This window comes from Equus przewalskii, chromosome 13 (genome assembly GCF_037783145.1).
Source record: "Equus przewalskii isolate Varuska chromosome 13, EquPr2, whole genome shotgun sequence".
Lineage (NCBI taxonomy): Eukaryota > Metazoa > Chordata > Mammalia > Perissodactyla > Equidae > Equus > Equus przewalskii.
Window position 1 is genome coordinate 25469613 of NC_091843.1, and position 72089 is coordinate 25541701.

General features: G+C 41.7%; 2 protein-coding genes and 1 long non-coding RNA gene across 6 annotated transcripts; 2 read left to right on the forward strand and 1 right to left on the reverse strand.

Annotated features, from left to right (window-relative positions):
* Positions 1 to 997: 997 nt before the first annotated feature.
* G3BP1 (G3BP stress granule assembly factor 1) lies at positions 998 to 40979 on the reverse strand. Of its 4 annotated transcripts, none has more exons than XM_008523887.2 (12): positions 40580 to 40979; positions 22728 to 22840; positions 20298 to 20379; positions 19649 to 19822; positions 17066 to 17156; positions 16039 to 16132; positions 14569 to 14770; positions 13203 to 13304; positions 12186 to 12297; positions 11846 to 11974; positions 11341 to 11450; positions 998 to 8461 (listed from the first exon to the last, which is right to left on the reverse strand). In XM_008523887.2, the coding sequence occupies exons 2-12, from the start codon at positions 22820 to 22822 to the stop codon at positions 8255 to 8257; spliced, it is 1398 nt and encodes a 465-aa protein (XP_008522109.1). In that variant the 5' UTR covers positions 22823 to 22840; positions 40580 to 40979; the 3' UTR covers positions 998 to 8254. The 4 variants fall into 4 exon arrangements, with proteins under 4 accessions (XP_008522109.1, XP_008522110.1, XP_070426526.1 ...); XM_008523888.2 differs by lacking the exon at positions 40580 to 40979 and adding an exon at positions 39950 to 40471; XM_070570425.1 differs by lacking the exon at positions 40580 to 40979 and adding an exon at positions 39871 to 40465.
* A 188-nt stretch (positions 40980 to 41167) lies between these two features.
* On the forward strand, positions 41168 to 42602 carry LOC139075266 (uncharacterized). Its single transcript, XR_011525477.1, has 2 exons — positions 41168 to 41330; positions 41750 to 42602. It is a non-coding gene; the product is annotated as an uncharacterized lncRNA (long non-coding RNA).
* A 14086-nt stretch (positions 42603 to 56688) lies between these two features.
* Positions 56689 to 69715, forward strand: ATOX1 (antioxidant 1 copper chaperone). The gene is made up of 4 exons (XM_070570432.1): positions 56689 to 56830; positions 63427 to 63502; positions 66290 to 66459; positions 69580 to 69715. Exons 1-3 carry the CDS (start codon positions 56825 to 56827, stop codon positions 66412 to 66414), a joined length of 207 nt encoding a protein of 68 aa, XP_070426533.1. The 5' UTR covers positions 56689 to 56824; the 3' UTR covers positions 66415 to 66459; positions 69580 to 69715.
* The last annotated feature ends 2374 nt before the right edge of the window (positions 69716 to 72089 follow it).

The window sequence follows — 72089 nt, forward strand, 5'->3', positions numbered from 1 at the left end:
ACACGAGGGCCAAAAGTTCAATATTAACTTTCAACAGCTCCAAGGGATGTGACTTGAAACCCCACACTTTGGTTCCTTCTACTGTTAACTATTCAAAGATTATTTTAACCCCTAATAACAGAACAAGGGTACCATGTAATTCTTTAGGTCACAATGCCAGGATTGGCTGTGGAGTCTACTAAGACAACTGCAAGTTATAATTCTGTGATTTCAGTACTTTTGGGAGGGGAGGTAAAAAATATGCTGAGTTAGTTCAGCTACAAAGTGCTTGATCACCCATGATTGAAGAGGTCCAAGATGATTCATGCGTCCGCGTAAGAGACTACAGAAGTCACAAGCCCACACAGCAGTAACCGACAGCTAGCCAAAGCAGAAGAGATTTCTAAGTAGCCTGGGGACATCTTAAACAATTAATTGGCCTGGAAAATTGGGTCAGAATTACTCACAAAACTCCTCGTCCTTTTCCAGGAGAAAACATGACAGTATGTCTTTTATATGGAAATTCCTTTGTATATATGTGTAAACTTGGTATGGCCTTAATGCTGCAGTTAAGGATTTGTCTGGCTACCACCTTAAGCAGCGTGTTAAGCAATCGCTTCCTTAATGTAACATTTTTACTTCTTATTGGACTCTTAACCTTGAACAACCAATTCCCATTTGCCCCTTACTCTTCCCTCTTTTTTGCATGAAATCATAAAAGTTATGGCAGTTATTTTTTGGCTTGTAAAAAAAATCTATTTCTGCGGTTTGAAGATGGAATGTAAAATTTCTGTGATACATGTATATAAAAATATATTTATTGAACCATCCATATACACATATCCATGCTGATTCCAATGGAAAAAAAAATTAAAGTTTTCTGAAATTTTCTCTGTGGTTAACTCAGTTGTTACTATTGAACCAACTTTTTATGTGAGAGAACTTTCGAAGTCTTGCAATTAGCACAGAAAGAAACCTACATATAATCTGGAAAACAACATTTCACTTAACACAAGGCTTTATGTTGTTCATTCAAGAAATATTTATTGATAGGTGCTATGGGAGATACAAAGATGACTCAGACACAGATCCTGCCCCCAAGGAGCTTACAGTCTAGTAGGGGAGATAGAACACACATGTGGAATACATGGTCAGAGCTATGTTTCAGTAAGATGAGTCTAATATTGTGTATAAAGTAGGCTGAGGGTAAAAAGAGGTAAAGGAAGCAGAGAGGCCACTGAAATTCTGTGGGTGAGGAGGACAGAGCTATGAGAGACTGCTGAGGTAGAACTGACAGGACTTAGCTGGAGACTGATGCGGGAGGAAGGAAAAGGGAAGCAGACGGCTTAGACCTGTGGCATGGATGAAGACACGAACTGAAATGGAGTTGTGCAAAACAAAAATTGGCACACAAAATTCTTCTGCATAGAAACAAAGTGCCTGAGACATACTGGGCACAATGAGAAAGGAAGGGCTTATTCCCCAGACTAGGGATGTTAGTACCTCAAAATGACCAGTGACTTCCTCCCTCCTCTGCCCACCCCTCAAAATTTCCAAACAATCCCCTCCACTATGAAATGTCATAGTGCCTGAAATTTATTGAATTAGGTCTTATCTCTAGGCATGCCTCCTTTGTGAGAATGAAAACAGAAACATATTAAGTTATTCAACTCCATATAAGTCACTGTATCTGCTGGCAGAATACAGGGATTAATTCCCCAGTCCTTGCCCTCAGGGAGCTTATGGTCTAATAAGGTAGTAAAATCGATACAGGCCCTTCTAATTCTAGGTTGAAGGGTTAAGTTATGAGCTAGGAGAAAGGTATAAAGTGCTCTAGGAACACAGATTTTAAAAAATGAAGGTTGGGACAGAATCTCAAAGAAGAGGGACAACGAGGGAAGTTAGATAAGAATGAATTTGTTCACTTCAAATTCTGGCCAGATCAACCCCAAAAAAGAAGTTTCCCACTCCTGTTGCAAATCTTTTCTCTCTTAGAGAAAAAAAAAAATGGCTCTTGAACTGGGTCTTGAAAACAATGACTCTGATGGCAGAGATTGGGCAGGGGGGGATGCAGATCCAAGGCTATCTTCAGGAAGAGAAGGCACTTGAAACCACGGAATCAGCAATGCCTGGCTTATTAGAGGAACCATCATAAGTACGTAGTTCAGCATGGCTGGAGCATCACATCCAGGAAGAACGGGAGAAATCACTGGAAAGGAAGATTACGGCCCTGATACATACATGGCGCTGCCAGGCAACGAACAGGATACATGCCTAAGACCAAATCGCTGCCCCTTAGGAGCTTACAGTTATAACAATACAAGGTGGAAAAAGCACCACAATGTACAGAATGCAAAACGCTGAAGGATTTAGGAGAAAATTACAGCTGAGTTTCAGCTATTAACACATTAGGATACCCAATAGCTTTCTGACAGCTAGTAGTAAACCCATCCCTGAGGGGAGCACAAGTTAATGTCCTTAGACAAAAGGCCCTGGTAGAACTGGGCATTAAGTCAGTTCTAACAAAATAGAGAAAACCGGGGTATGAAAACTGAGCCATAGAAGTAACTGGGTAAGCATATAAAATGTGGCTCCTTCCCTTTTCTCCCTACATCCTGACCTGTAACAGCTCTGGCTTCCTACAGTGAACCTAGGACAGACGTGAAGGTGCTCCATGTTACTTCTATGAGCCAATTTGGGACTCTGTACTAATAACCAATTCTCTGAGCCATTTATTCTTTGAAAAATGAAGGGGTTGTACAAATCACCTTAGTCCTTTTCAGCACTAACATTCTATGATTCAAAGAATTCTAGAAGCCTCTCCTGTCTCTTGGTAATAATCAGAACAGGAAGAAAAACTGTAAGGAAATATTCTGGTGTTTCTCACTTAAAATTATGATTTTTCCCCCATAAAAATCACAAATAATTCTTATCCCATCAGCTAAGTTCTACCTCCATTCCACACTTCTTCAAAATCTAACATCTACCTGTATCAATTTATTTTTAACATGATGTGTTCTAAATAATCTACTTAAGTGTGCACTGAATCTTTAAAGAAAAGAAGTCCTTTTCTTCTCCCCTACTTCCTTATGCCAGCTTCTCAGTATAAAATCTTCATTTAAAATGGTCAAATTAGTGTATATACACTCTTCTTAAAAACATTCAAGGATTTAAACCAAATCCAAAGTGGAACAGGTGACATCAAAGCTTGGGGACAGTATCAGTAACAAAAGTGGTTAATTACAGCAATAGTTAAAACTGTTTATATCCAAATTAACAGTCCCTCTATTAGGGACTGTCACAAGATAAGCGTCCCTCTAGTTACTATCAAAAATATAGGCAAACTTCCTATAAGGAAGTTTCTGAAAAATACTTGTTGAATTCAATAGTGAATTTTTGGTAAACATCCCCTTAATTTATTTTTTTAAAAAGCTAAGACAGGGGCCAGCCCCATGGCCGAGTGGTTAAGTTCACGCGCTCCACTTCAGCGGCCCAGGGTTTCGCGGGTTTGGATCCTGGGCCCAAACATGGCACTGCTCATCAAGCCATGCTGAGGCGGCATCCCACATGCCACAACTAGAAGGACCACAACTAAAAATATACAACTACATACCGGGGGTCACTGGGGAGAAAAAGGGAAAAAATAAAATCTTTTTTTAAAAAAAAAAAGGCTAAGACACATTGGGTGGATGCAAGTCCCTTAGAAATCTGTGACACTGGCCACATTTCAAAGTACTAAACATGTATGGATTTCTGTAATTGGCAAGGTCACACAGCTTATGGAAGTAACAGTGGAAATTATTTCCAATACTATTTTCCTCTCACAGGGAACTAAAAAAAGCTACTAGGTTCAACGGAAACTGGAAGAGGGAAGACTGTCCAAGGTTTTCAAACCAAGTCAAATCAAAAAGCCAACCACCTTGACTCTAAGCCAATACATAAGCAAAATCAAAACCAGCACTGGTTAGGGGTTCAGGCCACCTCTGATCAACTTTTTACTCATTCAGGCCATTATGAAAAACTGTTTCATGAAAGCATAAGCAAAGCAGTCTAATTTCAGCATTATCCTGAGCTAGATTCATATCCACTAAAAAGAATGTAAATAAAAGTTTTATCTCACATGTGTGCCACCATTTCTCCTTTAATATAGTCCATTAAGAGTTCACAAGCCTATCTATGGTCCCCAGAACCTAAATACCACAGTAAACAAATACAAATCCCCAAAGTTACTACTACCTTAAAACCAGAAATCCTTATTTCATCATCTAGTGCCACATGGCCATTACTTGATCAGCAACCTTAACCTACAACCTCATCCCAAAGAAGACAGTGCTAAGTTTCTAACAAACCCTTTAAAATTTCTAAAACATTTGTGGAAGACATCCTCTAATTGTCCACTGCCCATTTTTTGCTATATTGAGCAGTTAGCTAGAACCCCATTTGCTTCTTTCACAAGGTTCACAATTGCTAAACTAAAAGGTCAACAATCACCTCACTTGTATGCAGTTCCTACAGAGATGCTTTTTAAGTAGCACAAAAATAAAACTTTAATATAAAAGATATCTTTAGATCAGTAGATTTGACAAATGTAACCATTTACTTAAAAGAAATAAGCCACTCAGTATAAACAATGGTCTAATTTAAACCTCATAGAAAGATTATTTCCATATAGATACTAACAAATTGCTTTGTATAAAGTGCCAAGTTTTCCACTAAATCATTAAACTCTACAGGGTTTTCAAATAAAGGGATGAAGAAAAAGTATCAGAGGACGGCAGTTAGAAGAACAAAACACAACTGCTATAAACTCACCTGGATTATGCTATAATAAAAATATTATCATCCACATCCAGATTTCAAGATTGTACTAAATGTATGATCAAACCAGATAAGAAAATAATCTAAGAACAAGTCATTATTATTGTGTTACCAAATAGTCTGCAAATCAAAAAAAGCCTTGCAAAATCAATGTTTACTTATTTTGTTTACCCTAAAGGAAATGGAGAACAGTAATACTAACCTTGTTCTGAATGTTCTGCAGACTCAGGGCTCTATACTGTAGTAATTTATTATGGTCATGTCCTATTCCACTAATATGACATTCCAATATAAATAGGTAGGCATTATGGTTCTAGGCAAAAAGTACCGGTTTTGGAGGCCAATCTGCGCCTTGGGCTCTGCATGAGCTGGAGGCCTAGCCACTTAATTGCTCTGATGCTGTTTCTTCTTCATCTATTACTTTGGGAAGAATAGCACCTAATCCACAGGATAGCTGTGAAAATTAATTAGCTCTTTAACCTAAAACTAAAGTGCAAGTCAACTAATGCTGTGGTAGTAACCTACTCTTCCAAAACCAAATAACTATTTTTGGATTTTCCATTTCACGGCTCCCCAGCAACAGCACAAAAAGTTGAGAACACAGGAATACAAAAGTAAAGCCCAACTTCACCATAAAAGCAAAACAAAGTACTTATATAAGGCCCAAGATCTATTTATTTTCAACAAGTCTTAAAAGACTAAGACTCCTTGAACCAAACTAATCTTACCTAGCTAAAATACTCATGGGTCGAGGGTTTTAAGCTCAGTAGAAAAGATCTGCATACTGGGTCATTCCTACAGATGGAAGATTGTATTTTAAAAACTGAAGAGGTTGAATGTGATGAGCTGATGCTGCCTATAGAAAATCTTTCCCTGACCTATTTTATTTACACTTTCTACTAGTGTGAATATAGGTATCTCTAGGGTATCATGTTTAGTCCATCAGCAGTAACGTAAACAATGAAATCTGGACTCTTAATAGTGTTAACAGCGATGCTAAATTCTATTTATAAAGTCCAATGCTATTTAAAACTCCACAATCATCCCAATTCTGATGACGTGAAATTACAGAGGCAAACTTCTGTTTTCTGAGATTATGCAGTAACTCCTTGCAACAAGTTAGAAACACATCTAGCATATTCCTACTACCTCTCCAAATTTTTTTTAAAAACCACACAATTGGTACAAATACCGAAGAGTGAGATAACTAATTACTTGCAGTAAATGTTACTATAATTCCTGAAAGAGATTTCCACTTGCTGATTCGTTTACTTCATTTATCTGAGACTATTTCCAAGGAAGGAGCCTCCACTCCAGCTGTCCTAGTCCCCCGCTCTGCCCACCATGCATGCAGGAGAGACTATCTGCGCACTCAATGGAGTTGCTTCATTTTTACAGGAATGAAAAATGTAACCCCTCAACTCCCCTCAAAAATCTCCCACATTTCCAAACGTCCTCCAGGACATAATGACAGCCCCAAGCTGAGAATACCTGCACCCAGTTAGTGCCCTTTCAACCTCCGAGTAGGAAGGACTCCTATTCTGAAATGTACGGTTTAGTATCCCCTTGTGAAAAATGACTTTTAGGTTATCCATAATTTATGGCCTTACAGTTACTGCAACTTAAACTGCTTTCAAAAATAACTCAGGCTAAGTTTTTTTCTTTCCACTACTTGCTTAATATAAGCTACAAAAGTACAAGCTGAATTTCTTCCAATTATCACTGGCCTGGGACAAATGAAGTGGCTACCAAATAGTTATTTAAACTGACTCAAAAACAGCCACGTGACTCAGTTATGTAAGTGTCTTATGTGAAAGAGATGTTGCCAATTTTCAAATCTTTGAAGTACTGAGGACCAACTGATAACATCAAACTTCATTTTAGTTTAAGACTACACCCATAAGCAAACCTAGAGTTTCCCAGTAACAGTAAAACATTCCTATTCCTACTCATATACTATCCTCGAACAACAGTCCTAAAGATGAACACTGTTAAGAAGAAAATAAATAAGTTAAATTTGACAATCTCGTTGCCCGTCAGCTAGTAATGACAAGTTATCACACAAAGGCTTGCTTCACAAATGTGTAATCAAAACCTTCACCCATCTCACACACGGCACTCAACAAAAAACATACTATGTAAAACGAGTATTAGTCTATATCGCCAGATGAAATTTTCTTCCAGAAATATTTTAATAAAAATTGGCCATTTCCAAGAATCGCCCCACTGCATACCCTACATCAGTAAGAGAACCATAACAAAATAGAAAATTTACCAAATGGTTATGATTCAAAGAACAAAAAACTAGCAGAAACTAAAGCACATAAGCAAAGTCCAAGATTAAAGTCGCATTCCTTCTTCTGGACTATGATTAGGATTCTTAATAGACAGCAAAACTAAAAGTTAATACAAATGCTGAACTATGTAGGTCAAAGGACTGCTACAGAAGCATGTGTCCTCACAGCCATTCCAGTCTGAGACTCAGTTTCAGAGCAAGGCATAACACATGAACAAAAGACACACAGGTGAAAGAGGAACTCCACAATTCCAACATACTCTGAACCTGATACAACAAATCTAGACTTGTTTTTTTTATTGTTTTTCTTTAAACAATTGCAAGAGTGGAATCAAAGATAAATAGAAGGCACAACAGTTTTTTGCTCTGGTTTTGTATTATTCAGATTTGGGGATTTTTTTTGTTTTTTTGTTTTTTTACAAATACAAATTAAACATGAAAGAACTCTACTTCAAAAAAATCTAACAGTTCAAGAAAAGCATATCAGTTGCATTCTAGACATTTAAAACCTATCTCGCAATTTAAATTTCGATGGTAAAAACAGTAGGTTTTAGAATTGTTTTGTGATCACATAGCAGACGAGAAAAACTCTAGTAACACCTTTTATTCAGTTTTCAACCATACCACTGAGAATCAAAATTGTCAATTTTTCCAATGGCAATTTCTCCACACCAGAAGGTAGTCATGACTTTCAAAGAAACAATTTCGGTTTTTCCTGACTTCAAAATGTTTATCAAATCCTGTTTTTCTCACAGGCTTTTGAAACACGTAGAAAATAAGTAAGAAATATTCCAATGAATGAAACATACCAAATGTCAGTAATAAGCAAAACACATTCCTTTGGGGAAATGGCTGTTAAAAAGAAAAATCCAGTCTGTATAATGCCAAGTAAAGCAAGGAAATTCAGTCTTTTTTTTCTTCTTTAAAAATCCGTTTTTTTCTAAAATATCATTCCACAAAATTGGAAGTGAAGGACTAAAAGGTGAGGAGAGGGCAGGGAGGGGGAGGGAGCACACCACAAAAAGTAAAATTGTACAAACATAAGCAGTTTATAACAGACTAGGGGATCATACTCCAAGACACCAAAGGCTGGCTGAAGAAATTCACCATTCTGCAGGAGCTGGGGTTTGTCCTGCTGTGCGAAGATCGGTGAAGAGCAATTCACTGCCTTGGAGCAAGTGCCCTTCCCACTCCAAATCCTGGTTTCTGCACCATGCCTCCACGGGGAGGGCCTCTCATTCCACCACCCAGCCCACCTCGAGGGCCTCCAGGTCCCCGCAGGCGGTTATCCCGACGATCCCCTTCCCGGGCAGCTCGAGTCTTCTTCTCTTCCACGTTCAGACGGACCTCACCTCTGAACATGATGGGCTGGAAGAATCAAGGTGAGCAGACTTACACAGTGCTTATGGGCTGATGACTATCCAAAATCAAACAAAGCTCTTACAAAGAACCAGCAGCATACAAACCAGCTACGTTCTCAGAGTTCGGCTTTTGTTTTGAACTGAGAACACATAATCTCCCCCAATAACAAATACATGGAGAGGCTAATTCAAAAAAGTCAATTTAAATAGCACAGCAGCATAAGTAACTCATTTGTACTTATTAAAGCAAATCTTATTTTCCCATGAAATTACATAGAATATAAATAACAACAGCCACCTTCTCCATGGATTTGAAGTCTTAGAATAAAACCCCATCACCATCTAGTGTAGAAAGATTGTGCTGCATATATTTATGCCAAGTACATACACATCTCAAAAACATCATTATTTCATCTAAATATAACTTTAACAAAATGCCATTTGCCTTAGTAGAATGTTGGAAAATACTGAAGATAATAAAGATAAGATATCTTAGTGAAAGCAAAAGAGATACAACCACACTAAGTCTTGGGCCTTCTTTTCACCCGATAGAGCTAAAGTAGAAAACACAGGGTTACTCAAGATTCCAACGAATTTGATTTACGCTCCCCTCACTGGCACTCACTGGTTTTCTAACTGAAATTTTTTTTTAAATAAATATCTAACAGCACTTACTATACAGAGAAGTGTTCTGTATACTACACATTTATCATCTCATTTAACCTTCACAATGACCTCCCTGGGGGTTATTATTACACCTATTTTAAAGACCAGCAAACTCAGGGCCAAGGAGGTTAAGGAACTTACCCCACGCTCACAAGGCTAGTGAGTGACGGAAAAGGAACATAAACCAAGGCTTCCTGACTGGGAAGTGTAAGCTCTGAACCACTGCGCCACACCACAGCATGTCAAACACCATGGTTCTCAGTCTTACAATAAGCTACTTCTGAACTGATAAAAACTACCGTGGGGAGTAGGGACACTCCTACCAATACAGCGTGATGCAGGAAAGGCAAGCTACACGTCAAGTTCCCAAAATACAAGGGAGTGATCTGAAAGTTTCCAAGCGGAGAGGGCTCTTTTGAGCTCTAATTCTAAGATATATTTTAAATTCTGATTAAATATGTATTTATATCAGTACACTTATAAATATTTAACACAACATAAATATCATAAATAATTATATATTTTTTATATACACACTATATAAATCACTTCACACACATTAATCTGAAGCACTGTTCCAGGCAGTGTTCTAGATACAATGGAAAAAACGAAACCCTACTAAAGTCTGAAAGATAAGGGGAGAGAGGGTGGGGCTGGGTATGTTTTAAAAGGTAGTTACGGAAGACATCTCTGAGAAGTCATGAGAAGGGTAGAAGCAATCTGAATGAAAAATGGTACCAGACATATTCCCAGTCCCTTTCGGAGGAAATTCACCTCCAACAATTCTCATGCATAAAGATGACATGGCTCACCCACATGCATTGCATGAAACACCCCCTTATCTTGGACAATTCACCAGGAAGCCAGTTATCAGGTCTGCCCTCGTTTGGCTCATTGGGACTATCATACCCTCAAAGGAAGTATGAATTCAATGCTACACCAAAAGCTTGGCCACTGGACCTATTGCATGATGGATTTTTCCACAAAGCCTACTGGACATCTCTGGGTTTGGTATTCTGTGACCTCGTGAAATAAGCCACTTTCCTCTCCTCATTTGTCAATGTTTTGCAGGAGATGCTTCACAAAAATAGTGGTCAAACAGTTTGAAAGATACTGCCCATCTGCAGATTAAGGCTCACATGATGTTAGGACCACAACAATGAAAATTTGCAATATCCTCTAACATTCTGGAGAACATCAGAGGTTCTGGAAAACCTCTGGCAAATAATGATCTACAACATTTCTAGTCTAATCACCTGGTCAGTAAAATGTGTAGTTTTAATTTGCAGAGACTGAAAGCAGATTAGTGGTTGCCAGGGGCTGGGGAGAGAAGATACAGGGAGGGACAGCTTAACGGGTAAAGGGCTTTCTTTTGAGGAAAATGTTTTATAACTAATAGGTGATGGTTGCACAACAAAGTGTATTAGATGCCAATGAACTGTACACTTTAAAATGGTTAATTTTGTTACGTGAATTTCACCTCAATTTTTTTAAAAAGTGAGGTTCTAAAAATCCAACACCCATCTCAGTAAATTAACAATATTTATACCTTTGTTCTTCTCTTCTACTACTACTGCTGCTGCTGCTGCTGCTGCTGCTGCTACCACTGCTACTACAGAAAGTGTTTTTGCTAATCAAAGATGTGAGGGAAGGGAAGAGTTCTGTAGGAACCACACAGTAGTAAGATTCCGATTTTACAAATCCCTCTATCATTAGAAAGTACTCATGTTTGTAAGAGTACTGTTAATAAAAGTTGTTCCAGGCAGGGAGACTCCAAACCCAGACAACTTACATAGCAAAAGGAGAAGCTCCTCACAGTTATATCTCAGACAACAGTTATATACCAGGACTGCCCAAGGTAAAACTGACTCTCTAAGTTATCTTAGCTAAAAGGAACATCGTATTTCATCTTCTACACCAGAAGCCCCCACCACGGAAAGGAATTTGTATAAATCTCAGTGCACTGGTAACTATTAGTTATTTCATTCTCATCACTCACTTATTCAAAAACTATGTTATTCAGACAGAAGTTTTGTTTCGCTAAAGTCCCAAGCAGGTCTTTTAATAATAACAGTCAAACATGATGGAATTTATTATCAAAACATGTTGCAATAAATTACACTTTACATATAAGAAAACACAGTTATAAGGATGAACAGATTCAGAGAACCAAGACACACACACTCTAAAAAAAAAAAATCAAGATGAAAAACTGCTTACCCTGTTGCTAAGGACCTTCTGAACAGGCTCAGAATCATCAAACACAACAAAACCAAAGTTGGGTAATTTCCCACCACTGTTAATGCGCAGCTCCACCACATTCCCATAATCTGCAAGTGAAACAAATTCTCAAATAACTTAATAAAACATTCCCTTTAAATATTACGCACGCAGTATCGAATACAATAACCACTAGTCACACATGGCTACAGAGCACTTGAAATGTGGTAGTCCAGAAGAAGATGTGCCATTAAGTGTAAAATATACACAGGATTTCAAAGACTTGGTATAAAAAAATGTAAAATATCTCTTATACATTTTTACATGTTGAAATGATAATGTTTTCGGACACACTGAGTTAAATAAATTATTAAAGTTAAATTCTTTAGTTACTGTTTAAAATGTGATTACTAGAAAACTTGAAATTATACATTTGGTTCCTCTTCTATTTCCACTAGACAGCGCTGCCTTAGATGAATCTAGTGTTTAAAACTCAATAACCTACTTTGAAAGAAATCTTTAAGCTCCGATTTGTCCACCTCATGAGGCAGGTTGCCAATGAAGAGCTGGTGACTGTCAGGGTGTCTCACAATTCTTCGGGGTTCAACATCACCTTGCTCACCAGCCTCACGGACTTAAGAAGAAACAAAAACAGCAATGAAACACAGAAAGACGACATCTTGCAGTGACTGGTCCATGCAATAGTTTTCTCTTCATCCCAAATACAGGTAATTCTATCAACTCTACAATATTTTTTGTTTAAGTACACAAACAACTGCCCCCAAAATACAAGCTCTCACCTCAAAATCCCCCAAACTACAGAAGTGACCCTTCTGAGCTCTTACTTGGTCTAGGTCCCCTCTGGGGAGGAATATTTATTCGTTGTTCTCGCACTCTTTGATCCCTCTGAGGCCTCTGTGGTGGAATCTGAGATTCAGGCTTAGACTCCGGACGAGGCTGAAAAATATATGTTAACTTTTGTGTAAAAACAAAGCAAGCTTACCTTTTTTCTTGTAAAGTTTCTTAGCTAACAATAAAGTTTAAACTAGAAAATGACAATTCTCTCACAAAAAAAAAATCATTAAAAACCACTTTGGGGGGCTGGCCTGGTAGTGGTTAAGTTCGTGCGCTCTGCTTCAGCGGCCTGGGGTTCACAGGTTCGCATCCCAGGCGCAGACCTACACACCACTCATCAAGCCATGCTGTGGTGGCATCCCACATACAAAATAGAAGAAGATTGGTGCCGATGTTAGCTCAGGGACAATCCACCTCACAAAACAACAAAAACAAACAGAAAATGACTTTTGGGGCTTAACCTAGTGGTTAAGCTCAGTGCAGTCCACTTAGCAGCCCAGATTTGGATCCCAGGCACAGACTTACACCACTTGTCTGTTAGCAGCCATGCTGTGGCAGTGGCCCACTTAAAAAAGAAAAAAAGGAGGGGCTGGCCCCGTGGCCGAGTGGTTAAGTTCCAGCGCTCCGCTGCAGGCGGCCCAGTGTTTCGTTGGTTCGAATCCTGGGCGCGGACATGGCACTGCTCATCAGACCACGCTGAGGCAGCGTCCCACATGCCACAACTAGAAGGACCCACAACTAAGACTATACAACTATGTACCGGGGGGCTTTGGGGATAAAAAGGAAAAAAATAAAATCTTTTAAAAAAAAAAAAAGAAAAAAAAGAGGAAGACTGGCAAAGGATGTTAGCTCAGGATGAATCTTCCTCAGCAAACAAAAGAAACACCACTTTGTACCCTTCTCCTCTGCCCTATATACCAGTTCCCCCATTCTCTAAACCTCTGTGAAACAACATTATATGAAATACAGGTAAATTTGCTAATATACAAGCTTAAGTAGAAACTCACCTGTGAAGCTGGTACTTTAACAACATGAGGTGGTATCCCAGTAACTGGAACAGCTCCACTGGGTGGAAGGTTCTTACTGGTCACAGATGCCCAAGAATATGTCTAAGGGAACACCACCAACATTAGTTGATTACACCATACATCAAAACAATATAAAAGCTATTAGCTTTTGATTTCTTGTACATAATATATGCATCCCATTTTCATAAATAGGATGGAGCTTACAAGTATCTTGAGATTCCCTTTTCCCCTACTTACAAATTTAGTGCTAATATCCCTTAGGACTAATCATCAAGTACCAGCAAAGTATGAGATGCTTAGCATCTAAGAAGCTACTGTTACTCAATCTCAAGTTTATAAATCAAAGAAAATTCTCTCTCCTCAAAAACCAGCTCTTCCTACGTTTCCCCTAATCTATGATGCAAAGATCAACCCAGTTACACTAACTTCACAATTATCCTGAACATTTTTTCAATCCTTATCAAAATCACCAAATCCTGTTATTTGCCTCTTAATTATCTTCTTTCCATCTCCACTGCCACGACCCTAATCCAAGATAGCTTCTCTCACCAGGATTACCATAATAGCCACCTAACTGGCCATCCATTCTCAATCCAGCCAACGTACTTTTCCACCTGCAAGCTAATGTCATTGCACCATTTCCTTCCTATTCACCTACTAGCTGCCAGAGACCAAGACCCCCATCTGCTTTACCTAGAGTTCCCAAATCTAGAACAATGCCTAGGACACAGGCACTTGATTCAGCTGTTAAACAAATAACCATGTAAGAACCCTGCCCCCATAAAGACAGCACCAAAACATACTACTTCAGGAGCATCAACTGTAAAGGTCGTGAGTTCTGTTAACATCATCCTGACATGACTGAGGAAGAGTAACTGAAAAGCTTCAAACTTTTGAAATCAGGTATTCTAACTGGAAAAGCAGTTATATTTCAGCAGTTCTATCAGATTTCATAGAAAAAGGCAGGAAAGTCTGTTGTGCTATGTTATTTCTTTTTAAAGATACATTATCACTTGTTTGTTACAACAAGCATCTAGTAATTTGCAATTTGAAAGATGAAAGATTAAAAAGATGAGGGGTTGCTGATATGGTGATAAAATAGCACCTGAAATTTCTAGTCTAAAAGTTTTAAAGTTTTCTTAGAGGGAAAAAAAGTTACTTTTGATATTATAACGCAATACACATCTTACTTCTCATCCAAGGCCTGGCTCAATATGTAAAAAATTTCCCCAAACCACCAATATAAAAATACACCTGCAAAAGTCAACCAAACAATAATAAAGGAGAAGAGAGATTTTTCAAAAATAAACTAGAAATAGAACAAACATGAGAACATGTTGCATACCCTCAAGTCTTCCTGCACTGTCTGAGCTATGTCTGCAGGTGCTGGAGAAGAACTCTTCTGAGCATCCTCAGGAACAGTTTCTTCCAATACGGGCTCAGACTTTTCCTCTTGAATTTCCGATACAGGCTCTTGCTCCGGCTCTGGTTCAGGATCAGGTTCTGGTTCAGCAACAGGTTCCTCTAAATGTTCTTCTAAGTCATTGCTTTCACAGGAAAATTTGAGAAGTATCATTCTGCTTCCATTGACTTACCAAGAAATTCCCAAGTACCTATTAACTATAGAGACCTGAACCCAAAAACAGCTCCCTTCCTCCAAAGAAGATCTAAGAATTACACATCTGAGTATTAAAAGAAGATATTTTAGAAAAGCACTCAATAAGCAAACCTTAACTGCAGTCAGATTTGGTAAATTTTGATAAGCAATAGCATCAAAATAGATTAAAAGGAACCAAACCATTGTTTCTCAGTTAGAATCCTCAAACCATTACAATTTACCTATCACTTATCACAAAACTCTAATAGGCTGTGGGGAGGGAGAAAAGGAGAGTTGTTCAAAAGGTATAGTTTCAGTTCCACAAGACGAAAGTTCTAGAGATCTGTTGCATAACTATTTGTGCACTTAAAAATGGTTAAGAAGGTAAGTTTTATGTTATGCGGTTTTTACCACCAAAAAAACCTCGCATAATAAATAAAAATACATAAGACATTTTGGAGAAAGAAGACATTAGTTAAGATTCTTAAACTTCCACATAAATCACAGAACGTTTCTCAAAGCTGCAGGTGTTTTTCCCCCTGGAATTCTAATTCGGTAGGTTTGTGGCGGGACAATAAATCTTCATTTTCAACCAGCAACTCAGGTGAGTAATGTGGTTAACTCATCAATACACCTTGACAAACATTTGAGAACATCCTTTAGGCACTGAACATTAACGTTAAGGGTATCACACGGCAACAAAAAAATATTATTTTCTATTCCTATCAAACACATTTCTGTTCCAGCTGCAGATAAAAAAAAAAAAAGCCAAAGATACAATCACACATTCATTAATTAACGCAGACAATAAAATTCTTATTCCTGCTTAACTCATGTCTGAATTTCTATCAATTTTGCCTGATCTCTCAATAAGTCCTTGTACACTTTATCTTCCCCCCAAAGCACTTAATGCAATGCCGTGATGTGCTAAATACTTGGTAAGAAACCCCAAATCTATTTTTAACTTCCGCCAAGAGAAAAACTAAACCAAAAAGCAACTGATGATAGTATTTAAGTAGTCCTCATAGTGCACTCTATATTAAATAAGCTATATATTTTTGTTAGCTCAGGAATACCAAAGCAAAACCTTTCTTCTGGGAAATCATCATTATTTTCTGAGGTGATTCTGATAATATACGACTACCATTCAACAAAGGGAAAGACTAGACAACCAAAATTCTCATGCAGCTCTGGACAGACGAACAAAGTTTTCCTTACCTGACAGTCTGATCATAGAAAGTTCCAGAGTCATCAGGTACCACCTCAGGTGTCTGCTGTCTCTCTTCAGGTTCCTCTACTTCTTCCTCTGATTCTAAGTGAGAAAAGAAATTTAAAGTAATTTGTGTTTACTTCACAAATATATTCACTTTCATAATGTTCATCATGATCAAAAAGGCAAAATAAAAGCACGCATATATAAAAAATAAAGAAAACAGGGCAATTTAGTAAAATCATGGGATAGGCTTCAAGGACAGAATTAAGGCTACTGCAGTGTTTGGGTTAAGAACGTGGAGTCTGAGGTCATACTGTCAGTAATCCAATACAGGCTCTACCATCTAACTAACTATATGACATCCAGCAAACTCCTTCTCTGCATCCCAGTGCTCTAATCGATTAACTGGAAACAGTACCTCAAAAGAACTTATCTATAAGGCTGTTGTATTACATAGTTATACAAAGCACTTAGAATCTTCTCAGCCAGATTAAAAACACTGAAATACCAACAACTATTTGTTTAGAGACAACTTTCCTTGGGTCTCTCGTGTTTCTGCACATCTTACAATTGAGGCAATGGCATCCCTTTGTTCCAGACTATCTTTTAAGAACGTTTGTATACAGCAAATTGCCTTGGAAAATAGTGTCTCCCTCTAAAGCAAAGGGCAGATTTATAAAAGATTTAGGTTCCCTAAACTTAGGGTTCCCCACTCTTGTAATGCACCCCACTTCAGTGCAGATATCATCTGGACTTGTTCAATGGGGTACTATGGTAACTGCGGCAAAAATGCCACTATTGTTGCTGTGAGGAATAACCCTCTACTGACTGAGGAGTTTTGTCTTCTACCAATATTGATGAAGCCGGCTAACCTGTTAGCTTAAAGTAGGTTAAAAATTTAGACCCTCCATATGTCTTAACAATTAGAAATTATTAATGCAGAACACAGAGTATAATGAAAACATTCAAGAAACCCATATTCTCTTCAGGTCAATCTGGTGCCATCAATAAAAATTTACACAAGTAACTTACCCTCCTGAGGCTCAGTGACAAAGCCACCAAAGACCTCATCTTGGTATCTGAAGATATCATTGTGAACGTAGAACTTATTTGCAACAGAGCCCTGCAACACCAACAAAGTTTTCATTTATTCAGCAGACTCTTAAAAAGCCAAACCACTTGACACCAGAGACTCTCAACTGGGGGCAACACTACACCCCTCTCCCCAGAGACATTTGGCAATTTCAATTTTCACATCAGGGAATGCAACTGACAACTACTGAGTAGAGAGCAGAGATGCTGCTAAACACCATACAATGCACAGGACAGCCAGCCACAACAAAGAATTATTTGGCCAAAAATGTTAACAGCACCAAGATGGAAAAACCCTGCTCTACATTATGGCGTTAAAAACTACACTCAAATATATTGCTTGCTTAAAATACCACCAGAGGGATACCTAAAAATTGATAAAGCTCTAAGTATGTAAGACTCCACACCTCAAATCATTTCTTGAATAATACATACCTATTGCCAACTGCAATAGATATTTAAAATTCCCTTGAGCCAGCCCTAATGGCCTAGCAGTCCAAGTTCAGTGCACTCTTATTTCAGTTGCCTGGGTTTGGTCCTAGGCACAGAACAACACCACTTGTCTGTCAGTAGCCACGCTCTTGCAGCAGCTCACATAGAAGAACACGAAGGACTTAGAACCAGAATATACAACTATGTGCTGAGGCTTTAGCAAGGAAAAAAAAATAAATTAAATAAAAATAAATTCCCTAAATCTGTATCCAAGCACAGAAGGGCAATGTAGCTGAAAAGGGGTGCCTACTGAAGCATAAGACACACCTGAGTCTAAATCCAACCATGTCATTTAGTAGTTATTCAATTTCTAAGGCTGTTTCCTTATCTTTAAAAGCAGGGATACCAACATATACCTTAGAGCTTTGACTATTAAATGAGACAGTTTACGTAACACTGCATTATACCAAGGTAACGTTAGATTCTTCTCTTTAAAGGAAAAAAAGAACTATAAGTAACCTTATAATTGGCAATTCTATCCCACATGATTCCTTGCGTATTTAGAAGACCATCACTAGTTTTATGCTGCAGATAATCTAAGCTTTGCTCTAAAAATCATGACTAAAGTAACTTCACGTAATTTTTCAAATCGACAATCAAGCAATTTTATATTCTAACAGTAAAATCATAGGGGTTTTAGATACACTATCCTAAACAGCAAGTTATCTTAAGAGTAATGCTAGAGAAAACATTTAATCAGCAAGACCTTATTGAGCCACGTTTAGACGCTTACAGCTAGGCTTCCTGACTTTTTTCAATCTGGACGAGTCAAGAAGACAGTCCAAATGCAATTATTCAACATAAACCTGTGGTCCTTTCAGGATAAGCATGATAACTACGAAGAACCAGGGCCCCCTGAAGAAACAGCGGACTCCAGAATGGGGCTGGGGCAGGGGCAGGGGCAGAGATAGCTGGGGCAGGACAAGAGGAGCCTGAATCGTCTTGTGCCAGAAAGTTACAAAAGTGCTCAAAAACTAAAAAGAAAACACAGAAGCCAGCTGGAAGGGGTTCACAATTACCAGATCTGGGACATTTTAGACATCAGTATAAAGTTAGTAATGAATTAAATCCACTAAATAATCAAAGACTCCATGAGTGATAATAGATAGGAGAAAGCAAAGTCCTTTACAGCAGAATACCAACTAATAAACACAGAATGATAGAAATAGATAATCACCACCTGTAACCATCAGAGTAGCAGCTGATTCTGGCAAGAAACATCAAAGAATGCCAAAACTAGTCAAGTTTGATGAAGAACAAAATATGTGCATAGTCTCAAAAAATCACCCACGATTTACTTACTAATAAGAAAAGGAAAAATACTAACTTTACAGTGGCAAAACCTGGTAACCATCACCTTAAGTAAGTGATCAAAGTTAACATCACTAGTAACAGGACTAAATGACATCTAGTGCCTCCATAGTGTGAGACACTGAAAGACACACACGCGTGTAGAACCCGCCTAATCACAAGGAAATATAAGACAGTTCACACTGCAGTGCTCCACAAAGCAACTTGAGTGCTCTTCAAAAACACCAACGCCGGGAAAACAAAAGACTAAGGAATTACTGCAGAGTAAAAGAGACTAAAGAGACGTAACTGCTATAAGCATTGTATAATCTTGGATTGAATCTTGAACCGGGGGAAAAAATTACTATGAAGGACATTATTTGGACAATTATCAAAATTTAAATATAGACTGTAGAGTGATAACTGTTATACCGATACTTCTTGAATTTGGTTAACTGCACCATGGCTGTGGAAGATAATTCCTTATTCTTAGGAAACGATCACTTAAGTATTTGAGGACGACTAGGCATGATGTCTCCAACTTCCTTTCAAACAGTTTAGAATTATAAATGATAGACAAATAAAAAAAGAATTATAAACGTGTAAAAAATGTTGATAGTGGCTCTAGGTAAGGAGTATGTGGGAGTTACTGTGCTATTCCAACTTTTCTGTAAGTTTCAAATTTCAAAATGAACAATTTTTATAGATATGCACAACGTTTCACTGTTTTTTCCTTCATACCTCAGGAGCAAGGACAAATGTCTGCATGAATCTCCTCAAAGCCTGGTTGTTGTTAGAGAGCAACCCCATCACCTGGACCACCACACCATCATTCAGAGTGGCATGAGCATCAACATGGCGAATCTTAGTGTGGCAATTGGTGAAGTTTTGTGACATCACTTTCCTATGGATTTCCTAGGAAATTGAGACAAGAATTAATGCCCTAAAATTTATACAACCTCCAACAAAAAAAACTTTCTAACACAACACAGGTAAAGAGAATTTGCATGTTTAAATTACAAACTACAAAGACCCTACTCCAATTTGTCTTAATACAGTACATTTCCAGAGACTACCTTGAGCCTTTTAAAATAATTGTCCTGAATTAACATATACCTAAGAAATGTGTACAACAGATCTTCCCCATACAAAAACCAGTTATCTCCTAACATAAAACAACTTCCGAATACAGAAGAAAAAATGAGCAAATGTGGTATCATAAACTTCTCAATGATTATATTAATCAAATAGTTACTGAATATCTCAATTTCTAAAAAGTTGAGAAATTTGATCTTTAAATATCAGTAAATCTATTAAGGACATATCCCACTCAATTTTATGGGTTATTTTCTAGCTGCTTAACAGCCTACATAAAGCTTGGTACGCTTACTTTCTGTCCATAGACCGCATCCGCAGGCTTCCCATTTGAATCCAATCCCCCATGGACATAAGAAGAGTTCTTTCCATAAAATCTGTAAAGAGGAAGATAACTTGCTTGTTATCATCAAGTACCCTCAGACCACGTACTTATTTTTCATGTCTGGAACCTATCTGCCTCCCCGGCAGACTCTCGGAGGCAGGAATATGTTTTTCCATCTTTGTATGTAATCACACATCCAGCCCCTACATGTCAGTCAACATTTGCTGAATGGGAATGGAGTTGGTCAACGAGACAGAACACTTATTTTTACAAGTCACAAGTCTCAGGTCTCAGGGTAGGATGATCACGCTGGGAAGGATCTTGTAGTTCACGTCAGATGACCATTTAAAAATAAAACAGAAGTTCCTGTTTTCACTCAAGAAAACAGGCAGTTTTGACACAGATGAGGATATCTATACTCTTCATAGACTTGGAGAGTCCTTTTATATCTGAGAATGCACGTGAAGAACTCCCTTAAAAACGCAGTAACTCATGCAAGTGGGTTTTAGGAGCAGTCTTTAACAATTTTTGCTGGCACATAAGAGCTTCAGACTTTAATACTCCATAGCTTTAATTCATCTATATCCTCAACACCTTTGTTTTCACTACAATAATATTAGATTGGGAAAGCCACACACACACACCAGAAACGCTCCAATCCAGGGATAACCACTATTAGGATACCGTGATATCTGTACTCCAGATAAACAATTTTTCACAAGTGAGCCCATACACGTCATTCTACATCCTGATTCTGCCTGTGCCCCCTAAAAAGGGGACAGATCTAGACCCAAGAGAAGCCCAAGTCTACGTTTCAACTTTCAAAGTTATTAAAAGGGCTCCACGTCAGCCAGTGAATCAGTTCACTGCTGGCTAAGCCACTTTTCATTGCATCTAAGATGTACCTCAGAGATGAAATGTAAAAAACCTTTTTTCACGTTTTGATTTAGAATCAATAAATAATATTGACAATAAATATATTAATGCATTTGGTTGGTTTCTTTCAATTCCCACTTTTTTTTTTTGAGTGGCACCTGAGCTAACAACTGTTGCCAATCTTCTTTTTTTTTTTCCCTGCTTTTTCTTCCCAAATCCCCCCAGTGCGTAGTTGTATATTTTAGTTGTGGGTCCTTGTAGTTGTGACATGTGGGACGCCACCTCAGCATGGCCAGATGAGCGGTGCCATGTCCGCGCCCAGTATGTGAACCAGCGAAACCCTGGGCAGCCAAATCAGAGCATGAGAACTTAACCACTCGGCCACGGGGCCGGTTCCCCACTCCTTTTTAAATTCCAAATTTATCTAAGGGCAGAGAATAAAATTTTTACATAAAACTCAACAAAAAGGAAAAGAAAAATAATTTGGAGGTTTGTTCTATCACTTAATAGTCATGTGAATACCAGCAAACTTTTAACCCCTTGCATCTTCATCTGCAAAACGAAGTTAACTCTCCTATAATACCTTACTAACAGGTTTTTGTAAAGAGTAAGAGGAAACAGGTGAAAGTGTTTAGGAAATTGTAAAACCTTAAAAAAGAGATTTTCCATTTTTAGAGCAACAGGACTCAAGACGAATTTACAAAATTTTCTTTCTTACCTAATAATCATGTCTTACCCAATAAACAAGCCAGTCAAAGTATAGAGGCAAAAAATAGTTCTGGTCCAGCAAATACATATTTTGGAATTTCTAAAAAATTATTCTAATAAGTCCATATAAATAGACTTAAGAGTTTTGTATAATGCAGCATTGTTTCTAAGAGGAAATGAGAGCAACGTATGCATCATTAGGAGACTAAATAAAGTATACTATCTCTCTCTATAAAACAAAAACTTTGTTGATACTAAAATTAATGTGATATATGTACCACTCTCATAAGAGCCTGATTATCAAGTAAAAAAGCTAAAAGACAGTATATTAAAATTTTTTACATATAAATAGAAAAACTGTTAGCATGGTTTTACTAGAGACTTCCATGTTTATTTCATACATCTGTTTTAATTGACAACAAACGTGCCATTTTTACTAAAAAGATATCCCAATTTTTTAAAGCATATCAACACAAAAGTATGTTATTACAGTTTTAACAATCTTGAATCTTCACTATCTTCTTACTTAATAATTCATGATTCTCCAAAAACAAAAAACAAATGTATGATTACACATTACATTTTCAGGCATTATTTTTCTAATAATGTATAAGCTTAGGTAACAATCTAATTTTTTAATAATATGTGTTTAAATTATTATATAATTTTAACAGCCATCATTTACTGGTACCTAGGTACAAAGCACTATTATGCAACAATCCTACAAGGTGTGTGATGAATAAAAGAACGTCAAGGATAAGTACTCACACACTAAAAACAGCATTAGATGATGCAGGAGGGAAAAAAAAGTCTTACCTGTGTAGCATGTCTGGGGCCTGGTTCAGCAGCGTGTAATACTGCCTCACAAATTCCCGCCCGACCAGCAGGGGACTAGGCTTCTCCATCACCATTGCTTTGGTCAATTCAACCTGACGGGAAAAAGAAAAACCAAATGTGTTCAACCTGAAAGACAAAGAACAAGGGGAGAAAGTGGCAGGGAAGAAGACTGAATCACTTACTAAAACCAACTCAAAGGAAGATAAGATCATTTCAGCAGTTCTTGGTTTTAAAAAGAAATACACATTATAAGAACAAACAAAACCTACAGAGACCAGGTGAGATTTTATACATTTAAACTGACTGCATCAGATGAACAGTAGGAAAAAAATCACTACGAAGAATCAATTCATCATTATTCCCAACATTCAATTTTCTTAAACCAAAATAAGAACCTCCAAGTATTTCTAATACGCATCCTACCATAATTTTCCTAAGTTACTAAACCCAATTAAGAGTGTTCCAGCTGTAAGATTACAAACGTATCTTTATTTACAATACTAGATTCAAGGGTGATAATCAAACAAAAAAATATAGCTTTGACATACAGGTACATACTATCACATTTTTAGTCAAACTAAATCAGAGAAATTTTAATATCTTTAAAAAAGAAACCACAAAAACTAACAATTCTAAATATGCTTAGTTTATTTCATATAGGGACCAAAAAGAATCTGAAAATAAAATGGGTACACGTTAACAAATAAGACGTTTTTACTCAACAAATAATCCCTACCACCTCAAAATTATCAAGGTAACTTAAAGTTAGCACTTTTGAGTGCTAAGAAAGGACCTGACATACAATAAGTCCTTAATTATTGTCAGCACTTTCTGAGTATTTAGCATAAGAAAATCCAGCTCCTCGTTCGAGGAGAACAATCATCCTGAACTTAAACATAAAGGCGCACAGAGGGATCCGTACAGATTAATCCCAGTGTGAAAGAAAAGGAGACAAACTGCATTTCAGTATTCTTAAAAAATGGGCAAAAAGGATTGAGTTTGTTTGGTCAAATCCTGCAGAAGTAATCCGTAGATATACGTTTATCCTCATACAGCGCATTTCTGTATTATTCTTGAATATCTGTCCCATTGACCACTTGTTTCACCAGAATCTAACAAATTAGTTCAAGACTTGTTCTCCCTTTTCCCCAAATTACAGCCACTACTCGAAATGGAATAGCATCTCAGCCCTACGAAACAAGAATTTGCCTGCAGGCATGGTTATGAGGAGGGCAGTAACAAGAATCTGGATCCTAAGTCTTAAACTAATGCACTTAAAGTAGGCAGAAGGAGAAACTGCTGTGTGTATTTTTCCCCTGGCTCTTGGTCCAAAAAAAGATAGTTGCAGATGTTCTTATTGATTCTAGACTCTTCATAACTTCATAAGATTACAGCTGGACATCAGAGGATCTTAACAGTTATCTAGCCTACGGTTTCTGAGTTTTAAGATTACAAAAACCAGAGCAACTGCACTTTCTTATATATTAGAGTCCCTACATAAATTCCCTTTCTTAAAAGGGCTTAGCTATTCTCTTCGAAAACCACTAACATCTGACCCAATCTCAGATAAAAGGAAAAATCCAATGTCATCTCACAACTGGCTTCAGAAATGGAAGACAGGTCTCCCGATACCTCAGAAACTGATAATATAATTTTTTATATTATTTATATTATTATATTATAATTTTTATTCCATTAAGTTGCACATACATATTTTCTAACATATAAAGAGGGTGAACAGAAAGTTTTGCTTCTGTCTTAATACAAAATATACAATATGTCCACAATATAAAAAGCAACTTAAAGGGAACCTTCATGATAGGACAAATCAGAAGAAGAAAACACACTAAGTAAAGTCCTATCTTTTTACTCTACCTTTTTACTCTAGCTCTTGCTAATGTCTTCAGTACCATGTGCTCTTATTCCCCAGTCAACATTAAAAATGGCATCATTAACTAGGCTAATAACATCAACCTAACTGCATCCTTTGATTCTGCCAAGTAGTCTTCTCATGATATAATGTCTAAACATTTTATCCAATACTACTTGTCACACCCAATCTTCTATGCAAATGATGAAAATCCTCTAGGTTACATATCAAAGGTAAAAAATATTAAAATTTACAGACCACCTCTAGAACTTCTCTTTTCCCTTTGAGATTACCTAGATAATTCAAATTAAAAAGAATTTCAAAAAGGTCATTATTGGTCTGATTACACCATTATCATTAATATTTTATTTCAAGTCATTGCCATAAAATCAAGACATATTTATATCCTATATTCATCTTCATCTCGTTTGTGGATTCTTCCTAACTGTTATAGTTCGGAAGCTTGTCCAGAAAGTCTGTATCATTCACCAACTGTCCAAATATTAATTTTATTAGTTTAACATAATTGAATACTTTGCAAACTAGGTCCTCAATGAGCATTTTTTAACTTTCTCAACAGATGATACATTATTTTGGGCTGAAATTGTCAACTTCAGAAACATACAACAGCTATGTTGAAACCCAATTTTCAATCCTCTATACTAAAGTTACAAGTTGCACTGTCAGTCATCGGAGCCTCCCAAGGCTTATATTTACACTACAAGCTCTATCTAGTTCCATCAAGTAGAAGCTCTAGGTCTTCAGTCTCTCCTTTAAGCTCTTCCTTAATAAATACTGGCCAACGAGCTCGAGCAAAGTAATAGCACTATTTGAAAATAATATTCCTGTCAACTACATCTCAATAAAACTGGAAAAAAAGAAAAAAATCATTTTCTATGTGACTAAATACAGCATTTTAATTAAAAAGAAACTATATTGCTTCACGTGTAAAAAAAAAAAAAGGACAAATTCCTAAATTAAAATAGCCAAGGGCCGGGGCTGGCCCCATGCGTGGCCGAGTGGTTACATTCACACACTCCACTTCGGGGGCCCAGGGTTTCGCCAGTTCAAATCCTGGGCGCGGACACGGCACTGCTCATCAAGTCACGCTGAGGCAGCATGCCACATGCCACAGCTGGAAGGACCAACAACTAAAGATACACAGCTATGTACCATGGGGCTTTGGGGAGAAAAAAGGAAAAATAAAATCTTAAAAAAAAAAAGTAGCCAAGGGCTTCAAGGATTCTACATTAGTCATGGTCAGATAAAACATTCTGAAAGAATGCAAGCTTCTTCCTAAATGTTAAATTTCTTAATAGACACCATTTCTTACATGTAACTTTCTAGCCTCAAAACTTAACACTGTCTGACACATGAGGAATAAAAAGTTTTCTTTCATTCAACATTCTCACACAAAAGAAGGTTAGAACTTTATATAAGGAAAATGGAATTCTGATCATCCATTCGTCTGTCAGGTTGAACTGCCAGATTTTCCAGAACTTAGATTAAGACAGTACATACAACATTGTTTCTTTAATCAGTAAGAAAAGGCCAAAGAGAAAACTCTCCTAAGGTGCTAGCAATCAGAAAGTAGCTGCCTGAGAGAGAACTGACTGGAAAGGACCACAGGGGAACCACAGGGAAATACAAATCAAAACTACACTAAGCTATCACCTTACACCCATCAGATTGGCAAAAATATCCAAAATCAAGAGTGATAAATGTTGGAGAGGTTGTGGAGAAAAAGGAACCCTCATACATTGTTGGTGGGAATGCAAACTGATGCAGCCTATGGAAAACAGTATGGAGATTTCTCAAAAAGTTAAAAATAGAAATACCTTATGACCCAGCCATCCCACTACTGGGAATCTATCCTAAGAACCTGAAATCAGCCATGCCAAGAGTCCCATGCACCCCTATGTTCATCACAGCATTATTTACAATAGCCAAGACGTGGAACCAACCTAAGTGCCCAGCAACTGATGATTGGATAAAGAAGATATGGTATATGTACACAATGGAATACTACTCAGCCATAAAAAAGGACAAAATCGTCCCATTCGCATCAACATGGATGGACCTTGAGGGTATTATGTTAAGCAAAATAAGCCAGACAGAGAAAGATGAACTCTATATGACTCCACTCTTAGGTGGAAGTTAACATATAGACAAGGAGAACTGATCGGTGGTTACCAGGGAAAAGAGGGGGGGCGGGGTTGGGGGGAGGGCACAAAGGGTGAAGTAGTGCACCCACAACATGACTGACAATAATGTACAACTGAAATCTCACAAGGTTGTAAACTATCATAATCTTAATAATAAAAAAAATTAAAAACATTAAAGCACAAAGCTTTAAAAAATAGAAGTCATTTAATGAAATGTTAAAAAAAAATCTTTAAGACATCAGAAAATGTATTACAATAATTAAGAATACTGACCCACCCAATAGCATCGATGACCACAAAATGTTTAGGGAAGTTCTTCAGTGATCGGAGACCACACACCAACAGTTCTGTGAGTAACCTTATCTATCTGATCAGCATTCTCAGTAACAAAACAAAACTTTGGTGATTTGAATCTATACAAATATACTCAATCAATCCTAATTAGAAAAATTTTATTTGGTAAATCACCTCTCTGAAATCTTCATCTTTGTTTTTGGCCCAAACATAAAACACAAGCTATGAGAAATACGTGAACTAACGTCGTACCGCCTGAGAATAGTCTTTAATCTCACTCTGGTTCATCAGAACTCTCAATCTATCAAATCTAAAATAATGAAAGTAAACAAACAAATGGATTTACCTCAGAAAAACTGGTGTTTTGCCAGTTACTATGACAATTATAAAGTATGAATATCAATTAAAACACACGCTAAAAAGTTCCAAGATTCCCCCTCATTTATCAAACATTCCTGCATACTCTTGCCTCCTTTGTCATAGATTAATGAACATATAGGTGTGCGTTTATTTCTGGGCACTGTTCTGCTCCATTATCTATGTGTTTTGTGCCAGTACCATACTGTTTTGATTACTACAGCTTTGTGGTATAGTTCAAGATCATCAGGAGTGTGGTACCTCCAGCTTTGTTTTTCTTTCCCAAGATTGCTTTGGCTATTCAGGGTCTTTTGTGATTTCGTACGAACTTTAGGATTATTTGTTCCAGTTAAGTGAAAAATGTCATTGGTATTTTAACAGGGATTGCACCGAATCTGCAAGTTGCTTTGAGTAGTATGGGCATTTTAACTATATTCATTCTTCCAATCCATAAGCATAATAGATCTTTCCATTTACTTATGTGATCTTCAATTTCATCAGTGTCTTACAGTTCTCAGTGTACAGGTCTTTGACCTTTGTTAAATGTATTCCTAGGTATTTTATTCTTTTTGATGTAATTATAAATGGGATTGTTTTCTTAATTTCTCTCTTAGTTTATTGTTAGCATATAGAAACACAACTGATTTCCGTATATTTATCTTGTATCCTGCAACTCTACTGAATTCACTTATTAGTTTTAATACTTTTTGGTAGAGAAGACATACAGATGGCCAATAGGTACATGAAAAGGTGCTCAACATCACTAATCATCAGGGAAATGCAAATGAAAACCACAAATAAGATATCACCTCACACTGTCAGAATGGCTATTCTCAAAAAGACAACAAATAAGTATTGGCAAGGATGTGGAGAAAAGGGAATCTTCGGGCACTGTTGGTGGAAATTAATTAGTGCAAACACCATGGACAACAGTACGGAGATTCCTTAAAAAATTAAAAATAGAACTACCATACAATCCAGTAATACCACTCCTGAGTATTTTTCCAAAGGAAATAAAACACTAATTCGAAAAGATATATGCCCCCTCCATGTTCACTGCAGCATTATTTACAATAGCCAAGATTAGGAAGCATTCTAAGTGTTCGGTAGATGAATGGATAAAGATGTGGTAAATATATACAATGGAGTATTACTCAGTCATAAAAAGGATGGAATCCTCCCATTTGTGATAACAGGGATGGGTCTAGAGGGTATTATGCTAAGTGAAATAAGCCAGACAGAGAAAGAGAAATACCCTATGATTTCATTTATATGTGGAATCCAAAAAAAACAAAACAAAACGAACAAACAAAAGAGAAGCAAACTCAGGAATATAGAGAACAAATTGGTAATTGCTAGAGGGGAAGGGGTTGGGGGAAGGGCAAAAGTGGTGAAGGGGATAAGAGTCACAAACTTTCAGTTACAAAAGTCGTGAGGATGTAATGTACAGCACAGGGAACAGAGTAATCTTGTAATAACTTTGTACGATGACAGATGGTAAATAACCTTATCAGTATAAGAGCATATGTCAATGCAACATTAATGGCTAGACTATGAAGCATGTACCAAAACTAGGAACAGGAAAAAAACTATTAGGCCAACCCTGGTGACTTAGTGGTTAAATTTGGTGTACTCCACTTCAGCAGCCCGGGTTCAGTTCCCAGGCATGGACCTACAGCACTCATCTGTCAGTGGCCATGCTGTGGCAGTGGCTCATATACAAAAAGAGGAAGAGTGGCAACAGATGTTAGCTCAGGGCAAATCTTCTTCAGCAAAAAACAAAAAAGGAGGAGGAGGAAACAAACTATTTTTAGTATTTCAATTACCAATAGTGATTCCCCCTTCCCATGCTGATATGAAGACTGGAAGACTTTCTAAAAGACACATGCCACTTTCCCCAGACAAAGTAAGTTTGTTGAACACTCCAAATCATTCCAATTTGGAGATCACTCCCTTATTACACTGCTTTTAGAGCAAGAGGATAAACCTTCTGGGGCATAAATTACAAATCGCTCACAGAAATTCCTACAAATGATATGGTTAGCTGTTCTTATTACTACTAATTATTAACTATGATGAAGGAAAGCATTTCTACACCCACCCTTTTCTGTCACCCAGAAAACTATTTAAGTACTTGGCTAGCAAAATAAAAATACAGTATTATTTTCTACAAGAACTTTTGTACAGAGGACCTTGGACTATGGAAGCCCAAGAACTTGATATAAAATTTTACCATTTTAGAGAACTTCTAGGTTAACTTCATAACAGCCGTGGTCCACTCATATGAATGCTATATAGGAAGACTTGCCCACAGAATATAACTGCCCAGTCAAACTACAAAACCAAATCAAGTGCACATCTTAATATTTTAACTTTTAAAACATGCATCATGGAGCTACAATTGTTTCAGGTATGTTTATGCCATTAGGCATAAAAATTTCTGCTCTCTTAAAACAATAAATACAGCATTAAGTTCTACTATTCTGTTAAACACTGCTAAATAATTTACTTTATTCTTATGCTAGGAGAATAAGTTTGCTGAATTGAAATAAGTATTTCTGAAACAATTTTATTCATCAAAGTCATGAGGAATATTTCCCTTGAGAAGAGCTACCAGAAAATACCAGTCCAACTGCTTATCTCACTTCATTCCAAACACCAACAACCTAACCACTAACTGAAAGCAGTGACCACTCCTGTTTCGTGTGTGTGTGTGTGTGTGTGTGTGTGTGCGCGCGTAAGGGGTGGGGGGGAGGGGGGTTACATTATGCAATAGTCTATATAAAAAACACAAGGTATAAACACACAACATAAGGTATAAAAACATATGTAAACATAAGTTATAAAAGTATTCACTGTGGCACTGTGTTATGGAAATTATATTATGTTACATATAATGTATATAGAAACATTATATAATGGAATACTATGTAGCTATTTAAAAAATAACATTCCTAGACCTCTGTATTGCTGGAATGTCCTAGGCGACGTGCACTACCTTCAGAACAAAATAAAGAAAAAGAAAAACGCAACAAAGGGTACCAATGTCTAACAGCGAGCGGTATGTTATATATTTTAGCTCTCTTGAAATGAAATGATCTTTAAAATCCCTTTAGGTTTGTAATTCCAAAAATTAACTCCACTCTGTGTGACTTTAATTAGTACAAGAGAGTACTTCAACAGATCTGAGGACTACAGAACACCTCTCTGTATTTATTAGCAGCAGATGGGGATGGTCCAATTTCAATTTTTTCATGGTACAGGGAGTTTTCTGTCTCACTACTTTTGCCCAACTTCCAGGGCTAAACTCCAAGAGTTAAGCATTCCTCTAAAGTTACTGGTTTCACTTTTAAACTTGTCTTAAAACAAGGCATCTATTTACTTTGCTTTTTTTAAAGACTTATATCAGAATATATTCTGATGTTTTCCAATTTTAAGAAGGAATTTGCTTTTGGCTTGTAATACTCTAATTTTTCCAACACTATCACTTTGTGTTGGCCTTAGGATCCCTCAAAGAGAACAATGAAAGTGAAATTAAGGTAGTTTACAGTACAGGGGAAAAAAAGTCTGAGGCAACAGAATTATTAGTTACCTACAAGGAGCAAAGAATGTAATTTTTTTACTTTTCTTACCTAATTGGAAAAGCACATAACGTCGTCAATAAGCGCTACTCTAAAAAATATATATACAAATGGAAATGTCAATGCTGCCTCACAGATTAACATAATCATGGATTTATTTTTGCTGGATTGACCCTGATCTGTGAAATACTCCCTAATCTTTCAAAATGTCCACTTAACCCCAAATTACTAGACTGCACGGCAACTTTTTTTTTTTTTGAGGAAGATTGGCCCTGAGTTAACATCTGTGCCCATATTCCTCTATTTTATATGTGGGATGCCTGCAACAGCATGGCTTAATAATCAGTGCATAGGCCCCCATTGAGGATCCAAACCAGGGAATCCTGGGCCAACGAAGTAGAGCGCACCAACTTAACCACTACGCCACCAGGCTGGCCCCTGCATGGCAACTTTAAAGAAATGCTAAAGATACTTCTTTTAACTGAGTCTAAAGAGCTGTGAGGATTTATGTCTCAAGAGCAGGGAAGCATGGAAGAAGACTGACCACAATCCACCTGAATTTTTAATAGCTGAGTTTATTCTTCCTCACAAAATCAAAATAGCAAAATGTCTTAACAACTCATGATCTCTAAGTGGCAGTTTTAAATTAAGAAAAAAAATGCACCATCATACAACAAATGATTAGAATCCACAATAAACACAGAACTCCTATATAAATCACTAAAATAAAGAATAACTCCAGGCCATCCCCATAGTGGAGTGTTTAAAGTTCCACACACTCCGTTTTGGCAGCCTGCGGGTTCACCAGTTTGGATCCCAGACTTGGACCTACTCCACTCATCAGCCATGCTGTGGCAGTGACCCACATAAAAAATACAGGAAGACTGACACAGCTGTTAGCTCAGGGCTAATCTTCCTTAAGGGAAAAAAAAAAAAAAAAAAAGAGGAAGATTGGCAATGGGCAAATCTCCCTCACCAAAAAAAAGAATAACCCAAAAGAAAAATGGGCAAAAGAAATGGAACAGGCAACTCTCAGGAGACTAATTGGGCAACAAACAAAAGATAAACTAAGTAACCAGTAAAATGTAAATTAAAACCTATCCCTTCTCACAGGAGATCCCCCAAAGTATTACACTATCAGTCAGTATCATACACTGACAAGGAAGCAGGGAAAAGACAACCTGAAAAACTGCTGAATGAATTTCAATCAGTACAACCACAGTAGAGAACAATTTTGCAGTTATCTAACCAAATCAAAAAAGTTAGGAATCTAGGGGGCTGGCCCCATGGCCGAGTGGTTAAGTTCGTATGCTCCACTTCAGCAGCCCAGGATTTCACCGGTTTGAATCCTGGGTGCAGACATGGCACCTCTCATCAAGCCACACTGAAGCGGCATCCCACATGCCACAACCAGAAGGACCACAACTGAAAATACACAACTATGTACCGGGGGGGCTTTGGGAGAAAAAGGAAAAATAAAATCTTAAAAAAAAAAAGCTATGAATCTAGCAATTCTCTTCTAGATGCATATTTAAGGGAACTCATCCATTTGCGCAAGACACAAAGAAATTCACTCCCACCTTCTTTTTTTTTAGGTATGCTTTTTTTGGTGAGGACGATTGGCCCTGAGCTAACATCTGTTGCCAATCTTCCTTTTTCCTTTTTCTCTCCCCAAAGCCCCAGTACATAGTTGTATATCCTAGTTATAAGTCCTTCTAGTTCCTCTATGTGGGATGCTGCCACAACATGGCTTGATGAGCAGTGTGTAGGTCCACACCCAGGATCCAAACTGGGAAAACCCGGGCCGCCGAAGCCAAGCACTCAACCTTAACCATTATGCACTGGGCCAGCCCCACCACCCTATTTCTAAAACCAGTATTTCTAAGACCAGTAATAACCTACACATCTGTCAAATGGGAAATGGATTAAGTTGTGGTTTATTCACATCATGGAAACCTCTGTATCTAAGATAATCATATGGGCAATTAAAAGACTGAAAAGTAGGGGGCCAGCCCCGTGGCCTAGTGGTTAAGATCCTGCACTCCACTTTGGAGGCCCCGGGTTTCGTCAGTTAGATCCTGGGTGCAGGCCTAGCACTGCTCATCAAGCCATGCTGAGACAGCATCCCACACAGCACAACTAGAGGAACTTACAACTAGAATATACAGCTATGTACGGGGGGCTTTAGACAGAAAAAAAAAGACTGAAAAGTGATACTATTAATAATCATGCCAGGTTAAGTGGGGTGAATTAGAACTGTCCCTAGGAAAGCAAGACATAAAGTCACCCTATTTTGGCAATCACAAAGTCAGCACGAAATAGATCTCAAAAACAATATAAAATGAAGTCAGTTGCCAAATACGTACTGTATGATCGTCTTTAAATAAGTTCAACAGTTTTTAGTATACATAAAACAATACCAGATACTACTCATAGATACATACGTAAATGTATTTTTAAAACAGTCTGGACAATACAATAGACAAAACAGACAAATAGATCCATGCAACAGAGTAAAGAAATACACCCACACAAAAAGGGACAACTGATTTTTAACAAAAGAGCAGACAATTCATTAGAAAAAGGATACTCTTTTCAACAAACAGTGCTGTAACTGCATATCCATAGATAGAAAAAAATAGGACCTCAACTCATGCCTCACAATTAAAATTTAACTCAAAATGGTTTCAGGTAAAATCTAAAACTTGTAAACAAAATCTGCATGACCTTGACTAAAGCATAGATTTTTTTTTTTTTAAAAGATTGGCACTTGAGCTAACAACTAGTGCTGATCTTTTCTTTTTCCCCCAAATCCCCCCAGTACATAGTTGTATATTTTAGTTGTGGGTCCTTCTGGTTGTGCTATGTGGGACGCCGCCTCAGCATGGCCTGCCGAGCAGTGCCACGACCACACCCAGGATTCGAACCAGTGAAACCTTGGGCCGCCAACGCAGAGTGTGCAAACTTAACCACTCGGCCAGGGGGCCAGCCCCTAAAGCATAGATTTTAGACACAAAACCAAAAATATGGTAAGAGAAGAGATTGATAATGTGGACTCTGTTAAAATTAAAACCTTCTGCTCTACAAAAGACACTATTAAGAGAATGAAAAGACAAGCCACACTAGGAGTAAATATTTGCAAAGCATGTATCTGATAGAAAATCTGTATCCAGAATACATAAGGAACTTTCAAAACTGAATAACCACCCCACGAATTATGAGCAGAAGATCTGAAGAGACACTTCAGCAAAGAAATTATCTGAATGCCAAATAAAGACATGAAAAATACTAATCATAAGTAATTACAGAAATGCAAATTAAAACCACAGTGAGGTACCACAACACACCTGCCAGAATGACTAAAATTTAAAAGGCTGACCACACAGTGCTGGCCAGGATATTAAGGAGTAGAACCCTCAAACATGGATGGTGGGAATGTCAAGTGGTACAACCACTTTTGGAAAAGTTAGGTAGTCTCTTAAGAAGCTTTATTCATAACAGCCAAAAGATGGAAACAAACCAAATGTCCATCAACAGGTGAATGGATAAACAAACTGTGGTATATTTACAAAATAGTACTACCCAGCAATTAAAAAAAAAAAGCACATATTATATGATTCCATTTTCATAAAAATTCTAGAAAATTGCAAACTAATCTTCAGCGACAGAAAGCAGACAAAGGATTCCTGGGGGCAGGAGATGAGGAGTGATGGATTTGATTGTGATGATGGTTTCATGGGTATAAATAACGCCAAGAATTACCAGATAGTACACCTGAAATATGCGCAGTTTAATCTATGTCAATTATACCTCAACGAAGCTGTTCTTAAAAATTTTTACCCCATCAATAAAATGGCCTTGAAAGATGAAAGGTTGTCTCAGGGGAAAGGAGGGGAATGGGAAACTGAATAGAAAAAAAGAAGTCAAACGTAAAAGAGTGACACGATGTTAATTATCAATGCCAGGTATGATGGGATTTTGCGGCCTTTTTACTTTAATAATTTATCAAAAATAGTAGGAAAAAATAACCAGTAAGGGTTTATAAGAACTGAGCATATATTAAACTGTTGTAAATTTCTGCAAGGTTATGCTATGCATTCCAACATTTGAAATTTACTTTAGTTATGAGAGAAACAAAAACGTTCTCCCAGAACCAGAGAAACTTTAATACAGAAGCCAATGTCTGTGCTCAGAGCAAAAGCAGTATCACCATCACGGGTCCACTGTTCAATCTATTTTCCAAACTCTTCACATTTACCACCTGTCGCCTCCCTTCAAAATCGCTCCTGACAGCTCCCTGGAGAACAGTTGATTCTAGGACTGCAACAGGCAAAATACAAGACGAGCCTGAATCACCTGGTAAAGAAAGAAAATACTTGGGGGAAAAAAGCATGGGGGAACGTCAAAAGGACACAAGAGCCAAAATAGGAACAATTTGTAAAATAAAAAATATAAGTAAAAGTAAGTTAGAATAGCACTGGAATACAACCCAAAGAATAAAATACCCATGAGTCTATAGTGACATAAATGACTAAATAAAAAAATTAACAGGTAAGAAAATAAAGTCTTAAAAATAAACCGAGACAAGTCTTCCTTACAGAAGAATTTCAAATGTAGAAGGAATGAAGGAGATAAAAAATTACCATTAGAACACCCCAGCAACAGCTGCAGGAAAGATCCACTAATAAATGCTAAAATTAAGGGAGGAAACTTTAGAGAAATAGAATATTTGCAAAGCTTCAAAGTGTCTACCCCAAAATATTTAGTAATTACACTAGTAGTTTTTTTCCTCCTTCTCCCCAAAGCCCCCCAGTACATAGTTGTACATTCTAGTTGTGGGTCCTTCCAGTTGTGGTATGTGGGACGCCGCCTCAGCATGGCCTGATGAGCAGTGCCATGTCCGAGTCCAGGATTCGAACCCATGAAACCCTGGGCCGCCGAAGCAGAGCACGCCAACTTAACCACTCAGCCACGGAGCCAGACCCTACAGTGGTAGCTTTAATATATTTCCACAAAATCACCATTTCTCCTCCCTCTTAGTGACTAGCTTCTAATGAAGAGACTATGCAAAGGGAGCAAATACTAACCTGGCATACACCACTTGAATCAAGTGATCGAGATTAAATTCAACCAGTAATAACATTACACATGCCCTGATGTGATAAGAAGGCTGATAAGTCACCTCTGGTCGTCTTCTCCCAAACCCATAACCACAGTCCAGACATAATACCAGACATACCCAAACTGAGATCAAAAGCATCAGCGTCATAAATGACAAAGGAAAGACAGAAACCGTCACAGAGAGAGACCAAGGAGACAGGAGGACTAAATGCAATGTGGTACCTTGGACTGGATCCTCGAAGAGAAAAAGCACCTTAGTGGAAAAACTAAGGAAATTCAAGTAAGGTCAATCATTTAGTTAGTAGTATTTTACCAATGTCAATTTCTTAGTTTTGATAAATGTACCATGATAGGTAGGTGTTAGACTCACACCTTCCAAATTCTGAATCCTTCAAGGTTTTCTGAATAAGGAAATAGCACAAAGCAGTCTACAGCTCCCTAATAGGTGCACCAACCACATGCTTTACAAAAGAGTTTAGACAACTATTTGGATTTCGGAGCTTCAGTTCTCTTGGAAATAAAAACATGAAAATACCTAGGAAGTGTGAAAGCACTTTTAAAACACGCAAAGGGCTATACAAATATACATCGATGCTGTTACATAGCCACTTAAGAGCCAGGAAGGAGTACATCCCTACTAAGGGGAAGTATGTCCCACCCAGGACGCCAGCTTGCTTTCTCTGAACCGCCTCTTATTTTTTATTAACATCTGAAATACAGTACACAGGCTACACAGCTAAGCAGTATTACAACATGACATTGTAGTATCAGAGGACAGAAGGGGAAATCTATCATTTAAGGTCATCTAAAGACCTTATTTATTTACTAAGGCCACAGCCTGTGAGAGAACTTATTTTTTTTATTACTTTCTGCTGTATAAAGCCCACTCTTGGGACGGGCCCCATGGCCCAGCGGTTAAGTTCCCGTGCTCCGCTTCCGTGGCCCAGGGTTTCGCCAGTTCGTATTCTAGGCACGGACATGGCACTGCCCATTAGGCCACACTGAGGCGGTGTCCCACATAGCACAACCAGAAGGACCACAACTACAATATACAACTATGTACTGGGGGGCTTCAGGGAAAAGAAGAAAAAGAAAAAAAAAAAGACTGGCAACAGACGTTAGCTCAGGTGCCAATCTTTAAAATAAATAAATAAATAAAACAAAGCCCCCTCTTCATGCGCAGATCATTCCCAGCCTTCGCCATATCACGTAGCTTCCAAGTCAGCTTTCCCAACCAAGGCCAGACACGGTGTCCAAGATTACTTAACAACAAAAATCCGTAAAAAGAAAGCTGACTTTTGAGATTTTAAAACATAAACCTGGTTAACCGCCACAGCGTGATCACCAGCTACAAGTGAGATTACAGTTACTGAATCTAAATTTAACTCCAGGGCTGGAAGAACAGTACTGCACTAAAGGTTTTTCCCACTAGCCGTTAACAACTGACGGGGGGGGGGGGGGGCCTGCTTTTTTTGTTTTAAACCTGCCTACTTTGACAACTATCTCCCTTTGTAAAGTCAGTAAGTTTTGTCCAAGGCAGTCTTAAAGCACAATTAAATGGACATACAGTGCATATTTGAATTCTGAAATATTATTTTAAAAAACCAGTCTAATTGCAAAACATTGAAAGATCAAGTGAGTAATTTTACTAAACTGACGAAAAGACAAAATTGGTTTAGGTTACAAATTCAGGCTTTACATCAAACTTCATCTTTTAACGCTGACCCACGATGCATCCTAAGAACCATACACAATTCACAAACCTGTAAAAATGTAAAACTAACCTCTGCCCTTTACTTTCTATGCAAAGTACTAAAACAAGTTAAAGCAAAAAAATCAATAAGGTAAATTACAAAGATCTGGTGCAAAGCAGGTCACCAAAAACATTACCAAATATCCTGGTGTTTCCTTAGCAGACTGTCAGCTGAGACCAGCAAACTGAATCCAAGTTAAAAAAAAAGAACAAAGAACTGCCTACTTCTCTACCAGTCAGAAGAGGTACAAAAGCTCAGATTGAAAAGATTAACAACAAAAGTAACCTCTGCCTCAGCTGGGAAGCAGAGAGGCACACAAGTCTTGTATTATCCCAATTTGCTCCAATTCAGCTGTTCTTGATAAATGAACGCATAACAGATCAACTGGGCTATCAATCTGTGAAATATCAGTTTTTATAACCATTTGCTGAAACCAAGAACAGTGTTTTTTTAAATACCTGAACGGGAAACTAACAAAACTTTCCCTCAATTAATGCATAAGGTAATCTCATTCTCATTTATTTTACCTCAAGGAGTAATAAATCAGCTGGACTCAAACTTACCATTTTAAAAGCAGGTACAGCGTCTTAACATTTGCTAACTCAAAATGCCAATTCAATAGTTAACAGGTGTCTAAATGCAGGTAAATGGCATTGCTACAGGAAGGCAAGTTCCAAGTAAAACAATGTTATACTGTAAAGCAATCTGTTATTTATAGCAACACCAACAAAGGTATGAAACTTGTCCATGCAACATTTTGACCCTTTACCTATTGCTACTTTGTACTAAGAAACATAGAAAGTACTGGATAAATAGAAACACTTACAAATATTAAGCTTCCTCACAGTTCTTAAATTTTCTTACAAGGATGTAAATTACATGCTCCCTCTGACTGCAAAAGATCCTTACTCATAAAGACCAATCCCAAAAAGTGTCTATACAAACAAAAAAAAAATTCTTAAAAAACTCCAAAAAGTTGAAAGCCATTACAATCAGAACTAATTTAGAAGGCTAGTCCCAAAACTTTTATTGTAGTTTTATCTCAAATAGAGACATTTGTGATGTAAAGTAATGATTTGGACCTGCAACAGAGGGACATTATTTCATTAAGCCAGGGTGTATACAGGCTTATAAAATCTAAAGTACAATTGTAGTAGAAAAACACAAATTCAAGTCTTTGAAAGCGTCTTCTACTTTCGTATATACACAGGAGTCTTTTATTTAGCATTGCTAAAGAAAAAAATGAAGGTAGACAGGCTTTCACCCACAGAAGATCCCAACCGCCAAAGGGGTAAGATTGCCAACACTTCTCAAGCAGCACTTCACCCAGCATGAGCTCCGCAGGGGTCGGATTTACGCTGTAACTGGGCACCTTCCTTTCTATCGCAATTTCAAATGTTAACCTACACGTGCTGCCGAGATCTGAAACTCATCGCTCTGAACCTCATTTTCTTTAACTACAAAACGAGGAAGTTAAACTAGCCTCTCGAACGTCTTTCTCAAAAGTCTGCTCCGATCAAAAGGAAGAAAGAAGATTCAAGGTTAACATCAGAGCCTAACTTCCTGCTGGCGGGAATTTCCCATCAAGGTAATAGGAGTTCCAAACCTGACGAGGAACACTGCCCATGTTCGTCTGCACTTATTCATCTTCTTCCCTACTTTTTCCAGAAGCTTTTAGGGCGGCACATCCATCAGCTATTCGTACGAGGACATGTAGAAAGGAAGCCCACATTCTTTCTTTCCCTTTGTCATAATCCCCCTTCCCACCCCCGTCTCCCTGGAAGCCCGTGACGGCCTCAAGGACAAATGCCGCTGTAGTCCTCGCAGCAGGCGGCCTCTCTGGCGGATGCTGTCCCCAGGGACTGGTGCTCTGGGGCCAAAGGTGCCCTGGAGCCGCACAGGGCGCTGGAACAAAGAGTAAAACAGGCGTGGGGGCCAGGAGTCAGCAGGCCTGGGTTCAAACGAAGACCTGCCCCTTACCGCCTGTGTGCCTCTCACCGGGTCACTCCACTCTGGGCCGCCGGGTCCGCTGCAAAACGAGGGAAATCGGCGCACCTACCTCCTCGGGTCGTCGTGAGAGGGACACAGGCACCCCAACTGCGCAGCCCAGCGCCTGGGACGGAGCGAGGGCTTAGGGGAAGTGTTAGCTACTACCATCACTCAGGACCCCTGCATGCGCCGCTCCCCTTTCTCCCGCTAAAGGCGAGGAGCAACCCTTCTGCTTCCCGGGCCAAAAAAAAAAAAAAAAACCCTTATCGCGCTTTGGTGTCGCCCCTGCTCCGAAATAAAGGCCACCTCCGCTAGGGGCCAAGCTGGAGCCCCTCGCCAGGCAGGAAGGGCCCGGCGGGCGCGTGGGGCACAGGCGGGAAAGGCCGGCGAGCCACCGCGCGGGGCCCCGGGCCCCCGAGATCGCGCTGGGGCCGGGCGGCGGCCGCGGCTCGCTCTCGCCGCGCGTGGCCGTTGGAAGCGGCACGCGCACGCGGCGGACGTGAACACGGCCACGCGCGCCGGCCGGTGAGGGCGGGGGCAGAGGCTCCGCGCGGCCCTGCGCCCGCCGCGCGCGCCTGCGGCCGTTGGCGGTGGGGGCGGGGGGTGCGCGGCCGCCGCTCGGACTTCTCCTCCCTCTCACGACCGCCCCAGCTCGTCCTGGTCCCCCGGGCAGCCCGGCCCCGCCCACCCCCCGGCGTACCTGCGCGGCTGAGCGGGAGAGGAACAGGCTTTGCTCCACAGCACAGCGGAAGGCGAAAACCCCTCACGCAACTGCGTCCGCACACACGCGTGCTCCGTCGCCGGTGTATATAAGTGCACTCAACCTAACTTGTTGCGGCCAGGTCGGGCAGGCTGGTGACCAATCCCGACTGCGTCCTCTGAGCTCTTCGAGCAGCAATTGGGTACTGACTCAGGATGAAGGCGTGGCTCTTGATTGGCTTTGACTTATGCCTATGAGACTGTGAGGATCTCGTTTCCCTAGTAACGGATTGGCACTGACAGTGACCAATTACTTAAAGGTATCGTGGAAAGGAGGGTGGGAGATTCTTTGACCGATACCCATGGCAGCCAATAAATACGTGGGACCGCTCCCATTCGTTAAAACGCGTTCCCCTGGGCGGAGAACCGTTTTCCAGGCAGGAGCGGTTGCTCCACAAGGTGGGGCCCGTGTACTTTGGGGAAGTAAACCCCAAGCAACTAGGAGGTGGGCGCCAGGGAGGCCAAGGGAGTCCCTGGCCAATCGCAACGCAAGAAGGAGCTGATTGACGCGGGGGTTGGACTGCACCAAGGAGACCGAGCCCCAGGGCCCCCGTGCCCTCTGGGGCGGCTCGGAGCCTTCCCTGCTCTGGGCGTCCGTCCTCTTTCCTTTCTTTCCCTCCTTTGGTCGGTCTGGCCCCTGAGGCCCCATCTCCTACATTTTCCCCACAGTGTGGTGCCAGGGAAACCAAGCGGTAAACTTTCCTGGTTTTGCTTTTTTCTTTTTAGAGCAACTTTTTGCTTTCCGTGCGGCCGCCTAAGGGCACTTGGTGGCTCTCACATTAGTCAGCAATCTTGTTAGCAAGTGTTCAGGGAGAGCCGAGGGAGAGAGGCGCTCCCCCTGTGTCCCCAAGATCTTGCAAAAGGTCGCACGTGGAAACTGCGCCGGCCTTTGAGGACACGCACTTCTCCCCGCCGTTCGTGGCGGTGCCCCTGCAGCGCGGCCGGGTGGGCGGCTCACGGTGCTCACCGAGGCTTTCCCTTTTTGTTGCTGCCGGGGAAGGTGCTTTGTAGATCCTCCGACCAGCCCTGGCCTCAGCGCAACATCCTGTGCGTCACCCTCCACCACTGTCATTCGGTTTTCTAATGCTGGGGGTGCGGGGCTTATTTTCAGGTCGTTCCGCCTTTGAACTCCACTGTGGACACCCGGAGGATTTTCCGAAACGGTTGATGGCTAAGCCTGGCCCTCTGCAGTCCCCTGGGCGTTTTGTTGGGCCCTCTGTTGGTCACCAGGAACATTTTACGTGGAAATACACAGACCCGCCTCGGTCCGTTCTCATTCCAAGAATGTGACCCCGCGGGGAGGTCTCCCGTTCAATTTGGCGGAGAAATTTGCAGAAGCAGCACGTGGAGCGCCTCTGGCGCGGAGAAGGGGCCCGGGAGCGCCCCGGTTCGCCTCCGTGCGCCGGGCCTGGCCCCAGGCTGGAGGCTCCGGGCGGCCCCCGGCCCCACTCCAGCTTCGGCCGGGCTAGTTCAGCGTTTATTGAGCTCCAAAGGCTGAGGTCAGAGATGATAAAGACGCTGGCCCTGCCCGATGTCACCCATTCAGGAGACTCCGGCGCTGCGCTGGGCCCGGAGCTGCTCCCAAGCCCGGGAACAGGCGCCTGGGGCTATGAGGACACAGGAGGGAACTCAGCCCAGCGGAGAGAAGCTGCTAAAGGTATTCTGGGCTAAGAACCTCCAGGATCGTGTTAGCCATGCTGAGGAATCTGGACTTTATTCTGAGGACCGTGAAGAGCCCCTGTAAAGGTTTCTTACAGGTTGGACTAAGAAATTTGCATTTTGCAAAATGACTTTCCGAACTGACGCTAATGAGAGCAGGTCTCGAAGCTTTAAATTCACAGATTGGTAATTTATCCCAGGTAGCCTGTGATGGGGGTAAAGGCTATTCTTAATCACATTTGGGGGGAATTTTAAACTCTTTGTAAGACTATTTGGTAGCCTCTATTAAAATTGTGTATATCCCACTTCTTGGTTGATAACTACATTTTTTTCCTACAAAAAGGCATGTACCCGGTGTTGACTGCAGCATTGTCAGTTTTGTTAGAATATTTAAAAATTGAAAACATAATTGCTCACCAATTTGCAAACTGATTAAGTGGTGATATGCACATAATATAGAATACTATGCAGCAGTTTAAAAAACGACCAGGTAGAACTACATGGATATGCACCGGTCTCCAATAGTTAATTGGAAAAAAAATCGAGTTCAACAAAACATGCAGTGAATCCCCATTTATGTTAAAAACGAAACAAAAAACAAAACTCCTGATTCCTGCATGTTAAAATAGGTATGTAGATGTGTGGGAAGAGTTCTAAATTTAAAACAGTAGTCGTTCCCTCCAGGGAACCCTCTAAATTGGGAGTGATAAGGATAAAGTTTTACAATGAGAGTGTGGTCCTGCACTGTGTTGTGTACTGGGAGGTAGGAAGGAAGGGGCAATGGATTACCAGAGGGAGAATGTGGACACGCTCCCTCAGGTGGTCGCTGCTGTCTTCCATAGAAGAGAGCAAGTTGGCATCCTCCTGCGGTCGTTTCCCCACTCAGATCACAAACTCTCAGGCCCCAGCTGCTGGATATTTAGAAAAGGTTCAGTGACTAATTTACCACGGTTGAATTGTCTGGAGCACTGATTCTCAAGGGGGCGGGGGGAGGAAAGTTTGCCCCAGGAGACGTGTGGTCTTGTCCCAACTAGGTAGAGGGGCTACTGGAATCTAGTGGATGGAGGCCAGGGATGCACAGGAGAGCCCCCCATAACAAAGGATTGTCTGGCCAAAAAGTAAACAGTGCCGGGGCTGAGAAACCCTGGCCTAGTCACTTTAATCATCTAAAGGAGAGTCCCGGGCCTCCTACTGGTCTTCCTCTCCACTGCCAAGGAAAACCTGCAAACCCCTCCAGTATACTGCTTCACCCTTCTCTTTCTGCCAGTTCTCCCCAAAGCTCTGAGAATCAGGGTGGGAAGAAGCATGGGCAAGACCCCAGAAAATCCAGTTTTGTGGGGAGAGTGGAAGGGTGGTGGGAAATATTAGGTGAGGAATGATCCCAAGAATATCATTTGGATCTTTGTTTCCCAAACATAGCTAATCATTCATGAAGGGTGATTTGAAATATGTGCCTGTATGTATCTTTAACTGTTCAACTCCCATCTATGAACAAAGACCTAGTATAATGATATTCATTGCAGCACCACCTGTGGTAGAAAGAGACAAGAAACAACCCAAATATCTGTGTGGGACTGGATGGATACAATACAGTGCACTCTTACAGGGGACTGTCATGCAACCATAGAGAAAATGAGGCAGATCTATGTGTGTGGTTATAGAGTGATCCCCAAGAGATATCAATAAATGAGGAAAGTGAAGTGCAGAATAATGGGAAAAGTAAAGCGGGGGAAGGGCACCATGGGGCAATTATTTCGACTAAGACATACTGTATTGCCGTAGTTATCTGTACACATTCCTGAATGGTGTGCTGTACCTGCACAGGTTGTATCTGGAAGGAGTCACAAGAAAGCGTTAATGATTGCTCACAGTGAGGTGAACTTGGGCCAGGGCAGGAGAAAGCCTTATTAGTTTCCATTCATTCAAAGTACCCTTTGGTACTGTATAATTTTTTTAACTTGTGCCTGTATTATTTTTCGAAAGACATTCAATGTTAAATATAGATTTTAATAGTGATATGAGGAACTACAAATAGGGAAACTTAGATCTTTAAAACAAACAAGATGAAGTACAGCCTTACCCCTTTAGGTATATGAGGGATTTTGAAAATGAGGCATCAGAGTTTTAATCTGCCTCCCTCCCAGACTGCTAACCTCTTTACCTTTTGCTCCTTATCATACAAAAATCACACAAAGATCCAAAGAGACCCTTCACTGGCTCAGAAATGCATGCCTATTGGATTCCCCCCTCCTTTGGCTGCAAACTGTCTGCAAACACATCACCTCCTCCAACTCTATGGAGTGCTGACCATGAGCCAAGCACCTTGCTAATGTTCTCTACAGAGATGATCTCATTTAATGTTCACAACCACCCTATTTCCCATTTCTCAGAAAGAGGCTCAGAGAGATTAAGCAGCTTGCCCAAAGTTGCATGGCTAGGGCAGGAAGCTAGGACTCTCTGACTTCAAGTCCATGTTCTTTTACCCACTCATCAGTACTGCCCAGGGCAGGAGAATACAGCCCCAAGTAGGGGAAAGGGGCACAGCTCCTGAGAAACCCCTGAGAGGCTGGGATTGTCTTTCTTTCTCAGGCGTGCCACCAGGTAATGCTGCATGGACAACTTTCCAGGTGGTTTGAGAGTTTTGGAATCCATGGCAAATCCTGGGAACCTGCAGCCAAAGCTGCTTGCAAAAGGTTCTTTGTAGCACACTCTGGTACATACACAGACCTCACATATAGGAGTCCTCACTCCCTGAGGCTTAGAAGAGGGACAAAACTTGAAGCCAAAATAACATAGCATGTATCAAGCACCTACTGTGTGACAGGCATGGTGCTTGGCATAGTTTTTCAATTCCTCCTCACAAAAGCTCTATGAAGTATTAACTCAGTTTTGCAGATGTAGGGATTGTGGCTCGAAAGGTTAAGGGACTGGCCCAAGGTCACCTAGCTTGAAAGTGGCAGAGCTCATGTTCAAAATCAGGTTAATATCACTCTACACCTGAAGCTCAAAAAGGAAGGAAGGAACAATAATAAAATATGCATAACAGTTCATCTAATCCTCAAACAGATCCTTTGAACACATGGAGAAACCAAGGTAAAAAGAATTTAAATAACTGTTCACACATCAAATTGTGAAAAATGGTAATTTTCTAAATATCAAATGTTGGCAAGGGTGTGGGAAAATAGTTATACATATATACTGCTAGTAGAAAATATAAATTGGCGTAGCCATTCTGAGGGCAATTTGAAAGTATTTATTAACATTTAAAATCCATACACCCTGGGGCTGGCCCCGTGGCCGAGTGGTTAAGTTCCCGCGCTCCGCTGCAGGCGGCCCAGTGTTTCGTTGGTTCGAATCCTGGGCGCGGACATGGCACTGCTCATCAGACCACGCTGAGGCAGCGTCCCACATGCCACAACTAGAAGGACCCACAACGAAGAATATACAACTATGTACTGGGGGGCTTTGGGGAGAAAAAGGAAAAATAAAATCTTTAAAAAAAAAAATCCATACACCCTATGAGCCAGAAATTCTACTTTTTCTTTTTGAGGAAGACTGGCCCTGAGCTAACATCATGCGCATCTTCCTCTACCTTATATGCGGGATGCCTGCCACAGCATGACGTGCCAAGTGATGCATAGGTCCACACCCAGGATCTGAACTGGCAAACCCCAGGCCACTGAAGCAGAAAGTACAAACTTAACCAGTGCACCACCGGGCCAGCCCTGAGAAACTCTACTTTTTGATATTAAGCTGTACAGCAATCTGATAGTAGTCAGTACCTCTGCAGAAGACAGTAACATAAGGGTATGAAGGAAACTTTCACTTTATCTGTATTCTTTAAAATATTTTTACATTAAGAAACTTTTGATACATTATGAATTTAAAAAGTAACTTGTCAAAACCCTAAGAGTAGCTGCTGAGTGCTTATTATGCACAAGGCCCTGAACTGAATAGTTTATGAGCATTGCCTTATTTCTCACAACAGCACTACGAGGAAAGGTCTAATTATTATATTTATTTTATAAGGAAAGAAACTGAGGTTCAGAGAGGTTAATTGCTGAAAACAGCCAGGAATTAACACAAGAATTGTCTGGTTTGCCTCATTAAACACAGCTTTAAATCCCCAAAGCCTAAAGTAGTCTGGCAGAGAATAAAGGAACAAGAGGACAGTGTGACAAATGTCCCCTGGCCTTTGGCTACAGAGCTGGTAGACCACTGAGGAGTGCTGGAGACTGTGGTAGCTCAAAGAGTCCATGCCTTGTCTAAAGAGTCCTTAGCAGTCCTTAGTTACGTTTTCTGACATTCCTGTTTCTCCTCATTCTGGGTGCCTGGTAGGATTATACTTTCCTGTCCCCTTTAAAATAGGCATGATCATGTGTGCGGCTTTGGCAAAAACACTGTTAGCAGAAGTGACACATATCTCTTCCAGGCAGAGAAGTCTTTGGAGTTGGCGATTATTTACCAAGGTCTTCCCTCCCCACCCTCACCCCCATATTCAATGTCATCTCATATTGGGGATCTCCCTCAACCTGGGTCCCTGGGTGAAAACAATTTGCACAGAGCAGCTCTTCCAACCTTCCCAACCTGTGATGGGCGTATAACACTAGTGAGAAATAAATCTGTTGTTTTAAGCCATTGAGGTTTGGGGGATGATATTACTACAGCATTACCTGGCCTATCCTGCCAGTTGCAGATATGTTTCCAGATCTGTCAGTTTTTCAAGAGATACTCAAAATCTGAGTCATCATGTGACATCACTGGATTTTTTTTTTAACATTTTATTAACATTTATTTTTATAATATTTTTTAAATATATTATAAAAATGTATTGAGAGTGACATCAGCAACATAGCAGAGTGAGCTCTTCCCTTTATCTCTTCCCCTTTGAACCACAACTAAATGGGCATTCATTCATCAATGGAGGATACCCCCCACAACACAACAGATGCAGAGAGACCCATGCAGCTATACATCTGAAGGTGGATGGACTGCCCTAGGGAGGTGGTGGAGCTAGGTGAGCACTCCCCTGCCTCCTGGCCACACTGTGCAAACATATGAATGTTCTGCCAGTTGGCATGAGTGCCCATAGTACTACTGTGGCCCCGAGGGTGGGGTCATGCCTCAGCACAACTGTGGGAGGAGGTGGCAGCAGCCCTGAGTCCCCACATGATTGCTTTCCCACCTGGTGGGAGAGCCCACAGTGCCTCTGTGGTCCCAAGGAGTGGCCCAGGCTCGGACCCCATGAGGAAACCCTGTCCATCAAGCACAGTGGCCAACACAACTGTAAGAAGAGGCAGTGACAGATCTATGTGCCCAGGTGAATGCTCTCCCAGCTGGCGCAAGCACCTGTAATACCCCACAACTTCCAGCAGATGGGGTGGGATCAGAAACTCAGCTCCTGCTTCCCCCTAGCAGTAACAGGTGGAATCTGCGACCAGATACTAACAAAAGTGCCCTGACAAAAGATTAGGTCATCACACACCATGAGAAACTACAGCAACAATTCAGAGCAGAAGGAAAATGACAAGTTTCCAGAATCCAATCCTGAGGTCACAGAAATTTGCAATCTAAATGACAGAGAATTAATTAACTGTCATAAAGAAACTCAACAAGTTACAAGAAAACTCAGAAAGACAATTCAATGAGGTCAGGAATGAAATTAATGAGAAGAAGGAATACTTCACCAAAGGGATTGAAACTATAAAAAAAAAGAGCAGAAATTCTGGATATGAAGAACACAATTAATAAAAAATAATGTAGAATCCTTAAAAATAGAGCTGAAGTTATGAAGGAAAAAATTAGTGATTTAGAGGATAGAAATATAGAATTGCTTCAGGTGGAAGAGGACGGAGAACTAAGATTTTTAAAAACCCAAAGGAATTCAAGAAATATCCAACTCAATTAGGAAAAGCAACATGAGGATTACAGGTATCCCACAGGGAAAAAGGAGCAGAGAGCTTGTTCAAAGAAATAACAGCTGAGAATTTCCCAAACCTGGGGAAGGAACCCTACTTACAAATACTTTAAGCCAATATAACTCCTAATTACATCAGTGCTAAAAGACCTTCTCCAAGGCATATAATAGTAAAACTAGCAAAGTCAATGACAAAGAAAAAATATTAAGGGCAGAAAAGCAGAAGAAAATAACCTACAAAAGAACTCCTATCAGGCTTTCCACAGATTTCTCAGCAGAAACCATACAGGCTGGGAGAGAGTGGAATGATATATTCAAAATCCTGAAAGACAGAAACTTTCAGCCAACAATACTTTCTCCAGCGAAACTATGCTTCAGATATGAAGAAGAAATAAAAGCTTTCCCAGATAAAAACTGAGGGAGTTTATCTCTACTAGACCTCCCCTACCAGCAATTATTAAAGGTGACCTCACACCTGAAACGAAAAGGCAAAGATCTGAAAAGTTTGAGTAAGGAGATAAATAGACAAAGTCAGAAAACTGCAACTCTCAGAACAGGGAAGCGAATACTTAATTATAACTTAAATGATAAACGGAAGAAAAGCATCAAAAGTAACTATAAACACTGCAACTTAGTCACAAACTCACAACACAAAACAGGATAATTTGTAACAACAATAACTCAGACGTGGAAGAGGAGAGGGATCAATCCTGCTTAAGCTAATGGAGATAAAAAGCCATCAGAAAATGGACTATATCATCTATGAGATGTTTTATACAATCCTCAAGATAACCGCTAAACAGGGGCCAGCCCGGTGGCACAGCAGTTAAGTTTGCACGTTCTGCTTCAATAGCCCAGGGTTCGCTGGTTTGGATCGCAGGTGTGGACCTATGCATTGCTTGGCAAGCTGTGCTGTGGCAGGCATCCCACATATAAAAAAAAATAGAGGAAGATGGGCATGGATGTTGGCTCACGGCCAGTCTTCCTCAGCAAAAAGAGGAAGATTAGCAGCAGATATTAGCTCAGGGCTAATCTTCCTCAAAAAAAAATAACCACTAAACAAAAAATTAGAGCAGAGCCACAATTTATAGAAAAAGAGAAGATTGAGAAAACCTCCACAGAAAACCACCAAAATGAAATGGCAGTCAGAAATACAAAGGAAGAGAAACAATGGAAACGTAAAACAACTGGAAAACAAGAGATAAATGGCAGTATTAAGCCCTCATATACCAATAATCACTCTAATTGTAAATGGGTTGAATTCTCCAATCAAAAGATGCAGAATAGCTGGGTGGATTAAAAAACAAGACCCAACAATATGCTGCCTCCAGGAAACACATCTCAGCTCTAAAGACAAATATTGGTTCAGAGTGAAGGGATGGAAGACGATACTCCAAGCAAATGGCAAACAAAAGAAAGCAGGTGTTGCTATACTTATATCAGACAAAGCAGGCTTCAAGATAAAAAAGGCAACGAGAGACAAAGGGGGGCACTATATAAAGATATAAGGGACTTCTTGCCAAGAGCACATAACGCTTATGAATATGTATTCACTTAACTCAGGAGCACTAAAGTATATAAAACAACCACTAACAGACCTCAAGGGAGAAATTAACAGCAACACAAAAATAGTAGGGGACCTTAACACCACACTTACATCAATGGATAGATTATCTGACAGAAAGGCAACAAGGAAATAGTGGAATTAAATGAAAACCTAGACCAGATGGACTTAATAGATATATATATATAGAACATTCCATCCAAAAACAGCAGAATACACATTCTTCTTAAGTGCACATGGAACATTTTCAAAGATAGACCATATCTTGGGAAACAAGGCAAGCCTCAACAAATTTAAGAGGATTGAAATCATATCAAGCATCTTTTCTGACTACAATGCTATGAAACTAGAAATCAACTACAAGGAAAAAGCTGGGAAAGTTGCAAATTTGTGGAGACTAAGCAACATGCTGCGGAACAACTATTGAATCAATGAAAACAATCAAAGGAGAAATTAAAAAATACCTGGAGACAAAGGAAAATGAAAATACATCATACCAACTCTTATGGGATGCAGCAAAATCAGTTCTAAGTGGGAAATTCATTGCAATACAGGCCCGCCTCAACAAATAAGGAAATAAGTAATCTCAAACTACACCTAATAGAACTAGAAAAAGAAGAACAAACAAAGCCCAAAGTCAGAAAAAGGAGGGAAATAAGAAAAATTACAGCAGAAATAAATGAAATAGAGTCTAAAAAACAGTAGAAAGGATCAACGAAACTAAGACCTGGTTCTTTGAGAAGATAAACAAAATTGACAAATGCTTAGCCAGACTCACCAAGAAAAAAAGAGAGGAGGCTCAAATAAATAAAATTAGAAATGAAAGAGGAGAAATTACAATGGATATGGATATTGCAGAAATACGAAGGACTATGAGAACACTGTGGAAAACTATATGCCCACAAACTGGATAACCTAGAAGAAATGGATAAATTCTTACACTCATACAACTTCCCAAACACGAATCAAGATGAGATAGCAAATCTGAGTAGACCCATCACAAGTAAAGAGATTGAAACAGTGATCAAAAACCTCTCAAAAAACAAAACTCCAGGAACAGATGGCTTCTCTGCAGAATTCTTTTTTTTTTTTTTTTTTTGAGGAAGATTAGCCCTGAGCTATCATCTGCTGCCAATCCTCCTCTTTTTGCTGTGGAAGACTGGCCCTGAGCTAACATCTGTGCCTATCCTCCTCCACTTTATATGTGGAACACCTACTGCACCATGGTTTGCCAAGTGGTGCCATGTCCACACCCAGGATCTGAACCAGTGAACCCCGGACCACCGAAGTGGAATGTGTGAACTTAACCGCTGTGCCACTAGGCTGGCCCCTTAAAGATTTTATTTTTTTCCTTTTTGTCTCCAAAGCCCCCCAGTACATAGTTGTATATATTTTAGTTGTTTGCGTCCTCCTAGTTGTGGTACATGGGACACCGCCTCAGCATGGCTTGATGAGCAGTGCCATGTCCGTGCCCAGTCCGAACCAGTGAAACCCTGGACTGCCAAAGCAGCACATGCGAACCTAACCACTCGGCCACAGGGTCAGCCCCTTCTCTGGATAATTCTACCAAACATTCGAAGAAGACTTAATACCTATCCTTCTCAAACTATTCCAAAAAATTGAAGAAGATGAAATGTTTCCTAACTCATTCTATGAGGCCAACATCACCCTGATACCAAAACCAGACAAGGACAACACAAAGAAGGAAAATTACAGGCCAATATCACCAATGAACATAGATGCAAAAATTCCTCAAGAAAATACTGGCAAACCAAATACAGCAATACATTAAAAGGATCATAAACCACGATAAAGTAGGATTTACACCAGGGACACAGGGATGTTCAGGATCTGCAAATTAATCAACGTGATATAACACATTAACAGAATGAGGAATAAAAGTCACATGATCATCTCAATAGATGGAGAGAAAGCATTTGACAAGATCCAATGCCCATTTGTGATAAAAACTATCAGTAAAATGGGTACAGAAGGAAAGTACCTCAATATAATAAAGGCCATATATGAAAAGCCCACAGCCAACATCATTCTTAATGGTGAAAAACTAAAAGCCATCCCTCTGAGAACAGGAACAAGAATGGGTGCCCACTCTAGTCACTCCTATTCAACATAGTATTGGAGGTTTTGGCCAGAGCAACTAGGCAAGAGAAAGAAATAAAAGGTATCCAAATTGGAAAAGAAGTGAAACTTTCACTGTTTGTGGATGACATGATCCTATATATAGAAAATCCTAAAGAATCCACCAGAAAACTATTAGAAATAATCAACAACTACAGCAAAGTTGCAGGGTACAAAATCAACTTACAAAAATCAGTGGCATTTCTATACACTAATAACAAACTAGCAGAGAGAGAAGTCAAGAATACAACCCCATTTACAATTGCGACAAAAAGAATAGCATAGCTAGGAATAAATTTAACCCAGGAGGTGAAAGACTTATACACTGAAAGCTATAAGACATTATTGAAAGAAATCGAAGATGACATAAAGAAATGGAAAGATATTCCATGCACATGGATTGGAAGAACAAACATGGTTAAAATGTCCATATTACCTAAAGCAATCTATAAATTCAATGCAATCCCAATCAGGATCCCAGTGACATTCTTCACAGAAATAGAACAGAGAATCTTAAAATTTATATGGAACAACAAAAGACACTGAATAGCTAAAGCAATCCTGAGAAAAAAGAACACAGCTGGAGGCTGTCACAATCCCTGACTTCAAAATATACTACAAAGCTATAGTAAACAAAACAGCTTGGTACTGGCACAAAAACAGACACACAGATCAATGGAGCAGAATTGAAAGCCCAGAAATAAAACCACACATCTAGGGACAGCTAATCTTCAGCAAAGGAGCCAAGAACATAAAATGGAGAAAGGAAAGTCTCTTCAATAAACGGTGTTGGGAAAACTGGAGAACCACATGCAAAAGAAGGAAAGTAGACCATTATCTTGCACCATACACAAAAATTAATTCAAAATGGATCAAAGATTTGAAGATAAGTCCTGAAACCATAAAACTCCTGGAAGATAATACAGGTGGTACACTCTTTGACATCAAACTTAAAATGATCTTTTTGAGTACCATGTCTTCTCAGACAAGGGAAACAAAAGAAAAAATCAACAAGTGGGACTTCATCAGACTAAAGGACTTCTGCATGGCAAAAGGAACTAGGATCAAACAAAAGACAACCCACCAATTGGGAGAAGATATTTGGAAATCATATATCCAACAAGGGGTTAATCTCTATAATATATAAGGAACTCACACTACTGAACAACAAAAAAACAAACAGCCCGATCAAAAAATGGCCAGAGGATGTGAACAGACATTTTTCCAAAGAAGCTATACAGATGGCCAACAGGCACATGAAAAGATGTTCAACATCACTAATCATCAGGGAAATGCAAATCAAAATTACAATGAGATATCACATTACACCTGTTAAAATGGCTGTAATTACCAAGACAAAAACAACAAATGTTGGAGAGGATGTAGAGAAAAGGGAACCCTCATACACTGCTGGTGGGAATGCACACTGGTGCAACCACTATAGAAAACAGTATGGAGCTTCCTCAAAAAACTAAAAATAGAAATACCATATGACCCAGCTATCCCACTACTGGGTATCTACCCAAACAACTTGAAATCAACAATCCAAAGGAACATATGTACCCCTATGTTCATCACAGCACTATTCACAACAGCTATGACATGGAGACAATCCAAGTGCCCATCAACTGATGATTGGATAAAGAGGATGTGGTATATTTATACAAAGGACTACTTCTCAGCCATAAAAAAAAAAAATCACCCTATTTGCATTAACATGGATGGACCTTGAGGGCATTATGTTAAGTGAAATAAGCCAGACAGAGAAAGACAAACACCGCATGATTTCACTGACATGTGGAAGATAAACAAACACATGGACAAAGAGAACAGATTAATGGTTACCATAGGGGAAGGGGTTGACAGGTTGGCATAAGGGGTAAATGGGCACATTTATAGCTAAAAATTAGAATATTGATGGCAAGCACGATGCAGTCTATACAGAATCTGATAAATGATAATGCACACCTGAAATTTCACAATGTTATAAACCATTATGACCTCGATAAAATAATTTAAAAAATGTTTTGCTGTCACTTAAAAAAAACGCAATGAAATATTTTTTCCAAGAGGAATAATTGAATTCATTCTTTTTAAAACTTTATCTGGAATTTTTATTTTTTTAAAAGTGCTTTTCTCAGTTCTTGTAATAAAGAAGCAATTACTTTTACATGTCAGTCTACAAATAAATTTGTTTTTTCTTAATTGTGGTAAAATATGCAGAACATAAAATTTACCATTCTAACCATTTTTAAGTGTACAATTCAGTGGCGTGAAGTACATTCACAATGTTGTGCAACCACCCTCAGTGTAATTAAATGTGGTCAACTAATCCAAAAATATTTTGAACCCTTTAGGAACAGAAGAAAGTATGTCTAGAGGCCAGATTCAGCCAGTTTGCAATTCTGCCTGAGGCCATGCCGCCTCTCCCAAGCCTGCAGCCCAGGTTTCTTTGGCTTTGTCTCCTCTCTTCTCCCGCCATGGCTTCTGGGTGGTGGGGGAGGGCCCTTTCAGCTCAGAACCTTTGATCCAAGGCTAAGGGTTCCTTGGTGGATAAAGCAGGGAGGCAGCTAGTGCATACCTGTGTTGTAACACAGAAAACAGACACTTGGTCTCCCAGAGGGAGTAGGCAGCAGCTACAAAGGACCTTCTCTGCAAAGCTGAACCCCAGCATCCACCAGAGGGTCACTCTAGTAGGTGTGGTCTAGAGGTAGGGAATTACCAGGAAGAAGGCACCAACCACTGTCTGTGAACCTAGCACTACACGCGACTATAGTCTATATATTCCTATCCTTGCAACAGCACAGTCAGTCAGAAAGGGCCCATTTCGCAGGCCCACACGTGTAATGATGAAATGAGTTACCCGAGTTTACAAGGCTGGTAATGAGACTGCTTGTCAGTCTGGAACTCAGAATTCCCAAACTCTTCTTTTTAAAAATATTCTTCCCTGTGATTCTTTCCTTGATACATATTCATTACAAAAGTATGGCAACGAAAAGTAGGAAAAAGGAAATAAATATCACCTATAATATTGGAGCGGGTGAGGTTAGTACATATTGATCTGGAGGTATGAAAATGTACTTGATAAAACTTCTTTGAGAGGCGATCTGGCTATATCAAAATGAAAAATGAATAGCAATTCCACATCTAGGAATTTATTTTACATAAAATATTAAGCAAAGATGTATGAATATGGATTATCATTACATCATAGTTATTAGCATTAAAAGATTAGAAGCACCCCATATGCCCATCATTGGGGGACTATACCAGGAACGTGTCAGGGGCAAATAACATGAAGTCTGAGTAGCAGCAGCTGAACTAAAAAGATGGGCTGACATTTCTCACATAACAAGTGGGAGACGAGCTGTAGTTGGCATGGGTTCAGCAAGCACACAGCCAGAATCAGCATCTCTGTGATTCTCTTGGCATTTCCCTCATGGTTGGAGGATGGTGCACTTGCATCTAGACGGTGCACATCACTATTTTAGGCAGGAAGGGGAAAGGAGTGGTATCTGTTTCGTTTGAGAGGAAAGCAAGAGCTTTCCCAGAAGCCTCCTAGCTGACTCTGCCTTTGAGTCATCGGCCAGAGCCATATCATATGGGCACACTTGGCTGCAAGGGAGGATGAGAAAGCAAGTATTTAGGGGTTCCAGCCTCTGTAGCAGCTAGAGTAAAAAGATTGAGAATGAGTGTTGGGTTAGCCAAGCAATAGTTTCTGCCATCGGGACTGGTTAAATAAGTTACGGTACAACTGAATAATAGAAGGCTATGTCATACTAAAAAGAATGAACGGGATTGATATGGACTATTAAAAAAAAATCTCTAAGATAGTTCCTAAAATGAGAAAAGCAGGGTGCAACTCTGTATAGTATGCCTTTTCTTTAAAAAGGGAAGATCATCGTAGGACAGAGACTTTTCGCTGTATACTCTTTCGTGCTATTTTAAATTTTAAAAATAATATATACATCAGGGTTTTCCCTGTAGTCCTGCACCCATCCAAAATAACTTCTAGTAACATTTGCGGTAGTTCATTCCCGGCTTATTTTTATGTAAAAGATGGAATTCATGTATTTATTTATATGTTGGATAGAATTCTGTACATTTACCTCTCCTCTTTGACAGGGTTTCCTCATCTCTAATGAATTTCCATAACGCTGCCTCTCATGAATTGCACTCTCCCACCCAAATACCCCATCTTCCTTCATCAGATGAACGTGGACTCTTCCCGCTTAACTCAGATTATTACCTCCTCCCGAAGCCTCCCCTCTTCAACAGCCGCCCCCCGCCCCAGCACACACACTCCAGCCTCAGTTAGAGGCCCTTTCTCTGCTCTCGCGACACAACTCCTCCAACACTGTATCATCATCGCCTGCTTCCTTCGCTCCCTGCTGGGCTGTCTTTTCCACTACCGTCTTGGACGCCTAGGACAGCGCTGGCCCATGGATGCTACTCAATAAATATTGACCTTGTGAACATGTGAGATGGTCCCTTTAGGAAGGGACGGGGTCCTGGCCTGTTCACTATGGGAGCCTCTCTACGGATTCCCAACCCCTAACGCCAGCCTGACACACTGCAGGTGTTCTAAAAATGGCCAACAGGCGGTGGAGGCTGGCCCAGCGGCCGGCGTACCGCCTGGCTCAGGTGTGCCGGGCGGCCAGGGGCCCCGCCTGCCGGAAGGAGGCGGGGCGGCCAGTGTTCCAACTTGCGTCTGCCCGCCCGCGGGGCCGGGGGGCGGGGCCTGGCCGGGCGGGCCGGAGGGGGCGTGGCCTAAGGCCGATCGGGCGGGAGGGGCGGGGCCTGGCCGGAGGGGGCGGGGCCTCTCCGCGTGCACTCTCGGAAGAGCAGCCCCGCCAACGCTCAGACCCGGGAAAGCAGTCGTCGCTGCCGCCACCGCCTCCTCAGTCATGCCGGTAAGTGGCCGCGCCGCCCCCGCCCCGCGTAGACCCGCGGCGCTCGGCTTGCGCGTCGGCTGCACCGCCGCTCGGCCAGATGTCGCTATTCCAGGGCTCAGGCCGCGGCCAGAGCTATTGCCTCTCTCCTCACCTCTCCCCGCCCGGCCCCCAGCTTCTGCGACCCTCCGGAAGATCGGATCGGAAAGAAGTTTTATCTAGGAGCCGAGCTTCAGAACATCGGAGCTGCTAGGCCTGCGCTGATTACAAGCCCAAGCCTTCCCTGCCTAGACTGGGAAACTGAGACGCAGAGAAGGGCAGAGTCGCCTGAGATCACACAGGGAGTGGGTGGCTAGCCGGATCTGGGACGCCTAGTCCCCGCGCCTTCCATCTGGATGCCCCTGTCCCCGGGGCTGGGCTGAAAGAGGGGGATGGGGTGGCTGTTGCCTCATGGAGAGGGCGGGTTTTCAGAGGTGTGTGTTTTTCCTCCCTTCCCCTGCGCCCTTAGCGCTGGGCCACACTGAATGCAGACAGTGCTTTCAACCTTTCCTACTGGTCACTTTCTGAACCTGAACCTGTGATCCCCAGAGAGGTTCAGGGACCTGTCCAAAGTCGCCAGTTGCTCAGCGACAGAGTTTGGGGAGGAGTGAGTAGGTCTCAGCCCACCTTTGCAGCTCACTCAGTCTTGTTGCATATACGTGGTTGCTCATGGGGCATTTTGTAGAAAATTAAGGCCTTTTGAGATAAAAATATTAAAAACCCAGTAACTTATTCAAGGTCATCTTGGGAGTTGGGCAGAGCCAAGGTTAAACCCCTTCAGGCTCCCAGTCTCTCCTGGCCTGACCACAAAAGTAGTAACACCGGCTTGGGAGGAAGCTCTGATCCCAGTTGCATCCTGCAGATCCTGAGTTGGTGTCATGTGGTGTTTAGCACTTTCCCCCAGGGTATCTAGTTCACAGTTCTGCTCCAAGTAGGAACCCAGAGGTATCCTGCAGGTGCCCTGTGTCTTAGCAGCCTAGTTTTGGGGAGCCAACAGGTAAGCCAGAGGCCCTCTGGGCTGATCCACAAACATATCAGGTGTCGTTTCCCTTGGGTCTTGGCAGGTGCCTTGAGACAAATCCTGAGACAATACAAAGTATGGACAAAGAACCTGATAGAATCAGCCCTCCCCATTAAGCAAATCTGCCGAGGACAGCATTAATCACCCTGGGACTGGGACTGTGGAGGCCACCAGGTTTTTGTGGGGGGTGACAGTGAAGGAAAGGCCAGCTTGAGGATCACTCTCTTCTCTGTTCACTTCTTGGAATTTTGACAAACAAAAGACCCTCCAGAGTGGATGATCAGATTGAAGAGGGCACTGACACCACATCGCCAGATGAACAGCTGAAGGAAGGAGGGTATTGGTCGAGGGACTGCCAACAAAACTGCAAGGAGGAGAGTGTGTCACCTGAGAGGTTTCTCAGGCCAACACTTGGAATCTCAGGAACCTCTTTGAAAAAATCTGTGCCCCTGCTGGCCAGCTGGGTGACCTCGGGCAAGCTGCTTTACCTCTTTGTGCCTGATTTCCTCATCTGTGAAATGGGGATAAAAACTGTGACCTCATAGGGCTGGTGTTAGTATTAACTGGAGAAAATGCCAGTAGAATATCTAGCACAGCCACTAACACAGCTGGTTGCCAAGAAGTGGCAACTCTTGTGTAGACCGAGGACAAGTAAGGGTAGAACTATAGGCAGGCGGGTTTCAACCCCATTTTAACAAGGACCACAGTGGTTAAATGTTTTGACTTTGGAGACTGCGCAATCTAGGTCCTGCTACTCAGTAGCTGTGTCTCCCTGAATGAGTGAACTTACCTTTGAACCTCAGCTTCCTTGTCTGTCAAGAAAGGATAATAATGGTACCCACCTCATGGGATTGTTGTGACAATTAAACACGGTAATGCGCGTAAGTGTTTAGAACAATGCCTGGCGCATAGTAGGCACTCAAGTAGAAGGATTAGAAAACTCCCAGTCATCACGGTGTTCAAAGACTGTATGTCCTGGATGTTTGAGAAAGAATTCCTTCTCTGGGAGGGACATGCACAATGTGACCCCACTCCATGCCTGCCCTTCCAGTTCTGAGATTCTCTGAAAGAACTGCACAGCGTACTGGGCTTTTTTATCTACTTTAAAGGACCTGTTCTGTAGGTGACAGAGTAGACGCCCTGAGGGGCTGGGACTGTGCAAAATCAAGCATTCAGTGGTGGGGCTGGTCTTGGGATTCTCTGTAAAGAATGGATTACTCTGTCCATTAAGTAGATTTTCCGTACCCCCAAATTTACTTTTTTTAAATTAATTAATTTTTTTATTGTGGTCATAATAGTTTGTAACAATGTGAAATTTCAGTTGTACGTTATTATTTGTCAGACACCATATAAGTGTGCCCCTTCACCCCTTGTGCCCACCCCCACCCTCCTTTCCCCTGGTAACCACTAATCTCTTCTCTTTGTCCATAAGTTTGTTTATGTTCCACAAATACGTGAAATCATATAGTGTTTGTCTTTCTCTGCCTGGCTTATTTCACTTAACATAAAACCCTCAAGGTCCATCCATGTTGTTGCAAATGGGACAATTTGGTCTTTTTTATGGCTGAGTAGTATTCCATTGTATGTGTATATACCAAATCTTCTTTATCCAGTCATCGGTTGATGAGCATTTGGGTTGCTTCCACATCTTGGCTATTGTGAATAATGCTGCAATGAACATAGGAGTGCATAAGTCTCTTTGAATTGTTGACTTCAAGTTCTTTGGATAAATACCCAGTAGTGGGATGGCTGGATCATATGGTATTTCTATTTTTAATTTTTTGAGGAATCTCCATACTGTTTTCCATAGTGGCTGCACCAGTTTGCATTCCCACCAGCAGTGTATGAGGGCTCCTTTTTCTCCACAACCTCTCCAACATTTGTTATTTTTTTGTCCTGGTGATTATAGCCATTCTAACGGGTAAGAGGTGATATCTAAGTGTAGTTTTGATTTGCATTTCCTGATGATTAGTGACGTTGAACATCTTTTCATGTGCCTATTGGCCATCTGTATATCATCTTTGGGAAAATGTCTGTTCATATCCTCTGCCCACCAAATTTACTTTTGCAACTCAGAGGTGGAGGAGGGGAGCACTGAATTGTAACCGCCTCCTGGCTTCTGACCTCTCTACTGTGGAGGACAAAAGGAGACCCACTCTCTCTAGTCAGCAGTGGAAAACTTCAAATATCTGTTGACTTTAGGTCTTTGGGCAGCAAAACCTTGTGCTGCTTCACAAGGTGTTCTGACTCTCAGAACTCCTGCTAATAGTCAGGGTTGTGGGGGCTGGCGGGCGGCAGTGCTGTTTGCTGGTCCAGAACCAGCAAGATGTCCCTGGAGCCTGGAATGCCTGGATTCACATCCCAGCCTCAGCACCTACTCCCCATGCGACTGTGGGCCCCTAGGTTAACCCCTGGGAACCTCAGTTTCCTCCTGAGTCAAATAGGGTGACTACTTCCCTTTACCAGGCTGGGGGAGGGCTAACTTAGATAGCAAATAAAGAGCATTTGGCACATGGTGGACATTCAATAGATTTAGGTCTTGGATTGGTCTTGCAAACCCTTTAAAGCTTTGGATGAGTATACAGGTGCAAACCACTGACGAATCTTGATTGTTGGTTCTTCTAGAGCAGGAGACAGCAAACACTTCCTTAAAGGGCCAGATAGTAAATACTTTAGGCTTCATAAACCATATGGTCTGTTACGGCTACTCAGGTCTGCCACTATGGTGTGAAAGTAAACGAATGGGCTTAGCTCTGTACCAGTAAAGCTTTATAAAACCAGGTTGCGGGCGCGCTGTAGTTAGTGTTCTAGAACAGCATCTCAAACTGTAATGTGGGCAGAAATAAACTGAGTGTCTTGAAATGAGGATTCTGACTGGGGCAGGACCTGAGATGCTGCATTTCTGGCAAGCTCCCAGCTGCTGCTGCTACTGTTGGTCTGAGGACCACACCTTAAAGACAGGATTTTGGAATACTCACTCCAAATCCCTATTTCCAGCGTTTGTTGTGGTGGTTATTGAATAGTCACGAACCAAGCTGAAGGAATCAGAGGTTGTTTAACCAGAAGAAAAGAAAAACAAACCATTTTATTTAAGGCAGGTTTTGCAGATTTGGCGTCAATAAAATAGTGGTCTCCTGGTCACATGGTTAAATAATTCAGCGCTGGGAATCCAAGCCGCTTAACTCTTGGTCTCAGTTTCCCCTGTACAGCGTGATGATGATCCAGACCCAAAGATGTTCTAAGACTTGGAAAGTGTTTGAGAAGCTACTTTACCAGTTTTTCTCAGTGTGTAGTCTTGCCTCCCTGTCTCTTCCTCGTGCCTTAAAAATGGAGCGGCCCAGGCTCACCCCAGAGCGACAGAGCCAACTGAGGCAGGTGGCAGCAGAGCCACTCGGTCCACAGGCTCCCCGATGATTCTTATGCGCACTGAAGTTGAGAAAACTGAGTTGGCTAATACCTGTTGGGTATAAATAAGGGGCCTGGGGCCTTTGAGGGGCAGGGATTTTTGCCTGAGGTACTTCCAGCGAGATATATTTCTATGCCCAGAATTCCAATTGAGATAATAGATTTGAAATCTTTTGAAGTGCTTCCTGAAAAGTATAGCCATTGTTTTTTGAAGGGAAAGAAAAGAGGGAAGTAGAACAAACTAATAATAATAAATCTGATAGCTAACTTTTTACCCAGTGGAATCTACTGCTGGGCCCGAGTCTCTTTACCTGATGTTTTATCTGTTGCTCCTGGGTAATTAGCCCAAACTTAGTGGTTTAAAACAACAAACATTTATTAATTCTCGTTTTCTGAGAGTCAGGAAACTGGGAGCAGCTGAGCTGGGTGTTTGTGGCTCAGGGTCTCTCGTGAAGTTGCAGTGAAGATGTTGGCCAGGGCTGTGGTCCATCGGAAGGAGAATCTGCTTCCAAGATGGTTCCCTCACATGGCTGTTGACTGGAGGACTCAGTTCCTCACCACATGCACTTCTCCACAGGGTAGCTTGAGTGTCCTTAAGACGCGGCAGCCAGCTTCCTCTTGAGCGCGGAGAGAGAGCAATGTAGAAGCACACGGTCTTTTATGACCTAGCCTCAGATGTCACATAACATCACTTCAGCCATCTTCTACTGGACCCACAGACCAACCTTGAGATATTGTGGAATGGGACTACTCAAAAATATAAATACCCAGAGGCGGAGATTGCCGGGCCCATCTTGCATGCTGGCTACCACGCTTAAAATCCTATGTTCATTCCATTCACCACCCTGAGGGACTCTCATCCCCATTTTGCAGATGTAGAAACCAAGGCACAGAGGAGTTAAGTAACTTACTCATGGTCATACAGCTAGTAAATGTCAGAGCTGGGATCTGAAGAGGGGTCTCATTTCCAGAGATTTTAAAAGAAAGGAAGTATAGGGGCTGGCCCGGTGGCGCAGTGGTTAAGTGTGCACATTCCACTTCTCAGCGGCCCAGGATTCGCCGATTCGGATCCTGGGTGCAGACATGGCACCGCTTGGCCAGCCATGCTGTCGTAGGCATCCCGCATATAAAGTAGAGGAAGATGGGCATGGATGTTAGCTCAGGGCCAGCCTTCCTCAGCAAAAAGAGGAGGATTGGCAGATGTTAGCTCAGGGCTAATCTCCCTCAACAAAAGAAAAATGAAGGAAGTATTGGTATAAGTAATCTGTGTCTGAAAGCAAAGGAAAGGATCCAGAGGTCCTCAACCAGCCACGTCAATCATCCATTCTCTCAACAAAATGCATTAAGCACCTGCTCTGTACCAGGCGCTGTTCCAAGTATTGGGGATGCTGCAGTGAACTGAGCAAAACCCCTGTCTTCTGGGAGCTTGGTTCGTTAGATATCCTGGAGACTGTAGGATGTGGAGCCCGCACAGAGAGTGCAGGAGCCTGGGTTCCCTTACAGGCCTGGCCTCCAGCTCACTGGGAGCCCCGGCAAATCCTTTCCTTTCCCAGGTCTGGGTACTCCCTCTGCGAGTGATGCCCTTGGATGAGAGCAATGGTCTCCGTGTGTCAGAATCCCCAGGGAGGCTTGCTGGCCATAATGGATGCCCCAGCCCGGGCTTACTGATCAGAACCTGTAGTTTTTGCAAGCTCCCAGCTGATTCTAATGCAGAAAGTGATCTTCTGATGCATAAATAAGACCACCAGATCAACATTGCTCAGAGTACTGGGGCCCACCCACATCAGACTTGTTGGTGGTCCCGAGACAAGCCCAGAGCTCAAGAATCAGAATTTTGAAGGTGAAACCAGAAACTGTTTTAAACTAGCTTCCCAGGTGATTCGACTCATTGTGTACCAAACACTGCTAAAGGATTTAGAGGGATTATCTCATTTAATCCAACAAACTATGAGATGGAGAAACCCTCAGTTAACGCGACTTTGCGGTTGACAAGAGTAGGAGGTCAGAAACAGGCTGCTGGGAAGTCTGACGACAGCCAGATCTTGCCCAGTCTCTCTGCCCCCTGTCTTGGCCCCGGAGGCGACCTGCATGCTGGTGGAGTGTGTGAGTCACTCTGCAGGACTTGGCTCATGGTCCCCTTTGTTTGTTTCAGAAGCACGAGTTCTCCGTGGACATGGCCTGTGAAGGCTGCTCTAATGCGGTCACTCGGGTCCTCAACAAGCTGGGAGGTGAGTGAGTGGCCCTTGGTGGGGAATGGGGTGGGGGAGACAGATACACTTATATTCAAATGCATGCAGACATGGCGCAGGAGAAGCTTGAGTTTAAGCTGATAATAATGGTAAAACTGAAATATATTGAGTACTTAGCGTGTGCCGAGTACTCTGCATAGTAGCTTCTGTGGACCATGTCATTGAATCCTCACCACAACCATTTCAGGTAGCTTCTTTTTTTTTTGAGGAAGACTGGCCCTGAGCTAACATCCATGCCCATCTTTCTCTACTTTATATGTGGGACGCCTACCACAGCATGGCTTGCCAAGTCTGCACCCGGGATCTGAACCAGCGGACCCCGGGCCGCCAAAGCGGAACGTGCGAACTTAACTGCTGTGCCACCGGGCCAGCCCCTAGATAGCTTCTTAAATTATCTCCATCTTGAACACGAGAGAAAGGAAGTTCAGAGAGGTTAGGTAACTTGGCTGGGATCACACAGCTGGTAAGTGGCAGAGCTGGGATTGGCCATGCCGTCTAGCTCCAGAGCCCTGGCAGCATGAGTTAGTACATTGGTGATCTCCAGTGTAATCACTTTTGTTATATGACACATCTGAGTGTCATTTTCTATTAAAATTTAAAATGTGACAATTTAAAAGTAAACTTTGAATCGGTCATGTGTAGCACTTCTAAAGCACCTTCTTTGGACATATTTAGAAAACCATTATTCTCATCCAGCCCCCTTAATTCTCAGCTGGGGAAACTGAGGCCCAGAGAGGGCTGGGGTCTGGCCTTGGGGTCCCACGAGGGAGGGACGGAGTTGTGATCAGAGTTCTGGTAGTGCCAGGGCAGTCGGTCTTCTAAGATTTTCGTTTTTAAAGCCCTGGATGAAAATAACACCCCATTTTCAAGGGCTTCCATGTGGCTGGGGTGTCATTAGCACTGCACACAGTCTTCTGAGCCGTACTTTCCATCTGGGGAATGGGGATGTTGGCATTGTTGGGACTTGCCCAAAGTCCCCCAGTGAGTCGTGGCTGGTTTCCAGTCCTGATAACTAGGATCTTAGTTTGAAAGAAGCTGAAGCAGTGGAAAGAACCTGGCTGCTGACTTACCACATGACTGTGGGCTCTTCTCCCGGGAGCCTGGGTTTCCCCAGCTGTCGTATGGGAATGTCAGCCTACACCAGCTTTTGCTGTGGATACTTTAAGAACGAACCTCTGCTCGGAAGCCCCTCATACACATTGCGGCCCGCTGTGGATGAAGCAAGGGGGCCCTGCTTTCTCTCTTGACAGCCAAGGACACCTGCCCTGGACCCAGGGCTTCAGGGTGCACAGTTTGAAATGTACTGTGTTAGATGATTTCAGTTTCTTCCAACTCTATGATGCCACCAAAATATTTATTCCAAAGAAGAGGAGACACTTCTGAACCAAAAGACAAAAACCCAGAGTGTAGCAAGAGCACTTTGCACCTTTTTGCCCCGGGTATCCGTTAGGTACCAATTCAGAGTTTATTACTAAACCCTGCGCCATGTGATTTTTAAGGCCTCTTGACTGATGCTTAGAGATCTGCCTTTGAACTTGGACAGGTTTCTCCCCATCTTTCACTACTATCCTCAGCTTGGGTGGCCTCTTGAGAAGGGTCAGAAGGGTTTTCTGAGTTGGTTGGGGCCCCAGATGAGCAGTACTGGGCCTGAGGAATCACGGTCTAATGGCATACTTGACTGGGAGGACCATAAGAACTGGCCAACCCCAACCCCTTCATGAACTGGAGGGGAAACTGAGGCCTATAATGGGCAAGACTGGCCCATGGTCACCCACTAGTCAGTGGTGAAGCCAGGCCTGGAACCAGTCAAGGGCTTTCCCTCCACCCTCTGTTGTCTCAACAAGACCCATTCTAGGTCCTCCCATGTATTGCTGAGTTGGGGGCCTTTAAATTGGCACAGCCCTTTAGGAGGGCAGCTTTGCAATATCTGTTAACGTTTAAAATGTACCTGTCTGTTTCCCCACGATTTCCATTGTATGAATTCACGGTATAGAAATATTTTCACAAGTTCTGTAAGATATGTTCAAGTATGCTTACTCTAGCATTGTTGTGCTAATAGTGAAAAATTGGAAGCAACCTCAGTGTCCATCAGTGGGGGATTGAGTAGATGTGTGGTACATCCACACTGTGGAAGACTGTGTAGCTGTTAAAAAGAATGAAGGAAGTCTCTGTGTGCTAAGATGGTGAGACGTCCTGGGCATTTGAAAGTGAAATACAGCCACACCAATTTATGTAGTATGATGCCATTTAGGGGAATTGCTTTTCATTTGTCTGTCTGGGAAAAAGCCTGGGTAGATGCCATCCTGCTCACAGTGCTCTAGAGGTTGGAGACAGTAGGGGGCCTTATACATTCTAATTTTATTCAGAAATGTTTGCCCTTTTTTTTTTTAATGGTGTGTCTATATTACTTTTTCAATTAAAAAAAAAAACACTTAAAAGAAGGCCCAGGCTTGAGCAAACTCTAGGATCAGCAAACTGCAGCCCATGGGCCAGGTCATCCAGCGTGCAGCCTGTTTTTGTACAGCTGAGAACGGTTTGTACGTGTTTAAAGGGTTGTAAAGACAATAGGCATACAGAAGAATTTGCTGCCAAGTCCACACGGCCACGTGTGCTCTCTGGCCCTTTGCAAGAAAAGTTGGCTAAGCACTGGTCTGCAGGAAAGGGGAAGGGTGTTGTGAGTAAGACTTTTGGAGCCTGAACTCTTCCCCACTGTGACTGGGAGGATCTCTGCTTCCTCCCCCAACACCCCACTTCCTTTTCCTGCAGGAGTTCAGTTTGACATTGACCTGCCCAACAAGAAGGTTTGCATCGACTCTGAGCACAGCGTGGACACTCTGCTGGAGACCCTGGGGAAAACAGGAAAGGCCGTTTCCTACCTCGGCCCCAAGTAGCAAGGGCCTGGGCCCCTGGCCCGCAGGATGGACCAAAGCGGGCAGGTGGGTGAGGCCCCAGCACTTCAACAAAATATTTCATTATCTACTGCAAATCGCATGTTCCTGGAATCCTTGCAGCCAACTGCGAGTAGAGAGAGTACTATGTAATGTCTCCCAGGGCCCCCTTTATGACTTGGAGGGTGCAGTTCTTGATCAACAGGGGTTAAGTTAAGAGCTATGTGTTTTTGCTTTGATAAATTGGCTGTCCTATCAGAGATGACACCTATGCCCTAGGCCTCGAGCCCCTTGCACTGACCAGGTAAGTTACTTCATACTTGGCCTCTCTCCCGACTGGAAACTGCTGTGGGCTTCCTGAGCATGCCCTCTGCCCAGACCGGTGCAAAAACAATCGCGTGTCTAAGCTGGACATTCTCTTTGATTTTACGTAATCTGGAGGGGCAGGTAAGAGGCACAGGGCCAGTACTCTTCACTGTGAAACCAGGGCAGACCTTACTCATCGATCCAACGTTCCTGCCCTCTGTTCCCAGCCGCATTCTCAGACTCCCTCACAGCATAGCCCTCCTAGCTGTCACCGCCCATGGAGTGCATTTGATGGGGCAGTTACAATGATTGTCGCATCCCTGATGTGGTTCAGTGCTCCCACTGTACTTGAGAAGGATGAGGCCTGGAGAGGGGAAGTGACTTGCCCAAAGCCCCACACAGGTGAGTGGCAGAGCCAGGAGGAGAGTCAGGCATCCTGAGTTGGAGCTCTATAATGGTTGGTGGCATTGTCTCTGTGAGTGGGCCCACGGAGAGCTCCCCAGGCAGCAGCCAGCTACAGCTGACTGGCCAGCTGTGACAGTCCCCTTTGAGTATGGCCTCCTTCCTAAAGGTGTACCTTGGAATCTGAGCCATGGCAGTGTCTTGTAGTATGGTGACATCACATGCAAATCGTGAGATGTCGCATGTGTCTTTTCCTTATCCCTTTTCTGTCCATTTTTCCTTATCCCTTTTCTGTCCATGGATACAGCCCATGTTCAGGAAGGAGCCCAGGATGAATAATCGAAATTCTGGGATTCTAATTCCAGCTCTGCCCTCATTTCACATGCGACTTTGGACACTTCCTATATTACTGAGACTCAGGCCTCCCATCTATAAAATGGGGCTACAGCCTCTACCCCGCTTTCCTGCCATGTGGGGGTTCCTGTGAAATCTCTCTGAATGTGAGGGATGATCCTTAAAGGGAGGATAATGTTTCTACCATGCTGTGCATCAGTGTTCACCACCTGGTTCCTACACCCCTAGGGTTTTGAGGGAGGGTGAGTGGGTGGGATTCTGGGCCCCACATTTGTCCCCACTAGCCCTGTTTCATATTGGGTCTCCATGTAAGATTAGATTGTTTGATAAAAGTGCTCTGGGGCTGGCCTGGTGGCGCAGCAGTTAAGTTTGCACACTCTTCTTCGGTGGCCCAGGGTTTGCTGGTTCGGATCCCAGGTGCAGACCTATGCACTGCTTGTCAAGCCATGCTGTGGCAGGTGTCCCACATATAAAGTAGAGGATGATGGGCACAGATGTTAGCTTAGGCTCAGTCTTGCTCAGCAAAAAGAGAAGGATTGGCGGTAGATGTTAGCTCAGGACTAATCTTCCTCAAAAAAAATAAAAAATATAAAAGTTCTCTGACACGAAGGGATGGAGGGAGGGAAGATGAAAAACATCCTGAGCAGGCTATCCACATGGGGGAGCCCCAAGATAGACGCCTTGAATTGGAAACAGCCTGAGCATGTGAATTTTCTTTACCTACAAAAATAACACCTGCCAGTTGTAAACCTTGTGTAGCTTAATGTGTATTTTTCTCATAGTAGTTTTTTTTTACTGAGGTGAAGTTCATATGACATAGAATTAACCATTTTAAAGTACAGCATTCTGTGGTATTTAGAGCATTTACAATGTTGTACGAACACCACCTCTCTCTAATTTCAACACTTTTTTATCACTTGAGAAAAACTCCTTGTACCATTGAGTTATCGCTCCCCACTTCCCCCTCTCCCAGCCCCTGCTAACACTGATCTGGTTTCTGCCTCTCTGGATTCGCCTATTCTGGATGTTTCATATGAAAGGAATCATACGATGTATGACTTTCTGTGTCTGACTTCTTGCCCTTAGCATCTTTTCAAGATTCATCCAACTGCGGCCTCTGTCAGTACTTCCTTCTTTTCTATGGCTGAATAATTCTCACAGTGGTTTTGTTTTGTTTTGTTTGTTTTTTTCCTCCCCAAAGCCCCAGTACACAGTTGTATATCTTAGTTGTAGGTCATTCTAATTCTTCTCTGTGGGATGCTGCCACAGCATGGCTTGATGAGTGGTGTGTAGGTCAATGCCCGGGATCAGAACCTGTGGACCCCAGGCCACTGAAGCGGAGCGCGTGAACTTAACCACTATGCCAGGGGCCGGCCCCCTCACAGTAGTTTTTATTCATTTATTTTAGCTTTTTTACTATAGGAAGTTTCAAACGTACAAGTAGTAAAATGAATCCCCGTGTACCCATTACCCAGATCCAACAATTATCAAATCACTGCCATCACTGTCTCATCTATGGCCCCCCCATATTATTTTGAAGCAAATTCTAGACACCATGTAGTTTTGTGTGTACTGTGTCAGTAACCACGTGTCGTAAGGAAAGGCTCCTGTGGATTCAGAGGCACGGCACTGGGTGAGAGTCACCCATCCAGCGAGCTTTGCCCCAGGCGGCGTAGATCTCAGTCTGTTTTCAGCAGCTCCCCGGTGGCTGAGTTGAAACCCCGTTTCAACAGCAGAGAGAGTGTTTATTGGTTGTGAAGTCACCTTGATGGGCTGGCAGAATCGTTGCCTCCTGATTTTGTCTGTTGCCTTCCCAGTGTGAATTGAAACAGGACAGGGAGTACTGTCCCAGCAGCCCTGGGAGCTCCCCGGAAGGGGGCCTCAGTGGTGGTCGACTCAGCGAGGTTAATGGCTTCCAGCCCAGCCGAGTGTAACAGACGTGGTGGGGGCAGTGTGCAGGGCTGACCGCTGGGCTTCCCGTCCTGCCCCAGCACCTGGGTTTCCCCCCTCCGCCCCCACTGCCCTCAGCGAACCTTGACTGCTTTTGCAGTGTCTCCATGTGCACAGCAGATGGCGCCTTTGCTCCACCTAACTTATCTCTTCCAGGCCTGACCCTCTCCTGCCTTCCAGACAGACCTGGGGCCTGGCAGTCCTGCTCAGCGACCGGAGTTCCTGCAGAGACCCTCACTCGCCCTCCTCCTCCCTAGCTTCCCTGCAATAAACTCGAGCTGCTTTCATTGGAGGTGTTGTCTCTTGCGTGGTCTTGATGTCACTTGCTATGAAGGAGATAATCACAATGCCTACTTGGGTTGGAGTTCTTAGAGCTCCTGACTGGGGGTAAGGCCCTGTGGGTTCTGATTTTTTGCTGTGTGATCTTTAGCAAGTCACTTCCCCTCTCTGGGCCTCACTTTTCCTCATCTGTAAAGTGAAGGTGTTGGGCCAGGTTGATCCCCTTTCTTTTCACTACTTTCTTAGATTCCATGTTTTGAAACACCTTCGTCTTATCAAGAAAATTGCATCTAAGGGATATTGAATCTTAAGGCAGTTAGACTAGAGGGTAGAGGCTGTGAAGATAGACTGCTAACAATAGAGTCCAAGCTCCAGGACCTACCAGGGGGCCCCCAACCTCCTGTTGTCCACAGGCATAAAATGTGGGAACAGCATCCTCTGCACATGGTAGTTGTGGGGCTTGAATGAACTGACGCCTGTCAGTCACCAGTTAGGCAGTAAACATCCTCACTCTTTTTCGTGTTTTTCATTAATCAAAGGTCTATCAAAATGGCAGCTGGGATTCCAGTCAGCCTAGGAATTAGTGCCTCCCAGAGTTGATTCAATTATGTCAAAATGGAATGTTTTTGCTTGTGTAGCTTTATTTTATTTTTTAAAAATATTTCTTTAAACCAACAGTTCTCAACCTTTTTGTCTTAAGACCCTTTGACTCATTTAAAAATTACTGAGTATCTCAAAGAGCTTTTGATTATGTAGGTTATGCCATATTAGAGATTAAAACAGGAATTTTTGAAACAAGAAAACCCAGGCACACATCCCATTAGCCATCAGGACTAGATGAGATCATTCCTTTTCTTTTAGATTCTGGAAAACTTAATCGTATGATTGTTAGAGAAAGAAAAAGACATGGAAATAGTTTTTACCTCCGGTACCTTCTGAAAGGGTCTTGGAGACCACACATTGAGCATCACAGCTTTGACCATTTATTGGGCACTAGTCAGGGGCCAAGGCTGCAGGACCCTGGGACAAGACCGGCTCTGCACTTGGCCACCTGTGACCTTGGGCCAGTCACCTGAGCTCTCCCATCATGCAGCTTCCTCACCTGCATGATGCACCTGCACCTCAGGGAACTTTGTGGCCAGAAATAATACTGTTTCGACTCAAAACTGTATGCCAGCATAATTTTGGTCCTATTAGGAAATTATGAAACAAGTATCAGCCATTTTTGCCTTGTGGTCCCTCTGGGGCACAGGGACTCTCATCCCTCATGGTATCTGGGTTTCTTGGCCACCAGATGGCGGTGTCCTTTGGATTTGACCATCCGCAGAGAAGTTTCACACAGTTTCTGTAGGCTCTGGGAGTAGGAACTTGAGGAGTTTTTCCATTTTCAAACTTCCTCAGGAGATGTGGTCAGGCTGGCTGGCCCCTTGGGAACGTCCGGGAGTTGAGACACTGGTGTCTCTTGGGAGGAGTGGTCCTCAGAGCGGTTCCTTTCCTTTGGCTCTCCTCCACACCCCCTACCCTGGAATCCAAGTTTCCAGCTGAGCTCCTTGGTTCTGTTCTTCCAGGCCCCACAGGGATGGAAGAAACTCTGGAGCCTGCCAGCAGCTCAGCTGGCTGTCCACGGAGCGAATGAGATCACACAGCAGAGCACGGGCTTCTGCAGGGGTGGGGGTGGGGAGCAGTGTCCACCTATTTCCCAGGTGCCTTCCCAGAACCTGACCCCAGCTCACCTTCCCAGCCTTTCCCAGCCCTCGCTGCAGCCAGACTGTGCCTCCTGTGTCTCCCAGGTGTCTCGCTCCCTGTAAGTGGAATGATCCCCTCCTCCAGCCTCCACTCCGCCGCCTTGTCTCCATGTACAAATTCCTTTCCCTCCCTTACATACCACAGCCTCCCCACAACTGGAAGTAATTTATTTCTCCTCTTAGCCCTCACAGCATTTATCCGACTGGCTTCAGTTGTTGCAAAGCTTCTTGTCCACGTGTCCTTCCTGTCCTCAAGGACACAGGACAGGCACTGAGGGAATATGTGATGGGTGTGTAATGGCTACCATTGAGGAGGGCATTTACTGTGTCACGCCCTTGCATTGATCTCATTCCATCTTCTCTGGTCCCTCTAAGATGGTGAACTGGGACAGCCCCTGGTACATGGTAGGTGCGCAGTAGGCGTTTGCTGAGTTGATCTTACAGAGGAGATCACCTGGTCTGATCCTTTTAGCAGGTTTCTATTTTTGTCAAGGTCCCTGGTTGTGAGTACAGCAGCCTGGAGCCACCCCTGGAGTGTTCTCAGTAACCATCATTGTTCCCAGGACTGCTGGGGTAAAGTTCCCACCAACTTTGCCTCTGTCGACCTACCCACCCCGTGGCCAAAGCCTTGCCTTGTCCAGT

Bases quoted from the DNA above. Each gene is read 5' to 3' on its own strand.
- G3BP1 (XM_070570424.1), bottom strand. From the start codon at position 39,517: ATGGGCAGTGTTCCTCGTCAG. The intron at 20,380-22,727 runs GTAAGACTTTTT...TCCTCTTTACAG, and splicing joins GCCCCAGACATGCTACACAG to ATTTTATGGAAAGAACTCTT. The intron at 17,157-19,648 runs GTATGAAGGAAA...TTGGTGTTGCAG, and splicing joins CATTTGTCCTTGCTCCTGAG to GGCTCTGTTGCAAATAAGTT.
- ATOX1 (XM_070570432.1), top strand. The intron at 63,503-66,289 runs GTGAGTGAGTGG...CTTTTCCTGCAG, and splicing joins GGTCCTCAACAAGCTGGGAG to GAGTTCAGTTTGACATTGAC.